The sequence below is a fragment of the Falco peregrinus genome, chromosome Z (genome assembly GCF_023634155.1).
Source record: "Falco peregrinus isolate bFalPer1 chromosome Z, bFalPer1.pri, whole genome shotgun sequence".
Lineage (NCBI taxonomy): Eukaryota > Metazoa > Chordata > Aves > Falconiformes > Falconidae > Falco > Falco peregrinus.
The window spans coordinates 36,134,158-36,195,105 of record NC_073739.1 but is presented as its reverse complement, the minus strand read 5'-3'; the positions used below and the strand labels follow the sequence as shown (position 1 = coordinate 36,195,105).

The 60,948-nt window shown below is 40.8% G+C and overlaps 2 protein-coding genes and 1 long non-coding RNA gene across 10 annotated transcripts; 1 reads left to right on the top strand and 2 right to left on the bottom strand.

Moving 5' to 3' along the window:
* Positions 1-5,427: 5,427 nt before the first annotated feature.
* Positions 5,428-26,322, bottom strand: LYRM7 (LYR motif containing 7). Of its 8 annotated transcripts, none has more exons than XR_008744768.1 (8): positions 26,271-26,312; positions 24,319-24,599; positions 23,183-23,255; positions 22,488-22,558; positions 19,301-19,382; positions 12,109-12,211; positions 8,517-8,604; positions 5,428-6,984 (listed from the first exon to the last, which is right to left on the bottom strand). XR_008744768.1 is itself a non-coding variant. In XM_055790745.1 (7 exons), the coding sequence occupies exons 2-6, from the start codon at positions 24,355-24,357 to the stop codon at positions 8,519-8,521; spliced, it is 372 nt and encodes a 123-aa protein (XP_055646720.1). In that variant the 5' UTR covers positions 24,358-24,599; positions 26,271-26,322; the 3' UTR covers positions 5,428-6,984; positions 8,517-8,518. The 8 variants fall into 8 exon arrangements, 6 of the variants coding, with proteins under 6 accessions (XP_055646720.1, XP_055646719.1, XP_055646721.1 ...); XR_008744767.1 differs by having other exon boundaries at positions 5,428-6,981; XM_055790745.1 differs by lacking the exon at positions 19,301-19,382 and having other exon boundaries at positions 26,271-26,322.
* Positions 26,323-31,770: 5,448 nt separating this feature from the next.
* On the top strand, positions 31,771-36,097 carry HINT1 (histidine triad nucleotide binding protein 1). Its single transcript, XM_005239840.3, has 3 exons — positions 31,771-31,942; positions 34,891-34,995; positions 35,759-36,097. Exons 1-3 carry the CDS (start codon positions 31,832-31,834, stop codon positions 35,921-35,923), a joined length of 381 nt encoding a protein of 126 aa, XP_005239897.1. The 5' UTR covers positions 31,771-31,831; the 3' UTR covers positions 35,924-36,097.
* On the bottom strand, positions 35,990-45,134 carry LOC129782768 (uncharacterized). Its single transcript, XR_008744868.1, has 2 exons — positions 44,216-45,134; positions 35,990-44,165 (listed from the first exon to the last, which is right to left on the bottom strand). It is a non-coding gene; the product is annotated as an uncharacterized LOC129782768 (long non-coding RNA).
* Positions 45,135-60,948: the final 15,814 nt, after the last annotated feature.

Below are 60,948 nucleotides of genomic sequence, written 5' to 3'. Positions count from 1 at the left end.
CCACTCCCATGCCATGTACTCCTCCCAGCAGTGTTCCAGGGACTGTCCCACTTGCAGGACCTATCCTCACCCAGTTTCATCCACCGGACAGGAGACTGGGCTGGAAATTAGCCAGAATACTGTCTGTCATTTGGAGCTCTGAAAAAGCAATTCTAAAATATCAGATCAGGTTTTTAATTAGAATGCCAAGAATCTATTCTCCATTTGCATCTCTGGTTTTCCAGTCTTTCCTGCAAGGACACACTACTACACACAATAAACGAGCCAGAGCACATAGGAAAGTCATAGAACACCTGCATGTTGGTGTTTGTGTTCACCTAAGGTTATCTGAAGATGTTCAGTTACACAGATGGACAGAAAACTAGAATACTTTATTATGTCAAACGTACTGTTCAAAAAATTAAACACATTGTTCAAATTATTCCTTAAGTCAGGCAGTATCTGTTAAAGCATCAATGTACCATAGGTAAAGGCATAGAGATGAGCATTATAAACCAAGCAAACTAAAATGCTAGATGCAGCATGTAACTTGACTTTTTGAAGTAGCATGTTCACAGCTGCCCAGCTGTGCAGGCATCCAGTAGTGTGAAGCTTTGTTTTCTTTAGCAATTTTGTTGCTCCATACCAAAATGCCATGTGAAAGTGCAGGTTACAAGGCCTGAAGAAGGCTTTGCTGGAGCTCTCTGCAGCTGATTCTTTGACTGTATCTTTTTTGACTATTACCCTCCTATAAATATATATGTATGAAATTAACTGTACTAGATATGCTTCTGAGATAACAGCCACATTGTCAGTGGAGATAGAACATGCAAGGTATGAGCCACAAAGCTACTTTCTTTGAAAAGAAATCCACCACCACGGTGAAGATCTATGCAGATATTCTCCAGGGTTAAAATTTAAAATGGCTCCAGAAATTAAATGAGTGGTTAAACAGTCTTTCTATTGATTTCTGTGTTGCGTTTAGGCTAATACTTACTGAAAGGCACCCAGTGCAAACAAAAGCTTGGCACACTTTGAAGATTATGCCACATCCTGCTTGCTTTACACGTCGAGGTGAATTCAATGAGATTGTTTCTGTGCACAAGGCAGGAAAGATTTACTCCCAAGTTCCTTATTACCTTGGCAAACTGTGGTTATAAAACACGCTGCCAGTTCTGCAAGCATTTAAACACTGCATTTAATTGGGCTGTTTATATAAGCAGGGGCATGTATTTACTCAAACACTGACCAGATCAAATTCTATGCCATAGCTGGAATTTTTATATAAAGTCATGCTTTAAGGAGGTAAGGCACTCCTTATAGAAAGTGCCTTCCCATTGCTGCAGCAGTAATGGTGTGGGTGAGAGCTACACACCCAGGGGCTTTAAACATGTATTTCCATACAGCGCCTTGTTGTGAGACTGATGGTTAAAGATAAGGCAACAAGAAGCGCTGGCCTTTCTGGTTTTAAGGGACTCGGGATATCTACAGTGATTTACATGTTGCATATACAGATATCTGGCACATAACAGGCTGCTGCTGTCAACTCTTCTTGCAGTTCAGCAGGAGCAGAAAAAACCATGAACCTCTCAAAAAGAATCATCTGAGATATCTGGCCTATGATTGGCATCAGTCCCTGTATATGGGCAAAAAAGGAACATTTTGTTTCTCAGCCAGCAAGATAATGACAAAAGTCTTGAGGGAAGACAATCAAGACAGAGATGGCCAACAGAAAGAAAAGACTGAGAAAAAGACATTTTCTGCACCTTGGCTGAGACTGCTCTGATTATTGTAGCCAAGTCAGAGTTTGCTTGAGCCAACACTGTGCAGGTAAACAGAACCAGAACTTCACACTTACTAGACACTGCCCACAATCCTGGAATAGCTGTTAAAAGAACCCAAAACATGCGGAGCATTTCCACTGACTCAAGTGGGATTGAGTTTCTGCACATTTAACTTGGTGGAAATGTCAGCAGAGTCCCTTCAAATGATTTATAGATGATTCTTTTCAGGAGTAGAATATTCAGAATCCATCTGCTGGGTAAGCATTAAATAATACCCGTGCTAATACAGTGTTAACAGTTAGTACTTGACAACATCTGTCAAATTGGCTCTGCAGAGACTTCCTGAAGGGCACATCGTATTTGGTTCGTGTGGCACAGTTTTAATAGCAAGGGGCTACAGGGGTGGCTTCTGTGAGGAGATGCCAGAAGCTTCCCCCATGTCTGACAGAGCCAGTGCCAGCTGGCTCCAAGATGGACCCACCGCTGGCCAAGGCCGAGCCCATCAGCGATGGTGGTAGCGCCTCTGGGACAACGTATTGAAGAAGGAGGAAAAACTGCTGCTGCACAACTGCAGCTGGAGGAGAGGAATCAGAATGTGTGAGTAAACTACTCCACACATCCAGGTCAGTGCAGAAGGAGGGGAAGGAGGTGCTCCATGTGCTGGAGCAGAGATTCCCCTGCAGCCTGTGACAAAGACCATGGTGAGGCAGGCTGTCCCCCTGCAGCCCATGGAGGTTAATGGTGGAACAGATACCCCCTGCAGCCCATGCAGGATCCCTGGATGGAGCAGGAATGGAGCAGGTGGATGTGCCTGAAGGAAGCTGTGACCTGGTGGAGATCCCACGCTGGAGCAGGCTCCTGTCAGGACCTGTGGATCCATGGAGAGGGGAGCCCAGGCAGGAGCAGGTTTGCTGGCAGGACGTGTGACCCTGTTGAGAACCCACATTGGAGCACTCTGTTCCTGAAGGGCTGCACCTCGTGGGAGGGACCCATGTGGGAGGAACCCAGCCTCTGAGGAGAAAGAAGCAGCAGAGACAGTGTGTGATGAACTGACCACAGCCCCCATTCCCTGTTGCTGCTGGAGGGGAGGAGGTAGAGAAATGGGGAGTGAAGTTGAGCCCAGGAAGAGAGAGACAGGGGGAAAGTGTTTTGAGGTTTGGGTTTATTTCTCATTATCTCACTCTGATTTGACCAGTAAAAACACTAATTTCCCCAGGTTGAGTCTGTTTTGCCCATGATGGTAACTGGTGAGTGATCTCCCTGTCCTTATCTTAATCCATAAGCCTTCTGTTATATTTTCTCTTCCCTGTCCAGCTGAAGAGGAGAGACAGAGCAGCTCTTGTGGGCACCCAGCTGTGGCCAGAGTCAATGTACCACACACAGGCAGGAGAAGTCAAATGCACAATGTTCATACATAAACTATTAAGACAAAAAAACCCCAACTAGCTGCTCACACAATTTTCATCTTAAGTCATCTAGCAGGAAGACTTTCTGCTGTACAGACCACCGAACCAAGCACAACACATCTTTTTTTGTACTCTCACCTTGTCTCCTAATTTTCTGTTAAGTGTAAGAATCTCGTTCCCTTTCAGCTTCCGCTGCCTTCGGTGTGGTTGAGCACATTGTTTCTAAATTACTTTAACATACATATAATACAGCTGGTACAACTCATTGTTTTCCCAGCACCCAGCTGAGTCCTCATTCCTACTCATTCTCATGTGTCTACTGCACATGCTTTAGTATTGTCAGAGGTGAGACTTCAAACATCTAATAAAAAGGGTGTCCTTTTCTGGAGGCAATACTTTGCTAAGAGAGGATACTGAGCAGGCCCTAAATGACATCAGTGAAAGTGGCACTTCATGCTCTTCTTGATACTCTGCCTGTATTTTCTCCACTTCCTCTTAGCCCGTTACAGGCTGTCAAACCATCCCAGCCTTACCTTAACTCCTGGGGGCATACATTTGAAAGATAGCCATATTGTTAAAGTACACTATTTTACACCAGCCAGAACTACAGCTCATTCCTCTTAATTTCCTTATGTATATAGGTACTTCCTTGGAGATTACCATTTAGCTAATCTTAGTTTCTCCTAACTTCACACTGGAATGAATACAAAACATTCTTTCTTTATCTGTTTCAATGGATATTACTCTAACTTTTTCCACCTCTTTTTAGTAATGCCTAGTGATTTCCAGATATGAAACTGTCCTCTAAATAATCGATAAAAGAACAGAATTCGTAACACTTCTTTTCCTATTGCTAAAATGTACTGTCTCGTTACTTCCACAGAGTTTGCTCTTCTAGGATTCAACAGGATTTCAGTTTCAAAGCTGTGCCAGATGTTGCAGGCAGTTTAGTTCAGACGCTTTTGTGCTTTTTTTTTTTTTTTACTATTTCAGTTTTCCGTATTTATTTTCTTTCTTTGACATGGAGCAGAGGGAATAGCACTTAGGAGAAGTCCCTGAGAGATCATCTGACAGCTTCTGTGGTTTGAATTACTGTCTATTTGAATACATTATTCTAGGTAACTACCTAATCTGTTAGAAAATTATGTTTTAAATAAATGGAACTGTATAAAAGCAAGGTGATGAAATATGTAGCAAGATTTACTGGATGTCTTGGTCACAGAAATAATGTTGCGTACTTCATTCCCTGATTTGGGGTTGGGGTTTTTTTGCACTCCTTTTCCCTTGCATATTTGGGGTCGTCTGCCCTGAAATGATGACAGAATGTGTGTGCCAGCATTTGCATGGTTTTCCTCCATTTTAAGTGTTTCTAGTTTCAAACATTCATTGATATGTGGTTAAAGGACAGTGAAAAAAATCCCAGCTTGCATCTTAAAGCAGAAATTCAAACTACAAATCTGTTGTAAAGGAAAGTACAGTAAACAGCATGCTGTGAAGTGGGATTCACCGTTGGATGTAACTGGTGCCTTGCAACATGTTTCCCATCTGACAAAGGCAGGTAATGCACCCTTTCCAACTCTGTCCCAGGTATTTTGTTTGTGGGAGTCATAAATTCCCAAAATTTTGTCTTTCACATAGTAGCTAAAGCAAATCAGTGCTGAGGAATGTACTTGCCACAGTTCCACCTGCCTGAGGCCTTCCTCCATGGTTTCTTCTCTAAACACACACCAGAGGCATTGCAAAATGAACCTCACTATTTCTAGAGACCTTTTTTCTGTTCTTTTAAAAAAAGTATTTGTATTGTTACCTTGAATCGCTATGTTTCATTTTCTCGTACCTAACATGCTTATAATCTGTTTAATTCCGTATTTTGATTAAATTGTGACAAACTGTGAGCTTAACACCTCACGTGGGCATATCTACAACATTATCAGAAAGTAGTATGGGTATATTTGAAGTTCTTATATAATCCTCACTATAACATTTCATAGTTTTACAGTTTCCTTATAGGGGCAATTATCTTCCTTCATTCTCTGTAAGGGATAAAAATACAGACAGAAATCTCTGCAAGTCATTGCAGCTGAGTACTTATTTAAGTCCCACTGAATACACTGAAATAAAGCAAAAACTTAGGCAGAATTATACAGAAAAATGGCTGCAAATCAGATAACTGATAAATCTTCCTGTTCAAAGAAGTTATTTTTGCACATGCTGCAGTCCTAATTATAACTACAATGAAGCATAATCAACTGCAAATTAAAAAAAAATATTTGCCTTTATTATATCTGTATTCAATTTTCTGTTCCTCTTCAGTCCACATATCATCAGTCTTCCTTTCGCCTTCAGTCTGCACTGCAGACTATAAATAATGAAAATCTGACATTTATTTATACTGGGAAAATGTTTCAATAACCATTAAGTACATTGACATTTTTGTTCCACTAGTGCAGAAGTTGTCCTTTATTCGATTCACTCTTCCTTCTATGAATTTAAATGCTTTCCTCCTCATTCATATGCTCATTCATTTAATTTCATTTATCAGTTTGACAGGAGCCAGCCTCACCTCAGCTACTACTGGACAACACTGCAGGGTCCAGTGAGACCACTTGTCTGCTTTTATTTCCACAAAGCATGTTCAGAGGAAATTTATTGAGAAAACCACAGGCACAATTAAATACTAGTGACCAAAAAAATCTGCCATGTTCTTAAAATTAAAGGGAAATTCCTTCAGGGACTATTTCCAGCTAGGTAACGACTCCTTTGCCCTTTCGCAGTGCTATGGTGTTATATAGGAGATTCTTCCCTGATGATCCAGTATAACATGTTGGCCAAACTGCTATGGAAATTTTACTATGTATGTAGCCTTTGAAATCATATCCGAAGGGATCACAGTCTGAAAGCCATATTCTTTGTGTTGTGACATAGCTAGACACAGCTAACTGTGAAAAGTGCAGTTTTGCTCCTTCTCAGTAAAAGCACTTGTGGCTTTTAAAAACATGGGCCAAGTTTGTGCTGAGTGTCCAAAAATCCTCCAAGAAAACTGACTTCAGGCTGTACCTCTGCAAATGTCAGGAGGAAATCTGAAGCAGCCCTTCCAAACAGAAAGTGTGTGAATGGACTGATAAAGATCTACACAGAAACATCAGTGCTGGCTCATCTGCAGGTGGACAGCAATGGACCAAAGATCTTAAATACACACTTGGAAAGGGAAGGAAGCTTTGCAATGACCTTTTAATTTTTTCCTTTACAAACTGACTGGGAAAAGTGCAGAACTGCACTTATGGGTCCCTGCCTGTTTCCACTACTATAGCTGTACCGCACAGAGAACACAGTAACAAAATTCCCATGCTCAGCTACGGAGATGTCTTTCAGCTGTAAAGGGCAGTTCAGGAGTAACTAGATCAACATTTGCACATAGCTTCTGACCTCGGAGAGCAGGGCTGCTGCTACTACAGCAGCAGGTGAAACAGTAGAACAGTAGAACTGTTCCAGATTTTACGGCATGATGCAGAGAATGCCATCCTCCCTCCCAGTTCTACAGACCATTTATTTAATCCTGACTAATTTTGACATCAAGCCATAGCCTTCTGGGTAGATGAGAAGGAAAGCTGAAGCACATACTGCAAGAAAAAGGAAAACATAATTTGAAAAGTAGATGCTTTTACTTCTGTGTTTGATGGAAACCGGATTAGTGAAGTGATAACTAAATGGAAATACTTACTTATAAAAAAAGGAAATTATTTAAACTTACTGCTATTTATCAAAGTATAAAGATGCATCCTTCCTCTCTTTTCCTCCCCTCTGGTTTATTCCTGCTAGCAGAAATAAAAAGTCACAGGAAAGCTAAATTTTTAAAAAACTGAATAAAGCTATCAGAAAAGCTTCAATAGTGAAGTCTTTCAACAGAATTAGAGAGATCTGTATGTCTACACCACAGATTGACCCCGTACAAACAACATACACTGTACCTGCAAAGATTAACTGGACTTCTAGTAGAGTTCCTTTGTAGCTGTAAAATACCAGCCTTAATACTGAAATCATGTTGCAATTTGTGCTTTGTGTTCAATAATTAATTTCCCATAAAGCTAAAGATCAAAGAATTGACAGCCCACCAAACTCCAGAGTTTAGGATTAAATTGTTGCAAGTTGTTTGGAAAGAGTTATCTAAGGTAAGGAAGTACTAGGATTCAGCTCTTCCTGTAAGCTGGTCAGCCTTTATTTTTAGTTTTCAATTGTCAATATTTTTTTTCCCCTTTTGTAAAGGAAGTGTAAAGAACTGCCAGTACTGGAAGCTCAATTACTTTATGTACAGATCCAGTATCATACAAACAGGCCTGCTGATGCTACGCAGCATTCAGACTAGTTCAGCTCCTTCAGCTGGCATGACCTCTAAGAGAAAGAATAAATGCTAATACTACATTTAGTCACTGAAGTTGCCACAGGTTTGTTGATCTCGTATTACCATAAAACCTGCCTGAGAACTCGGCACCTTGGGGAAGGTACCAACCACTTTTCCAAATTAAACTTTTAATGCCACTTCCAGACCAACTCTTGTGGAGTCACTTTGTGGTGTACAACAGCACTTCCTATAAATATAGCAACTAAATGCTTCCTTTAACAAAGTGCACAGGAACAGCAAAGAGGATTAATTTGGCCCTGCTAAATTAGAAAAGCCACTTTGTTTCACCTGAAGACCAAAGATTTCAACACAAATCCTACCCACGCAAAGAAAATCAACTAATAGATGAAATCTATCACTTCTGGTTTATGTATGCCTATTGCAAAGGTACCATGCTTCAATCTTCTCCTCACCTATTATTTACATAAAAACCCTGAAGAAACCTTGTATTTGAAACCATTAAATCAGGAAGAGGGAAAGGTGTTTAGAACAAACCCCAAACTTAGTATTTAAACAGGAAATATTCCTTGGCTGTATTTAATGCTTTCATTAAAGCCACAGTGTACACAAAGTTAACACTTCATCCCCGGTAGACGCTGTCAAAAGCTGAAGTGTTTAGAGTTTTCTTATGTGTAATCACAGACTTAACATCTGTTCTACCAAGTTCTGTGTAAGCATATAACTACCTCAAGTAGACCTGGAACTTGTCTTTTAAATACCAAACTACTAGCTGTTTCTGTATCTGTATCTGTACAGATCAAGAAGACACCTCCAGAGAGCAACACTCAGTGGTTACAGCATACTGATCTCAGCTATAGCAGCTGAATTGTAGTACATCTAAGCAATCAGTGAGCCCTTTTCAACAGAATTTCCTGCCTGCCCACAGAAGATTTCAACAGATTTTTTTGATGGAAGACATAGTCAAACTACAGTTCAGAGAACTATTACCTTTAAGGTTTATCTTTTGAGACTGATGATGTGTACTCTGGAAGAAAGGCATACTTGTCTGCTCTAAAATTCTGCAGTTTCAGTAAACCTGAAAAGTTTAAGGTGATTGAATCATGTTACTGTAAGCCTATTAAATTACCCTTTCTGTAATCAACATTTTCACCTCCCAAATAATTTTGTGAAAGCTCCTGTAATGTTTTCAACAGTTTCAGCTAACACTTCAAACTTTGCAGAAGGAATGCAACAACAGTTCCTGTCATTTTAACACTATTTATTATTAATTAATTAAAGATATATATATATAAGCACAAAGCCATCAGTATCCAGAACAGATTCATACTCAGAGTAAAATGGAAATGGAAGCTGAGGAGATGAGTCGGTACTGGAACACAAACCAACAGGTATACATGGAATAGGGGGAAGAAGAACAGCCACTACCATCAACTAGCACAGCGTTCTGAGAAATCTTTAATTACCAGCTGCTCACTAAGCAGTTTTATGAGAGTCTTTCAAGGCTGGCAAATTAAATTTACAGAAAGCAAACACCTGCTGGGCCCAGACAGTACCAACTCTGAGATACTTTTAGGCTCAATTCCCTATTTGGATTCCTGTTTATCCTGGATACCCTCCTGGATTTCTACTGAAGAACACATTGAAACAAGAGCAATGAACATGCCTGTCAGTCTCCTACATTAGTAGTCTTTTGCCTATCAACTTCATTTTCCTCATCTCAGCCCTGCAAAATTCAGTTTGTCTTTGCTGCCCTGGAATGCACACAGCTGGGACATAGAATGTTAGTGCACAGACCACAAACATACTGCACAGGAGTGTAACAGGAATTGTTTGGAAGGCTGTTAAATTCTACCAACATATTTTTATCAGGTCCTTTATTTTCAGCAGTTGTGTATGCTATTCAGGTGACTCATTCTATATTATCTGATTATTCTAAGTTATAGGTAAGATGAAGCTCACAAAATGCCTGACAAATCCCAAGCCTAATCCTGTAAATTGACATTTCCACACTATCTGTCTATTAACATGTTAATCCTTGTTAAAAATAAAAACCTAAAACACATGACAGCAGGATACCAAAGCAATAGTCACATGAAAATATTCCTCCACTTGTGGTTTCCTCAAACATCACACAAAAGACCGCCACCTACTGTTGACATTACTGTACCTTTCAGTATGTATTTTGCACAGTAACAGGCAATACTATTTTACATCACTACCAAGAGTGGAGACCCACTCGGCCTCAGTTCTACAAAAAACATCTGAAGGATAACATCACTAATACCCTAATCCCACTGCCTAAGGCAATGGGTCTACGGAGATGCATTGCCCCCAGTTCCAGCGTGCCATGGGAATACCTTACTAGCCGTACAATTTGTCATTGCCAGACCTCTGTTTAAAGCAAAAATAATGAATCATTTTGCTTGAGGTAATGTTTTCTCTTTACAGCTGCAACTACATTCTACTTTCTCGCCCTTGCACACCCCTGTCTTATGCTCCTTATGGGAAAGAAGTCAATGTAGGCAGACTGCAGAGGGATGGGAAACCAGGCACAGAATATGCCTTGTCCTTGGGGAAGTAACCAACACAAAAGGCCTAGAACAGCCCAACCCCTACACGTTTGTTCTGTAGTGGAGCTACTAAGAGCGCAACAAATAGCAAGAGCAGTACTTATTTCATTCCGTTTCTCACCACCGGCTGGCTGCCTTCTAGCTACAACACAGAGAATGACTGCGATTGAAAGAGGCTTACCGACCATGGACTTGCTGCTGGCTGCCCTGCCCATGGCGGCCAGGAGCAACAGTTTTAAAGCAGTACTGGCTGCACTGACTTGTTGTGTGACGAAAACTGGACGCAGGCACTAGTTTTCCATTTTAATCAGTGACGCCATGTCAAAACCTACACAGATATGCAATATTGGTATCTCAGAGGCTTGTTAAACAGGATCACTGGGACCTCGAGTAGAGCTGAAAGGTACGACTGGGCTACCTCACTCCTGTGTGAGCTATTTAGATCCTTGTATGGTGCCTGTAACTGATCTCACTGAGAAGATTCTATGTTATCACTGTCACTGTATCTGGTTCCCATTAAAATGGAAGTGAACAGATCATTGTGATGAATTCCTCAAGAGACAAGTAAGTGTCCTTTAAAACAATGCAAGTGATAAGGGCTTAGTAACTAAACTTACCACAAATTTACCCCAGGCAAGTCAGATCACTTGTAACTAAGCAACATGCCTCTTTTCTTTGGAGAATGCCTCAGTAAGTCACTCGTATAATCACAAGATAAAACTAAAACCTTAAATTCATAAACCATACGATCTAAACCAGTGTCTTTAGGTTAGGTTATGGCTGGGTTGTCTTATTCTGCTGTCATCTAAGAACTCAAACCCTGCCATTCCTGTTTGTTCAAAGGTGTGGAGAAGAAAAACACTACACTCACTCTACCATCATTAAAACCTGAATAATTTATTCATATAAACCTTAAGAACTCTCTCAATCACAGTATATTAGTGTACAATTATGAAAACTTCAGATATCATGCTTTTGATGCAAAGCTTAAATTTAATGGTAGGTGCCACAAGATGTTTTTTAATTACTTCAAAGCAGCATATGATTGACAACACAAAAAATTATAAATAAATATTAACAGGATTAAGAACTGCATTTTAATTTGCATAGTTCTGAAAAACTCCAGACTGCTAGGTTTCACCGTTTAACCCCAGCTGACGAATAAGCACCACACAGCCGCTCTCTCACTGCCCCCACAGTGGGGTGGAAGAGAGGATCAGAAGAGTAAAAGGAAGAAAATCCTTGGGTTGAGGTAAAGACAGTTTAATAGGTAAAGCAAAAGCCACGCACACAAGCAAAGCAAAACAAGGAATCCATTCACTTCTTTCTATTGGCAGGCAGGTGTTCAGCCATCTCCAGGAAAGCCGGGCTCCATCACATTTAACAGTTATTTGGGAAGACAAACGGCATCACTCTGAACATCCCCCCGTTCCTTCTTTTTCCTCCAGTTTATACACTCAGCATGACATCATATGGTATGGAATATTCCTTTGGCTACTTCAGGCCAGCTGTCCTGGCTGTGTCCCCTCCATATGTCCTGTGCTGCTCCAGCCCTCTGGCTGGCAGGGCCTGAGAAACTGAAAAGTCATTGACTTGGTATAAACATCACCCAGCAACAACCAAAACCATCCCTGTGCCATCAACATTGTTCTCACATCAGATCCAAAACACCAAACTGCACCAGCTACTAAGAAAATTAACTCTATCCAGGACACTAGGAAACAAGCTCTGTCTGATGTCTGCCAAAATTAAAAACATTTCTGGCTGAAGTAACACAATTCAGCAGTGTATTTTTAAAAGAACTTATTTTTAAGACTGTGTGTCTTGAGTTTCCATGGAAGTGTTAGTTTCTTTGACAGAAGTGCACGATGGTATCACAGCATACAGTAAAATAGGTGACTTGGTTTCAGTCTCCGTTTTTCTGGTAACAATATTAAACTGTTCTTAAATTTAGCTTTAAAACAGGTATTCACTATTGGTTTTCAGAGATCTCATTACAGGATATTAACCTTCTGGGGAGAATGGCATATTTTCCTCAGGATTCATGCTTTTTTGTTGGTTTATCAAAATAAGGAGTGTTGTCTTGTAGCAGGTCTTTCCTGGGTACGAGCACTGTAAAAGAAAAAAAAACCTGAAGGAATATAATGTTATGGAAAACAGTATTTAAAATTCTAAAGTTGTTCTTACATCTACAAACAAAAAAGTCAGGTTACTAAAATGAGAATCTGAATTTCTGGTAAGCATACAAGCAGCAGTATGATACCTACCCAAGACAACATTATCTTAAGATTTTAACTTTCTGTTTGTCAGAATATTGCCTTCTACTTTTTCCTTTTAAGAGCACTGAAAATACTTTAATAGCATTAAGAATCCATCAAAAATAGTAAAGTGTTGCAGTAACTTCTAGCAAGGGAGAGAATGCCAATTTTATCATGCCCGAGTCAGATTACGTTTACTTCAACTTACAACAATAAATATTAAATGTGACTTAGTCCTCTCCCCCAGCATCCTGGAATATGATCTGTTAGATTCATCTTGTCAATTCTATTTTAAAGGCCAGCAGGAAAAGAAACTATCGAATGAAATTGGTAGCTGCTATTATCATACAGAAGTGCAATGTGTTGGGGTTTGTCTAATTATACACCATTTTAACCTATTCTTAACTCTTAAGTTCTTGCCATCTAGCTCTTCAGAAATCAGCTTGTCTTTTCTTCATGAAAGGAAGAAGCTGCAATGTGGTGGATTTGGTCCAGCTGCAAAAACTAAAGCACAACACCTGAAATCATAATGCTGCACTCTGACTAGGTCAGATAGCTGCAAAAGTTGAGGTAAACCTGTAAAACTGTGTGTTTGTGTGCATATGTGTGCAATGAGTAACATTCTGTCCAAAGTGCACTGATACCCCATATCTTATAATAAAGAAAATGCATTTCTTTCTAGGTGTGTTCCTTCTGCATCTGGGTACTGATACTGATGAATTTAGTAAATTTCTAAGGGCTTTAAGTGAAATTTCAATTGCATTTCTCTTAGATAAAATACTTGGGAGTAAATTTATGGCAGAACATGTTAATCTACACACCTGTAATAGGTACACGAAATAGAAATACCAAAGAAAAACAAAACTGGATATAAACTATTAAAAATCAGAAGTCCAAACAAAGAAAGATTGAAAGAATTTTTAACCTTCCTTTTCAAAGCGAAGTTTTTAACATACACTGCCAACACACCAAATCAAAATAATCAGAACATAACTGCATGTGTGGTTTATTACTGAAATGTAGGCTCTACTTCTACCAGCTTAATCTGAAATTAAAGAGAAAAGAACCAAGATATTTGTATACTACTGAGTAACGTACCTCAGACTGAAACATTTATGGAAATAAAAAAAAATCAGAAAGACTGTCTAATGTGACTAACAAGCTCCTAATTGAAATCATCTTCTCTTTAGTAAGAAACCCTCTGCCTAATTTCTTTTTTTAAATATTTACCAGTGAATCCCAACATGACTATACACCACTGAATCTCAAATTCCTTTTAGAGAATAACATTGCCCTGTGCAGTGTTTCTATAACAGCACAGAATAATTTCATTTGATTAGGGAAAATGTCCCCCTCACCAATATCTGTTCTCACTAAGACAAGTCTTTGGCTTTTTCTTTTCAGTTACTAAATAGTTATTTTAGAGATTCAGGATTGAGAAAAAAGAAAAACACACCAGGTGTAGCTACATTGTATAGTCAGCTATAATACAAAAAGTTAAGAGTCAAAAGATTCTGATACTAACTCACTTAGGAAACTAGCTGCAGCAATATGTTTCTGAAACATTTCACATAGTTTCTCCTCACCCCACCCTTGCTCTTCTTTCATACAACCAAGCAACCCATCACATCAATTTTTTTTTTTTTTTTTTTTTTTGGGGGGGGGAATGGAGGGGCAGAGGAGTGGGGCAATGGCTTGGAATGAAAATTTAAATACAGGCCAATGTAAGTATTTTACAACTCTTTTCAAAATAGGTCAGTATACCTTCTATGAAAGCAAAGAAAACCTTTACCTAACAAAGTTTCCAAAACAAACACATAGCACCTAAGATGAAGCACTATGAAAAGTAAACTCTTCAACTTGAGGTGCTTATTTTTTATTTGCCAACAAACAGCAACTCAAGCAGCCACCTTAGGGCTGCACTTCCACTGCCACTTTTTTTTTTTTTTTTTTAAATAGATCTGTCCTAAGCCTCTCATTTAACGTAAGATGATACCATAAAAGTAACAAGGGAGCTAATGGTAATTCTATTAGCACTGTAAATTACCACAGAGCATAAAAATTAAGGATCAAAAAGGTTGATTTATTCTGCTAAACTTCCTTAATCAAAGCTGTACTGGAATTGAATACCCATTCAATGTGCTACCTAAGCAGATCATATACCTATACAGGTATTTCCTGCAACACGCTTCCCACCAGAAACTGGCTGCTAGGTGCTAATCATATACATGCATAAGACGTTTGGAGGGGACACAGATGGGACAGCTGACCCCAACTGACCAAAAGGATATTCCATACCATTTGACATGGTGCTCAGCAATAAAAGCTAGGAGAAAGAAGGGGGGACATTTGCAGGGGTGGTATTTATCTTCCCAAGTAACTGTTAGGTGTGATGGAGCCCTGCTTTCCTGAGGATGGCTCTAACACCTGCCTGCCAACAGGGAGTAATGAAGGAATTCCTTACTTTGCTTTGCCTGCACACACAGCTTTTGCTTTATTGTTAAACTGGTTTTATCTCAACCCATGAGTTTTCTCTCTTTTACCCTTCCCACTTTCTCCATCTCACTGTGGTGGGAGTGAGCAAGTGGGCTGTGTGAGGCTGTCGCCAGCTAGGGCTAAATCACAACACCACCTAGCCATAGATTCATTCAACTCAAGTTGAAGTCCCACTTCCAACATTTTTCCCCTTTACAATCTCAGACAACTTTTCTGTACAACAAGGTAAGATGGAAACAGTAGGGCAAGACTCAACAAAATGGAGCAGCAGTGGAAACCACACCCATATATAGGTACAATTTCACACGGTGCACTGACCATGCTATTCAGCACAAGCTACTATCAAAACACGGTGACAATTATTTCAATTCCCTAAAAACTTTATTTCTGGTTTCAGGAATTTTTGAATGGCATACCCTGTGCTACCAGTGACAATAATACAGTAAGAGCTATATCAGATTTGCCTATTCAGAGTGCCATCTGACTAAACAAAGCTGGATTCTCAGGAAGACACATACACTAGAAGCCTGCTCAAACAATAGCACTTAGGAATAATGTTCTGTTACTAATCAATTTACCATGGTATAAAGGTCTGTATATTCCTTCTGTACGGAGATTTGCTTTTACTCTTTCAGGCTAAGCATTAAGTTTGTTCTGCTTTTTTGTATTTTGAGTAAGACCATGCTCCCAGCCACAAAGATTATTCATTGCCATGACCTTTAAGGATTACTTATTGTGTAAAATAAAAGTGCATTTTTTTGGTGCTAGCTTTGAGTAAAAATTCCAACTTCACTAAATGTTCCTTATATTTTCATTATATCAGTACAAGTAAGAATATCTATCCATTCTATATGTTTTTTATACTGCTCTTTCTTATTCTGTGAACTTCTATCATGATGCTCTGGTTTTCTTTTCTAATAATTCCTTATCTTTTAACTGGTGATTCCCTACATTATCAAAACTAAGTGTTTCTCACTTCAATATATATTCCAAATACATACACAAAACAGACGGCTCTTAACTGTCATGGCTGTTTCAAGATTATTGTGTTATTCTTACTGCAGTAAAATCAGAGTGAGAAGCAAGGCTTAGACCTATCCACAGCAGATGCAGAAAAAAAAAAGAAAAACAAAGAATGGGCAAAAGACTGTGTAATGACATCCTTTGCATTCAAAAGCATTCAAACGCGCCCTGAATACACTCCAGATTTTTGCCGCAGGACAAAAGTTTTCCTGGCCAATACTAGACTCTAGATACACAAACCTCACAGACACCACTTCTCTTAGAAGTCTGTAAAATTAGGTGAGGGCAATTCTATCACTTTTTGTTTATGGATATTTTAAAGCACTAAAGCTCTGCTACAGTCAAAACAATCACTACTACTCTCCCCTTGTTCGCTGAGTCAAGTCACTTCACTAAGAGTAGCAGATTGGTCAGAGAAGATCTCCCCTTCACAAATCCTTGCTGACTGTTCTCAGTCCCCATTCTGTTCTTACAACATTTGGAAACAGCTTCCAGCATTGGGTCACCCATCTTCCCATGGATCACAGTGAGGCTCTCTTGCCCTTCTTGAAAAGAGGAGTGACATTTGCTTTCTTCCAGTCCTCACACAACTCCCCTAATCAACATGACATTTCAAAGATAATTGAGAGTGGCCTTGCAATGACATCAGCCAGCTTCCTCACCACCCACAAGTGCATCACATCAGGTCCCAATGATTTGTGTATTCCCCATCATCAACCCCCCATTTGAACATCTGTTCAAATGTTCCCTAGCCTTTTTTTCTCCTCTACCAAGTCTGTCATCCTCGCTCCAGACATTCCCAATGGTTTGAGACCCAGAACTCCTGAAGGCAAACCTTAGCAGTGAAGACTGAGGTACCAAGAAGAAAGTACCAAGTGCCTCAGACTCTTCGGAGTCCTTTGTTACCAGGTCCACTGCCCTACTCAGCTGTGGGCCCACATTTTCCCTCCTCTTCCTTCAGCTGCTGATATGCCTATAGAAATAGTTCTTGCTGTCCTTCACATTCCTTGCCAAGATCAACTCCAGGTGGGCTTTGGCTGTCCTAAACCCATCCCTACACACCCACAGAATAACAGAGTACAAATTAGTATTTGAACATGAATTCACATGGCCTTTGCAAGGGACGTTCTGACTCACAGTCCCTGCTGGAGCTCTCTGAATAGCTCCTGGAGGGGCTGCCACAACATGCTTACATTCCCAAAAGCCCCTCAGCAAAAGCTTTTAAGAAAATAACAACCTTATTATGACAGAAGTTCTTGCGTGGGTAAGTCACTGGTTAAAATGAAGGAAGTGAAAAATGAATGAACAGGTCTCCCAACGGAGGGATGTCAAAAGTAGAGCTCTACAGGTATTTTTGTTGGCATCTGTGTTGTTCAACATACTTATAAGTAACCCAGAAAAGAACATTTTTTTAATGATACCATCCTGAACAGGTTCTTTAAGAAAACAGCTTACTATCAAAATTGTAGGACAAGCTTAAGATTTGACTAAGTAACCAGTAAAATTACATGTAGAGATGTGCAATACACATAAGTCAAAAAAAATACTTCACAAGCTTCACAAAGAATGTGACAGGTTCTAAACTGACTAGGACCATTCAGATGAGTTTAATGAATACAACACAATTTTGTAAAAATAAATGTATGTACACACAGCAGTCAAAAATGAAATTTAGAATGAGGAATGACAAGGAAATCAATGGAGAATGAAAAAGAAAACTGTGGATAACTGGCTAGCTGAAAAGGGTCACACAGACATAGTCCAGCTGGCTGGACAAAAATGCACATCACTCTCAGCTTATATGAAGTAAAGCAAAAATACACTGTCCTTGGCTGTTCTTGTTACACAATATCAGGAAGATCGCGGTGGGAAAAGAATGTTGCAGGTGGGAACAGATAACTACAGAAGAGAAACTAGGGGCGGGCTTGGTATTTAGGCAACTAACCAATAATGAGCTTAACTTTTGTAATATGTATGAGCTAATTATAAGAAGGCATAAAAGGTGACTGTAAGGGACAATAAACGAAGTCTGCTGATCACTCATATTGAGTGACTGTGTCTTCCCTCCGTCGCGACAGAAACCATCGCTGTGCCATTATTTTGCGTATAAATGCCTGGCTGCCCATAGGTTGGTGACTTCTATCAGCTCTGATTGAGCAAGTTCTTAATCACCTTAAAAGAGATAATAGTAGAACTGAAAAAGATGTAAAGAATAGCAACAGAATGATCACAGGCACTCACGTGTTGTTTCACAGAAAAGCTGTTCCATAAGGGGGGGGATGGTGCAAATAAGGGACTTAAAAACTCATCAAGAGCTTGGTGAAAATGGATAGTAATTGAAGAGTAGAACTAGATTCAAAACTACAGTATGTGATTCTTCATAAAAAACAGAATAAATTATTTGTCAAAGGTTTTTAGATGCAAGGCATTTGTACTGCTTGACAGGAACAATTTCATGAAAGAGAAACACACTGAGGACAACAAAACCAGAAACTTTCCCTAGCACACGAAGCAGGTGTGAACAGCTGGAAGGTGTGAAAGTTCACTTGTTCTATTCCTACCCTTCTGCTGTCATCTGCCCAGGATCACTGTGGAAGACTTGACACTAGTCTAGACCTATCTTTGGCCTTGATTATAACAGCTGTTCTAAAGTTAAGTGCTTTACCTAATCTAAAACTGAAAACAGCTACAAAACTTTACAGACACCAATAAACAGAAGCGAAAGGAAATAATATACGTTGCTGAAGATTTCTCCTATCCTCTACCACACAGTTGTATGCTGAACTTACTATAGCTCTTGTGTTAGACTGTAAGACAAAAACACTTCTAAATCGAGAACCAAAATTCCAGAATTTGATAGGCTTTGCATCAAGGTCATCATTGTGTCACAAATCTTCCAAGGCATAATCTGAAACTTAAAATTGTCAGAACAAGGTTTTGGAAAAGAACATTCAATTCGCAAAGAAAAAGCTATTCTACGGACAGCACACATACTGCATTTGCTGGTTCTCCTCTACCTATTTGGTAGAGCAAGCATGTACAGATACTGTTGACTATTACATTTAGACATACACTGACTGACTAGCCAGTAGTGCATGCTGATTTGCTACCAAATTGCTGTTAGTTCTAATAGTTACGGTATCAAATTGTAACTTCTTTCTCTCAACGAGGGCACTAAATGCAGGTGCTGCCTCTTTCCTACCAGCCTCCATATTTCAAAATATTTACACAGAAACTTTGTACCTTTGAAACCTCCACCTCTCCTAGGCAGTGACATTAGTCAACAGGCTTAAATTAAGTGTCTGGGCAGAGAAATGACACATAGACTTTTGGCCTCTCTACTCCTTTACGTAGTTTCAAGTCCTACATTTATTTACTGAACTACAACATTTTTAAACGTCTTTTAGCATGCAGCTTTACTCACCTATTCTGTCAGAATCCGTGTGAACTGCCTGAATAACAGAAGTTCTGAGAATCACTTCAACATCTGAAGCTATTTTCAGAAGCTAGTAAAAGGGGTAAAAAAAAACACCAACAACACAGAGTAATTCAAATTATATGTAATTATTCCTGAAAGTATTCTCCATACTAGACAGGCATTCAAATAACAAGGTCAGTCAGTTCTATTATTCAGTTAGTAACGCGCTATCTATACATACCTTTTCTTTGGGGGATCCTGGTGTAAGTTACAGGTTGATATATAAGCTACCTTGACATACAGCATGAGGAAGGAAACTTCTGCTCATAACACACAGCAATGTGAAGTCTATAAACCCAATTATAAACCCAATTAAAACTGTAAACAAATGAGGTAAAATGCAACTAGCAAAACAAGTAACTAGTTCCCAATGATCAGACACTGGTGAATGCATCCGTAACATCTGACAAGCCTTAGGAAAAGGGCAATCTGGTTGTTTTCACATTCCTGCTCTTGAAATAAGAAGATAAAAATGAAGGCAAAACATGACAAGAATATAGAATACTGAGGTATTACAGAACAGCAGTACAGGAAGAAGGCACTACCTGAAGATTAGCAGAGGTATTAATATTTGGAAAAGGCCTAGAATTCCTTCCCTCATTAAGAGGATAAGCAGAAGCACCCATTGCTAGTTTTGCTGAGCAGTTAAGAGAAGCCTAATACTTCTTTGCGTGATACTGATCTAAGAATTAATTACTTTAAAGAAAGAAAAAAAATATGTAAATATCTATAATGAAAAACAAGAAAGAATTTGATAAACAGAGGATGTTAGTTAATCCTTGCAAACAGTTAACAAGACATGGCCTTGGGAAAAATAATCTATGTCAAACTAAGAATTAACAAAGTAAGCTCAAGAAGAACCAAATGGTTAATGAGACCAAACAGAAAATCACAAGAGCTATGTGTGAACTATCCTAATTAGCATACTAAAAGATCCATCCCAGAGCAAAGAAAGCCCCCTACTAACAAAGCCCCCTCCTCACAGCAAATGCCAGTAAAAAAAAAATAAAAATGCTGTACCTTTAAATGGAGAGGAGGCTCATAAGAACCAAAGAATATGAATTTGTGAATAAACCTAATTGTAAAAAATTGTTCAAAGCATATAAAATGTTCAACTATATATAAAGAGGTGTGGTAGCTCTGTGGATTTCCCACCAAGCACCTATTCCGCACAGACATGCCATAAACAAGTATCTCGAGTCTGTGCATCGATTGTCTCTCACATACTGGTGAAGAACCTAGATTAGGGATAACAATACCTGTGTCAGAAATAAATTAAATTGCACAAGTGAGACACTTCAGGAGACAGGCTTACACTAGGAAATAGTGTGTACAAGCAGAAGTGGATCTTTGCAAGAGTTAAAGCTCAAGACTTGACATCTACACTGGATTTCTCCTCCCTTTCCCTTTTAAGAATCTGGACTAGGTATTCTCCAGTTTCCCCTACTGAATTCCCACTAGCATCTAGGCTGCACGCTCCTGAAGCACACGTTCCACTTCATATTCATCTTATAGGAATCTGCCGTTTGCTCTGAGGTTGCTTCACAAAACAAGCCAGACTACAGAAGTGAAGATAACCAAGGTAACTTCACAAGCGCACTCCTGATCTGAACCAAAATGCCACAGTAGATTTACGTGCCACATCGTGTATTATAATACTGCAGATAGTCACTCCTACCTCCTTAGGTTACTACGTAACTAAGTTACTTGATGTCATATTAGAAGACACTGCAGCTTTCTATTCTGACAAAGTAATGCACATTTGGTTGGTGAATATCCATCTTTTAGCTGCTGTCCAAAGCAGAACACTAACAACCCCACGTTTATGCAAGCAAGTACCTGAATTCTCACAGGTCCTGCATATCACATGATTCAGTTCCCCTGCATACAAGACTTTTCAGTATATGTATATGTGTAATATAATAAATATGACAGCTTCTATGGTGTTCTAGGATTCTGTAGTTGTGATGGAAGTCTAGAATTTCTTCCACTGACACATTTCATCAAGATATCAACTAACCAGGATTAAAAAGCTGTATGTGTATTTTGTAGGTTGCCATTTCCAAACAAGTGTAGATTTAAAAATATATGACAAGTATTCTTCCTGTACATCTCTATAACAAAAAGAACATACAATTTAACAGATCAGACACTGGAAACACAAACACAGAAATATTACTATAGGGGCCTGATAACAAGCAGAAATGCTAGAAAGTCCTAACTAAAGGCTCAGAACTATTTATTTCACTGTCCAGTGAAAGGTATGATGCAAAGGTTTAGATGTATTTCTATAAAGGACAGATGGAGGCACTTTCTTCCAACTAGTGCCCAATGACAACATAAAGACAGTCTGTTAAAAGGCTGAATGACAAGGACTGAATTATTAACTCTGTATGGATGTTAAGAACTAAAACCACCAAAAATACAGAAGTTTCACTTCAGGCCTCAGTAAGTTTTAGAAAAATGTCTCAGTAAAAAGTCTTAAAATGACAACTGAGCAAAGGTAACTTAACACAATGAGTTAACAGAGTGTTTCTACTCCTTTTAATGCAGCACGAGGGAAGAAGCAGCAAAAAAACCCAGTAGTACAATTCATATCTCTATAATCCAATAGTCATGATCATTTGACTGTTTTTTGCCTCCCGCAAAAGATGCTGCTTCATTTGCCATCAGGAATCAAAATAACTTCTCAAGTCTGCGAGTTACTGAGCAGATTGTTTAATTTCTCTGTATCTTTCTGTGCTCATCTATACAACAAAGACCAGGTAAACTTAACCACAGCTAAGACAGGCATTATGTGCAAAGTACACAAAATATTTACATAAGAATAGCAACATAAAACTTATTTTCCCGTAATTTTGTTATGTTTCAACATAAGCACACTGAACTAACAGAAGACACTCCCTCCCTGTGTATTTTTGTACATGCAAAATTCTATAGCATACTATTAATACCAATGAAAGTATCAATATATTTATAAAGAAAGATCCATTTAAAAGCCTTTTCAAACTCACCTGGCCCTCACAATGTCTCAATAAGTACTTACATTGGTTTACGAATCCTTTAAGTAAAAAAGCTCCTATACAAGTTTTCTTATGCAAAGTGGGAAAAAAACAATGAAAACAAGAAGTACCTCTTTTATCTTCTCTTCAGACATCTCATCTTGGTTATTTTTGAATTCTTCGTTTATCTTTTGCCTTGCAGCTAAATAAAAAAAAAAAAGTGTGGACAAAAAACCTGCATGTCTTTGTCACTGCCTTAAAGCTCAGAATTCTAAGTCCTTTATAGCACCCTCCTAGTTCACGCTGTCTGAAGTATTTTAATATAAGATTTCTATGGAATTCAGGTGATGTCATATTTTAAGTTGACTGATACAGGAATAAAATGTAATTACCTACCTAGCAGTCTGAGCTTTAAAAATAACATACAGAGGCCACTATTAAAAGTTTGTTTACTAAAAAAGCAGTATTTACTCCCTGAGGAGCAGCTGTACATGAAGAGAATCAACTCACGTGCTCAGTACAGTTAAACATGCTTTGGCTGGACTGAAGTTAAAAAAAAAGCAGGAGGCGGGACAAAAAAATTCCCAGAAGAGATGTTTTCTTATGAAATATGTCTTGAATCTCCTTGAGTCCAACAACCATTTTTTTCTTTCAAATTAAAGGATGTCTGTTTATGGACACACAAGTTTTCCCAATGACTATTTTTAAAATGTGGAAAAGAATAATTTAAAGGAAGATTATGTTAAGAATTCTCCTTCTGTGTATTCAGAGAAGAAAGTCCCACAGAAAGATAGGTAAGCATGCATTACACAGAAAAGTATCTCACCTTCAAGAGCTCTGGTATCATGTTTAAAAACTTCTTGCCGGGTCCTGTGTAGTAATTTAAAAAGCTTCAAAACCTGTCAATACAACATCAATAGAATTACCTTGTTTGCTACCAGGATTCTTAGTTAAAATGAACGTGTTACAATTAAAAATGTTCTGGTTGATCTTTCATGTTCTTTCCATTCAGTACAGAACTTGGTACAGAATCAGTATCTAAGCTACGCTACCTCAATTCCCAGTCAAGTAACCTGCAACCAAATCAGGTGTAAGGAAATCAAAATCCTAGACAGTTCTAGATGTTTAAAATTAATCTAAGATGCTAGAGAGTACTAGCACTACACTCCTAAATCATCATTTGGCATGACAGGAATATAATCCTGAAAAACATATTGATGCAAACATACTTATTCTGCCAATACCAAATAAACCCAATAGAACAGGAATCACTCTACAAGTCAAGCCAACTGAAGGGACTATTCAAGGGTAGATCACTGGATGTTCTCCAATTATGAAAAAAACATGGAAATATAAATGGCTAAAATATTCTTATGTTTGTGTAAGAATGTGTGTAAGCCAGTGTGAGAAAAGTTAATTTCAGAAGGATCTCAGACTGTGTATTAGCTAATTCAACAATTATTTTTCATGTCTCTGTATAATACCTGGGCATAACCTTCTACAGGCAATGTGGCAAAACCAACACAAAGTAAAGTCCTTCCCTAAATATAACTGCCAGATCAGCAAATAAAAACTTCAGTAAAGCCCAACATTCAAAAAATTAAGATTTACAGTGTAGCGATGACACACCCAAGGATGTACGTGAAGCAAAACTCCTAAGAATCACAACTCACAGTCATATGGTTTTGGCTGTTTATTCATACAGACTATAATGAATTACAAAAATCCTCAAGTCCTTATCACATTTCTTTGGTGTTTGTCAGAAAGCGACAACAATATCTGAGAAGCACCAAAAAAAAATAATCTTGGAAACAAGAGACCTTTTCAAGTTATTTCTAGTACTTTCTAGTGTGTTTTGGCATCTCTGGAAGGCACAAGTCCAGGTACTCCATGATAACTGTAAATTGTTTTCTCATAGTTAATAATAAAATTCTTGGACACAGAGGAAACAGAAGGCTGTACCTGAGAGATAACCACCTTCTTTATCAGCATGCTCTGCATCTGTGAGCTAGAGATATAAACAAGGCTGTCCCCTAGAAGCAAAAGACCATTAAAAATGTCCTGGCAGGGCCCTGAAAAAAATGTTGCCTTTGCTTTAAATCTGACGGTGGTAGAGAGAGACAAACAGCAAGCTTCTCTGAAAGGTATTACTTCCAACAGTTGTCAACACAATTTTAGATTTTCAAGCTGAACTCTCAACCTCCATTCAGCTGGTCATCTGGCCACACCTTGAGATAATTCATCTAGAAGTGCACACACACAAAAAGACAGTTTTTAGGATGAGGAATAAGACATAGAACAGTAGGAACAGGCAACTTTCCAGTTCAGTACTGCTTCTTTAAAGGACAACTTACAAACATAAAAAAATTGAAATCTCACTTCATCACATGGATTAGACCACATCATAATTTCTAATGTAATCTATAATCCAGCATCCTGTTGAGTATATGTTACTGCATTACAGATCTTTCTCAACAGAGGACAAACTAATGCATTCCTGACTGTGTAAGAGGCTCATATTGTTCAACTAAAAAACTTCTGTCACTTTTACAAGAATTCGTATGCAACTTGACAGTTAGATCAATCTAAGCAGAGACATATAAAAGAGAACATGGACTACGGTAACTCCTTTGGAGTGTCTGTGTCCTTAATAATTAGCAACTGAACAGAACCCTGTTGCCTTCAACTGCTGTATTCTCCAGATGGCTGAATCTGTGGGAAGTTAACAGACAGAACTGAAGACTAGCAAAAAAATGTTTTCTGCAGATGTATTTTAAAGGATTTGACTAAATTATTTGGATGGGGCATCCTGAAATATGTCTATCCTGTAATATTTTTTGCCATCTTGGCAAATAGTAGAGTTAATATTATAAATGGTTTTGAATCAGACATGTATCGTGAAACTTGAAGAAGTGTTTTACAGTTCTTCTGAACTCTTTGATCAACAATTTTCAGGCATCTTCCCCTGCTATTTGCCTACTTCTAAAAGCCCTCCTGGAAAGTGCTTCACTACACTAACCACTGATTAGATGACTTTGAAGCAAGATACATTAATGCACAGATTTCTTTGAGCTCTACAGTCACCTAATAAAACACAGAACTCCCTTAATACCTCAGAGTACTAGTACCCCCAACACCAGGCTTCAGAACACTTCTGAAACAGGGCTGTAATGATGAAAGGTTTAAATAATTCTTTTGTCTTTGCTTGTCTTCATCTTTCCATCACAATCCACCATCTTGATTTAATCTCTGACTGTCAACTCTCAGTTTCTTTCCTTTTTCCACAATGGCCTTTGCATGCAAACCCCCACTTTCTGTTAGCTAGTTTTGTGTCCTTCCTGCCCTGAAAGCCTCTGCCTGCTGATGCTATACAGGCTACCTAGGAAAAAAGCTCCTACCCTCCAGCGACATATACGGGAAAACTCACTTTTAAGTCTGTAATTTGTGTCTGCCTGCTATTTACAGCCGAAGGCCGCAAACCGATGGGGGCACACGGCACGCTCCCTTGGTGCCACCGATGCTAGCGCGCCGGGCACCGAGCGGCACGAGGGACCGCGAACCCCGCGGCGGCGGGCACGGCGGTAACGGCCCAGAGCCGGCGGCCTTTCCCTCGCCGCCTGCGGGGCTCCAGTAGCGCACCAGCGACTCCCGGCCTTAAGCGGGGCGCAGGCCAACCGGGGGAAGGACAGGGAGGCCTCTCCCTCCGCCGCCGCCGCCTCACACCGGCCCGACCCCACGGGCCCTCCCCGACCCTTCCCACCAGCCCCGGCTCCAGTTCACTCGAGGCTACCCCCGGGTACGGGGGAGACCCCCACCCCGCCGCGCCAGCCTCAGGCCAGGATGGGGCCGCAGCAGCCAAGCGCCCCCTCGGAGGCAGCGGCGGCCGCTGGCGTCCTCTCCCTACCGGCGCTCACCCGCGCGCGGCTCGCCATGGCGACCGCCGTCCTTTTCCGGTCCGGCGGAGGGGGGTAGTGGCGGAGGCGGAAGTGACGACGGGAAGCGGTCCGCGCCCTCGCCGCCTGCACGGTGCTGCGGGGTGCGCTCGGCAATGTTGCCCCGCCGAGCGGGACTCGCCGTGGCCGGTTGTTCCGGGCAGCCTTTGCTCCCCCTCCGCCCCTGCCGGCCCGTGAGCGGCGTGCGGCCTCCCGCGGGGTGCCCCCCGGGGCCGCTCCGGGTCGGCCAGCCGAACCGCTGCTGCCTTCACTGGCGTGGCCGACGCCAGCCGTCCGGACAGCGCCGCCCCTCAGGATGCCGAGACCGAGCCGACTCCTGTTAACCTCCGGCGGAGCGGCAGGGGTCCGCAAACAGCGGGGCGGGCGGCCCTGCCGTGCCCTCCGGCGCCGGCCTGGGCTTGCCGAGGGGAGCCGTGATGTGGTGAGGGGCAGCTTCACCCCCAGCACCCTGCCAGGCGGGATCGCCGCGCCGCAGCGCTGCTGGCGAGCTGTGCCGGTGTTTTGCTGACGGACTGGATACCAAGCAAAAATGAATTCCAAATCAATTATAAGTGCAGTTTATTATATTACACTATAATAAATGGAAATAGCATGCAATATGATAAAAGGAAACAGTACCAGTTACACACAATAGGGTAAGAGAGCAATAGGAGTGAAGCATCAAATCGTAACGGTAAAGCATTACAGAGACTAAGAAACATCACCAATTACCACCTTAACATCACCCAGGCCCACACTTTGGCTAGGAACCCCTACTGCAGCCAGTGCCAGGAGTCTCTCAGTAACTGGGAGAATTCCTACATGGTGCATCCACCTAGGTGAGCTGGCCCAGTCCCTGAGTTTGCCTGCCTTTATACTCCATGAAAAACAAAAGTAATCTACATACGTTGGGTATGTAAGTTCACATACATCAGGGACATTGGCCGGACACCCAAGTGTGGTAGTTACTGTCACCACACAGCTGCACGCAGTATTATAGTCTGGAGGTTCCTGCTCGTATCTTGCTTGTTCAGGGAGCTCAGAACAAACACTACCTGCTCATTAAAGTTGTCCTCGAGCTCCCTGAGCTCCCTGTCCCAAGTTAAACAATTCCTAATTAAAGACAAAGACTTTTCCATAAGCAGTAATCAATTTAATAAATTGTCACCACAGCATGGCGTAAAAACTGATGCATCTTGCCCATTTTCTTCTGAAGGAAAATCTCACTGTTTCAAACAAGTAATGGGAAAGCCATCCATTTGTGCCCAATGCATTATTTTACACTGCTGCTGGCTGCTTTCCAGGAGTGCTTTATCGCATTTAAGCTCTTAATTCCATATTTTTTTCAAGTGCTGATACTGAGGTAATCAAGGATTACTTATCAGAACTGATCTTTCATATTTTGTTTGAACATCTTTTCTGTTACAGAGAATATTTTGATTAGAGCTAAAAAACAACTACAAAATTGAGACAGTCACTCTATTTTTACCCCTACTAAGGCTGGTAGACATGAATCCAGCCTAACTTTGGGAAAAAAAACCAGACATGGTCCTTTAGGTGACCTAGGGAGAAATTACAGGTTTTGACACCAGAATCGCCTTTGATGGCAGATGCCAGGGACCTAAGTGCACTAACATGCCTTAATGGCCTGACCAGCCCATGGCCCAGGACCCCATGTCAACCCCCCCAACCTGCAATGCTGCACCAGGGCCAGTCTCCAGCCCTGCCATGGCGTGAAGGGAGACCTGGCCTGCAGGTGACGGAGATTGCAACCAAAGGTTCACAGGATTCTGCAATACATAAGGACATGGGAGGCTTCATCCTCTAAATTTCTCTACTCTGTTATGGATTACCACAAAATAATCACCACTAGCAAGTGTACCTATGGTTAATAAAGCAAATATGTATCTATCTCAAGCTATTGCAAATTACTATCAGTGATCAATAATAGCAGCAAACAATTGTACAGCAACAATCAACATTACAGTATCAACCAGTAACAGCAACAATACTATTGCAGGTTACTACAAACTTACCATTAGTGAAGCAACTTATTAACAATACAAGAACAGATAAATTATGATGAACTACTTATTTGGATATATAATATCAGCATCAAGTGAATCAGATTTCAGAAGGGGCCAAACCATCCCAGAGCAGAGGACACACCAATCCCAGAGGACCATCCAGAGACAGGAGGACAGATTGAGCCAAACCCCACAGTGGCCTCAGCAGGAGAACATGAAATAACAGTCTCACTTCAAAGATGATCCGTGGCACGGCATCTGGAGTCAGCCAGACATCCCTTGTGGGAGTCCAAGATCTCACAGAAACTCTGTGCAGGGAATTCAGCCTGTTTAGGAAAGGAGATGGGATGTTGTCAGAAAGACAGGCTCAATTCTGGAAAAAAATTAAGTCACTGAGGCATAAAAGGGCATAGGACACCACCACCACTGTGAGCAGCCAATGGGTGCTGCTAATTTCTGTTTTCTGCCTAGAACAGCCAAGAAATAACAATGTCTGCTGTTCTTTCAGACCAATTTTTATTTTGCCAGACTGTTTTCCTGCTCTTGCAGTTAGAACAGCCAATGGTAGTCAGGAATTCTTACTTTCTCAGGGTATTTTCCTCTTTTCACCTTTTCAGATGAAAAGTTCTGTTGCAGTTCCTTGTTCCTGCACTTACTGATGGTATCTCAGGTTATCTCCAGTTTGTAGGTACCCAGCTGTACTTAAAAAAGGCCAGCTGTACTTTTTCTCAAGGATGCTTCTGGTTCCCAGGCTGGCAGGTATTTTCTCTGCTGGTGTTTTTCAACCGGTATTTTCTTCTATTCAGTCATTTTCCCTTTCTAATCAAGTCACCTTTTTGGCTGCTCACATCAAGCTCCCCACAGCCCTGCCTTGCCTTGCCCACAGCCTGACTCACCAGCCCAGACTCAGCGTGGCCATCCCACAGCTGTATCTGGTACTTTAAAACTCAATTGCCATTTTCTAGAAAAACCAAACAAACAAGCTTATACTTCAGTAACACACCATCCAGCACTAGCTAAAGGCAGCATAAGGATTTTAAATGTAATCATTTACTGCTTCTGCCTCTAGCTTCAATATATAGCCTATGTCATTGTTTCATTGCAATTACGTGCAAAGCTAACTGAAGTCTGGGAACACTAAACTATTATTAAATATTTTTAATATTTCATGTTTCCTTAATGCACTTATTTTAGGCTATGTACCTCATAAAGAAACTTGATCCTTTGGCAGAGGAAATGATCCTTATTCATAGATCTATTTTATTGTAGCTGTGAATGAATGAATTAAATCGGTTGAAAAGGCCTTGTTATATTCAAAATAATATAATACTTGCCATTTACATGGTGTGACAAAAATACATATTGAAGTCAAATATATGAAAAAAAAATGCTTTTACCTTTTCAGAGAAACTTCTTAAATTGTCTCTTTATGTTTTCTCTTAACATAGAGATATGTTATCTAGACTGACTCCACAGCAACCCATGGAACAACTTGAAGTACACAAACATGTACGAATGGATCCTGAATATGTACTTTTATGTTAAATTGTTTCTGAGTCTGTCTAGCTAGTAGTATCAACTCTTCAACTCTTTCACAAAATATGTTTAATTCCTGAGAAAAAAGGAGAATAAAGTAATCCGTATCTTTGCTTAATAATCCCAGTTAGACATAAATTCTTTGCTATATGTTATATATATATATATATACATTATTATTTGAAGCACCGATTCCATCCTTGCTTCAGCCAGATGTAGACATGTAGATGTCAAATACTTGCATACACTACCATCAAGTAAGGAACATGCTTCATCAGAGCTTTGTTTAGGGTATCTCAAGATACATAATTTCAGAGTTATTACCAGATGTGTACGACAAATTCTGCTCTTCTGTAACAAGTTCAGGTAACCAAATATGGAACCATTTTGGGTTTAAACCACTTAGCAGTATTCCCTGCCTCCCTCCAGAATTATCTTTCCCATGAGATTTTTGTCATAAGCCAAATATATATAAATGTCTACATTAAAATGTTCCTAGACAAAGCTTGAGGGAAATTGGGGTCAATGTATTTTAACTGTGACATTTAGAAAATGAAGCCTCATTGTTACTTCTTTGGGTTTTGTTTTGGTTTTCTGCTTTTTCATTTATCTTGAATAGTGAATGCTGTACCACTTATCTAAAGGACGACACACCTATGTTTAGTTAAAAGTCAGGAAATGTCCAAGGACCCTTATTGCCACATGACGGATGCACAGGTTGCTAAGTCCTTGGGTTGATAATCTTTAGAAGGGACATTTTGTCTTAGATTCCTGTTGTACATGCAACATGGTGAAGATGGAGGCTTTAAACATGGCCACTAAGGAATAGAGTCTGCGTAGAGACAACTCCTCAAGGACATTGCGCAGGCTCAAGGTATGTAAATGAATTCTCAGAATTGTAATGAATATGTAAACAATTTCCTGGAAAACTAATGAATAGGTATGAGTAGCTTGTATAAAGGGGGGACTGAAAAGTCCCCTTGGTGTGCATGACTTTGGTGGAGCGATCCCCCATGCACCCAGTGCTGCTGAATAAAGATAACCTCTGCTCGCTTGCATATTGCTGACTGATTCTTCAAATCACTCTCATTTCATGACTGGTGTCACACACAGAAAAAAACCCCAACACATTTATGACTAGATATGTATACTTGTAATACAGTGTTGCCCTCAGTGAATTATTGCCTGGTCACATTGATTGATCCATTTTATAGTTAGGAAATTACTTATGTGTAGAAGGGCTGATACATTAAACAGCTCATAATTTCCCTCTCTGGAAGAGCCTAACCTTGATCAAAGGGTTGTGTATTTGTGTATTTTATGACTTTACTCCCCCAGGTTTGGGGGCAGTGCTGATGTTTATAAAGACCCCTGCCTGGCGACAGCCCAAGCCCTATCTTGATGGTCCCCTGCGGTTCCAAAAGGCCTTGACACTGGTGCAGTCTGTCTGTCATGTGCTCTGTGCCAGAGGCCAAGTAGCTGCCAACCTGCAGCCCCCAGCCAAGGCAGTAGGGCCGCCAGGGCAGTATTCACAGCAGCTTGTGTTACACGGAACAGCTAAGGCAACCCTGCCAGAAGCAGTCATTTGGCTACCAAGAAGTCACGCTGATATTTGCATTGGATTTGATGCGGCAATATATAGCATTTCTGGCTGCAACAGTCCCTCCTGAGAACCCGCCATTAGTTACATCAGCACAGCATACCGCAGCGCCCCACCAGCACTGTTAATCCCTGCGGGGATCACGGCACCGCACCGCCCATCGCGGCCCTCCGCGCCGGCCTGAACCACAGCACACCGGGTCAGCGAGGTCGCGACAGCTGAGTGGGCGGGGACAAACGAAAAAGACAGGGAAAAAATACCAATCGCGAGGTGGGCACTGCCGGGCGTGTCCTGTGGACCCAATGAGCGCCGGGGGGGCGTGGCCGCGGGAGGAAGCGCGGGGGGTGACGGGAGGCGAGCGGCGCGCGCTGACGGCCGCCATGGCTGATGAGATCAGCAAGGCGCAGGCTGCCCGCCCCGGAGGCGACACCATCTTCGGGAAGATCATCCGCAAGGAGATCCCCGCCAACATCATCTATGAGGACGAGCAGGTGCGGGCGGCGTGCGGCCGCCCCCTGCCCGCAGCTGTCTCCAGCCCGCAGCTGCCCGGGGCGAGGGTGGTCGGGAGTGGGGCTGGCGGAACGGACGGGGCCTCCCCGCTACCGGCTGCGGCCTCCCTGGCGTCCGTCTCCTCCGGTGCGCGGCGCGGCGGGCGCCGGGGCGGGTACAGGGCGGCGGGTGCTGCCCGGCCGGCCTCGGCCTCAGCGTCGTTGTGTCACCGGCTAGCGGGTGGAGGAGGGCCTCTGGCGTTCGGCGTGTCGCAGTGGTGCGGCATGGTCGCCCGTCCAGACTTCATTGCCGAGGGATGGGGGCTCTCGCGTCTGGTGTGGGAGGGCAGTCGTGAAACATTAGATTAGCCACGCGCAGGGAAGTCTCCGTGTGGATTCCGGGCATGTATGGCTAAACAGTGCACCATAATTATGTGCTTTTGCACTTCAGAAATGCAGGTCTTAAATGTTCCTCTCGAACATTATGGAGGTGATACAGCTGTGCCTGCTAGGCTTTGGTTATGAACCTCTGAGGGGATTTTTAAAGCAAAAAATTAGAGTTCCAGCTTTTTCTGCTCTTCACAAAAGTAATCTTGCAGGCTGCCAAAACTGGTTTCTGTGGTGAGGTGAGACTAGTAGCGTTCAGTGATGTTGGTGCACCACAGCATGCTAGGAGCTAAGTGAAATGGTTTTGCTTATGAAAAAATGCAGCTCCTGTTTCCAAGATGTAAGCTAAAGTAGTATTCAGTATAAGCCTTTTTTTTGGTGTAATTGAAATACTGAACATTAACAGGGGCTTTTGCTTTTGAAATAGGATTATCTGCAGTGTACAATACAGACTAAAGATGGTGTTTGTCTGATTTGTCCACTTAAAAATTAGGCATAGCTTGGAGCAGTGTTTTTTTAATCAATATAGAAATGTTGCAGCTGCCGTCTGCTTTCAAGAATCTTAGGAATTTTCACCGCTTTCCAAATAATCATACTTACGTTACTGCTCTGTATTTATGTGAGCGTGTGCATCCTTTCTTTACTAGGGTCAAGGCTACAAGAGCTTTTTCCTCAGCTCTAAGGGCTACAGCAATGTAACCGGAGCACTGCACTTGGTTGAGAATCAGACCATTGACTTTGAGTGACTTAAGAACATGCAACCTACTCTGACTGCGTTAGTTCACAGTATTTTCTAGGAGACTAGTTAACTGCAGTATCTCAGTTGATTTTTACCGTAAACTTTGAAGAAATGTAGAACTGCTTTTAGAGTTTAGTTGACTACAGTGGATGATCGTTTAATTAATTTTGTTGACTCTATGAAGGTCTTCTTTGAGGTGACTGGAAATGTTACAAGGAGAAATGTGAGGAGGGCTTTTAATCATTAATGGACTTGCAGAGAAAAGGAGATACTGAAAAGTACAAGGTCTTTGGAATTAAGTCTTATCGACCTTGTTCTAGTTGAATCTAAACTTCCTGAAATTAAGATTGTTTTACTATATAGTCATGGGCTTTCTGTGGCTGTGCTTTTGTTCAATACTACTTCTCCTCTCTGTCCCATAGAAAAATGTTTGCTACCAGTTTCTGCTCCCGTTTGCATTCTGCATTTATTTGGACCACATAGAATAGAGAAACTGTTTACAAAATGATCAACTGAAAGCAAGACTTACTTGGCTGCAAATTAGTTTTTATTCATCCATTCTTTGCTTACCGCCCTTATCTGGGAGAAACAAGCAGTTCATCAGAGATCGCAAACTGGACGTTACCTTCTTTGAAATAGGACAGATTGGAGGAGTACAAGATAAGACATTGCTAGTATGTGTAAAGTTCGGGCTTTTCACTACCTTTACTTTTGACAAAGGCCTCGGTTGTTCTTAGTAGAATTAAAAAGCAGTATATTCGCATAGAAAAATGACTTTATTGACTCACAAGTTACTGAAAGCGTCTAGGAAATACATTCTTCAAAATATGTAAGGTATATGTTTGTAAGTACATACTCTTTGTGACATAACTCAGCCAGTAACTACCAGACGTTTTGTTGTTAAATGTGATGGGTAAGTCAGAGATGCCCTTCGGTTAGCAATGTCAGAGTGCATGCTCAGCATGGGCATCTGCAGATTGTGGTGGTTGCAGTAGCAAGTCCTGGTTTGTCGTTGGCCATTTGCAGGAAGAGGCATAGCTTCCTTTTCTCTTCCTTTGCATTGTCATCTATTTCCCTCATTTATTCAAAGTGCCTGATTTGAGATTTATTTAATGTAGTTAGGTGCTGCATACAGTTTCTCATTGATAATAATTTCGGTACTTGCATAAAATTAGTTGGGAGTCAACTACTTAGTGCAGGTAGGTGTTCATATTTCAGAAGTGATGCTTGTTTGAGAATGGCTGAAGTAGAGCCAGCCGTAATACATTATTTTGAAATAATCTTGTTCTGAAATACTTGGTGCTAGTGAGAATGGAAATGTAATTCGGCCTCAATTGCGTAACTTCATGTTCTTTGAAGTTGCCTTGTTATCTTTGACCAAAGCAACTCCCAGACGTAACTGGAAGATGATTAGCAACTGTTTGCTATTTGATTTGTTAAGAAAGTGTTAATAAAAAAGTGAAATAAGCATAAATGTACATTTTATAGACACGTGTTGCATCAGCTCTCTTAGTTGTTATGCATATGTGGAAAAAGTAATCGTGAACCAAATTGCATATTAACTTGCTGAGAAGGCTGTAGCTTTTAAATAATATGTAACACAGAATATTTTTTTTTATACCAGCAGGTCTTGGTAAGTAGGTGTTTTCTGTTTAGAAATTAAAGAAATTGGAAAAACATGTCACTCAAGAAAAATAAGCATCTCGGTTTATGTTTGGGGTATCTAATAATCTGCTTAAGTATGTGTTGAGGGGCATATTGATTTGCTTAAACTCTTGCCTTTCTCTGAAGTAAATTATGTTTTAATTGTTTGCTCTTCCTCCAGTGCCTTGCGTTCCATGATATTTCACCCCAAGCTCCAACACATTTCCTAGTGATTCCTAAGAAGCCAATTGTGAGGTTATCTGAAGCAGAAGATTCTGATGAATCTGTAAGTACTCTAAAAGCTTTCTGTACACCAAACTGTACCTCTAATCATAATTTACTAGATTCTCCCCCTCTTCCTCTTGACATTTCAAAGTGGCAAAGTAGTTTTCCGATACTATAATCCTTTTCCTGTAGCTCAGAATGGGAGTGGAGTTAAGGTTTTCCAGCAAAGGTAGTGATATAAAGCAAAATGTAACTGCAGTGCAGAATGCACTGTTACTTTGCAGTACAATCTTCATGCTTGTTTTCATGGTTTACAGCAGTAATACTTACTCTGATCCGGGCTTGGGGGTTTTTGGCGGGTCAGAGATGAAGAAAGTGAAGGTTAGCTGAGAGGTACTAGGTTATTTCATTTGTAACTTTAAGCATCAGGTTCAAAGATACTTTTTCTTAAACCTTTACATGATAAAGTTTCTTTCCTACCAGAATGATGTCTGAAGAAGTAACAGGGCATTAACAAAGAGAAATTTAGCTTCTCTGACACTTTTGTAGTTTCTTACTGTCTAGCTTGAAAAAAATCTATAGCTTCCCCTCCCGCCCCTCCCCCCCCCCCCCCCCCCCCCAATATTATGTATAGTCAATATAATTTTCTTGGAAAGTGTCAGTTGCAGGCAGACAAAAATTTGAAGAGCAGTGACTGAATTTCTAAGAATTAGCTTACTGCTGGCTTATCTGAATGGTTTTCTGCTCTCATTCCTTCCCTTCCTGCCCTTTCCCCTTTTTTGTGTTTTCTGTTTTGTTTTTTGTTTTTTTCTTTTCACCTCCAGCTTCTTGGGCATTTAATGATTGTTGGCAAGAAGTGTGCTGCTAACCTGGGCCTGACCAATGGATTCCGGATGGTTGTGAATGAAGGGCCTGAGGGTGGGCAGTCTGTCTATCACGTACATCTCCATGTTCTGGGTGGTCGTCAGTTGGGCTGGCCTCCTGGCTAAGATTTTTACACCACAGGAGTTAACTGCATGCATTCAAATTACCACCAAATAGATGTAAGATGTTGTCCATCAATCTAGCCACTGTTAATGTTGGTTTTTTTTGAATGTGTGTCTATGAAGGGTAATAAACACTCTGAACAACATTTCGCACAATAAAGATTTAGCATGCAGGAATTGTCTCTGTCTGGTGTGCTTTACTAATGAAAACAATTCTGCACATTAAAATGGTGTTCTCCAGAGTTTAAGTATGTAGTGTGTTTCAGTCTGCTGTTAATTATCTTCTGTAGATAGTGATTTGCTGAGGCATTTTAAACCTGAAGAGGCAGCTGCTTAGCAGTCTTTCATGTCTTTTGGGAAGAAAACTTACAAGCTTTTTGAATGTGATATGTAAATATTCATAAAGCCGGTAGGCTGCTGCTAAAACTTTTTCCAGAAGTGTTGTAAGTGAAGTTCTGAATGTGTTATGCAAACGTTGTGTCAATATAGTGTGGTGTGTTGGAAGCATACAGCTCCTGATGGAGTCCTCTGTCAGTGGCTGCATTACAAGGCCCCATCTTTCTGAGAGAAGAGATAGAACAATAGGCTTAATGGCATCTGTGGTAGTTTCATAGAACACTGGTCTATTTACTTCTACATTGCCATTTTGATGGAATTGAAGACTTGAAATTACTGAACTGTGGCTGTAGGGCCTTGTAAGGTGCTCAGGGCATTTCATCTTGGCCTATAAGCAGCATGATGTAATACGTATACATTTTAGATTCCAGATTTTATTGGGCAGACTTCGTCCTTCAGTGACTAGTAGTTTCTTTACGTTGCTGTATACAGTTGTTTATGCAACACTTGTCATCAAATCTCCAAGACAATGAATTTTCCTCAAGTTAGGGTTACAGATGTGTCTGCCAGTGTAAATGTAAAGCAACTGTTTTTTCTCTTAAAATTGAGAAGTCTCAGCTAATCAGTTTTTATGATGGAAGATACTTGGAAGTCTTTAGGCCAATGCCTGAAGAAAAACAGGTTATTTGTGTGCACCAGAGGAGCTTAGAGAAGAAATGTGGGGGTTGCAATTTCTATTCAGATAAAAACTTGGGCATTTGGTGAAGACACTTGAATTCATTTAACTTGAAAGTATTTTATAAGTCTGTCAGAAGGTTCCGAACCTTTTACCCTAAGACATGACTTCAACTGGAAAAGCTAGTGCTTCTGAAGGCGGCTGGCCACTGAGTTTAGAATAAAAAGGTGGCCTTGTAGTGATAACATGACAGCTGTCCCGGGTGGCCTGCACAGAATTGAAGAAGAAAACCACCCAAGCCTCAGAGGTACAGCATCCCTGAGTAGACAGCTGAACGTGTATCACAAGAATGAGGTAGCACTAGCAGGTACAGCGGGGCTACAATAAAGGTTTATGGCTGGGAAATGTGCTATTAGAACAAGTTCATGAAAGGCACTTCAGGATATTGAGATTACCCGTTGGCACCCAATGTGGCAGAGGGCATGTGATGTGTGTACTACCACTCTTCTGATTTCTTTTCTTCCTGTGTGTATGCTTTGTACCAACACTGCCATTTGTGAATTAAAGCTTGACTGGTGAAGTTAATTGCATCACTGCTGAACCCTGTATGAAAGTAACGTGGTAAAGCTTTTGTTGTTTTACTTGGAATCTGACTTGCAGATGTACATGTTCCAGGAAGGTAAGAAGACTTCCCAGTGAGGGGGGAACTATGGAATTTTTGTAAGGGTATCCACGAGGTGAGCTTGCTAACCAGTTAATTGTGGTTCAGTTTCAGATGACTTCTGCAGTACCTTGAAAACCATGAGAGGAGAAGTAGTACTGAGCTTAAGACACCTGTCAGACAATGGTGAACCCAATGTGGGGAAAAATATAATTGAAGGAAAACTTTTCCCAAATTTGTGGCTCTTGGGAGATCACTGAACCTTCAGGAAATGGGAGAACTGGATATTAGTTGCCCTCTTCTACTCTTCTAGCTCTTAAGAAGAGCACTGTCAGTTGCTAAAAGGTGGACTTCAGGCTCCCTGCCATCAATTTCCTTCTGCTTGAGTTACAGTCCGTTACTGTACAGCTGCTCTGTCCTATAATTTCTAAGACCAGTTACAAAGTGAGGTATGTTAGCTGCATCACGGGGAGATGGCAAACTTCATCTTAGATATAAAAAAACCTCAGGGAGATGGATATGGGAAAGTAGGGCTATCCTATGTAGCCCTTCAACTCTACGTTACTGATAGATCTGAGACACCAACGGGAAGATGTCTTAGTCAATTCTATTTGACCAAGTAATCAAAGGTAGGTAGATGACAAAAGCCTGTAAGCAACCCAAGGACTTCACCTTTATTTAATCTTCATGGGCAGAAGGTGGAAATGATTTGCCTGAAGTAGATACAAACTGGAATGCTCTAGTGTTTGTGTCTGCCTAACTGAATGATTGAGCTAGACAACATCTGTTGTGTCTCTAAACTCCCTGATGTATCTGGAAGATGTTTCTGCTTTGCACAGGTAGGGATGGTGTGGGAAGTATGTTGGGAAGCAATAAGGGGAATTTTGAAGAAACTAGATAAGGCTTATAAATTCAGGAAGACTGGATTGTTACTCTTAAGTTTTAGTGGCCTCGGGATTATGTCTTGCGAATAATACCACTGATACTCAACTTGGACAACAAATGGGTATTAAACAATAATCCACTGAGAAAGCATGGAAAATTACTGCTAGAGAAATGTTATGGATCCTGTATTTATTTATTTAATTTTTAAGGATTTAAAAAGCAGTAATGAAGAGGTATGTACAATTCAGTATTTTAATTTGGATCAGAACTGTTCTTTCAAAGTGAATTTGGCTGTGTTTTTGATGTTGTCTTGGGCTGTGTGGATTGGATTCTTCTTGAATGAGCTGGAAGATGCATGCCAGGACAGACCAAATTACTCCAGCCACAAATAGGCATTTGGTCTGTGTGTCCAAACTAGAGCTTGACCAAAATGCTGAAACGTGTGTAGTATGGCTGCATTAGGATTCTCACATTAACTTTACAGATGGACTCCTACTGATCTGTACTGCTTACTAATGTTTTTCTAGTAAAGGTACATCCACAGTGATGGCAATTGAGGGTATGAAAAAAAGGCAAAGCTTACACAGAAGGTACGGTATGAAACTAGGAAGACACTGGACTCAGGTTTTATGAGGGAATTGCACATAGAGGATGAGCTTGGTCTAAGAATACTTCACTGTCCTCAGCACGGTTGAAAAATGCGAAGAGTAAACTGACTACTTAAAAGGATGTCTCCAGCAACATGGAATACTTGAGCATTCAAGACAGTGAAATGTTATGCAATGTTTGTTTTTGTTTGGCTTGAAGTAATGGTTACTCGAACAAGAGCATGGCTGTGTTCAAACCCTCTGTGTATTTAGGTTCTGTTTGTATCTGCTGCATGTTCCTTAAGAATTAAACGAGGTAAAAAGCTTGATATCTTCAGGAATGATTAACAAGGATGTGTTTGAAAGAGACATGGAAGACTTTGAAGGGTCCACTTTTTAAAAAAGTGTATGTGAAATTCTGACCATCCTGTGCAAGGGCTGTGTCAATACAGTGCAAGGTCAAGTGCCAATTAGTCTTCTATAACTGAGATTTCAGTAACAGAGGAGACTCACAGCTGGAGCTGTACTCCAGAACAGTTAGGTATTTTTATTTTGTTGTAATGGTAGTTGTGTGTTGTCATTTAACACCAGCAACGAAGTATGATGCGGCTCCTTGTGTGTGTACACACAGATACCACCCACCCTCACCCTCTTGTGGGATGGGGGAGGAGAATCATAAAAAGGTAAAACCCACAGTTTGAGTTAAGAACAGTTTAATAAAGTAAATAATAATAATGATAACAGTAATAATAATTGTAATGAAGAGGGAAGGGAGAGAAATGGATAAAATCCAAGGAGGGCAAAAAAATGCGAAAGACCCAAGTGATACACAATACAATTGCTTGCCAACTGCTGACTGATGCCCAGCCAGTTCCTGAGCAGCACTTGGCAGCTTCTGGCCACCTCCCCCCAGTTTATACACTGAGCATGACATTCTGTGGCATGGAATATCTGCTTGGCTAGTTCAGGTTAGCTGTCCTGGCTGTGCTCCCTCCTGGCTTCTTTGCACCTCCTCAGTGGTAGAGCATGGGAGACTTGAAAAGTCTTTGAGTTTTCAAGTGCTAGGTGCCCATCTCTGTGAAATATCCCAGTGCAAGCCAAGGGAGGCTTAGTGCCTTGATTTGCATCAGAGCTCATCCACCTCTCTGTAGCGTTTCCATAACGCAGGGGTGTGTGTGTGTGTGTATGTCTGTCCAATAAGCTGTGGTGACAAATAGCATCACAGCACTTGTGTAGGTCTTCCTTTCTGTAGTCTGTTGATTAGAATGCATTCAATGATTAGGTTGAAAATTACACTGCTTTTTATTGATAGTGTGCCTCCTTTTTTCTTTACAATAATTTCTGCAAAAGGATTTAACTTGATTTAATTTTTAGTCCAAAGCCTTTACCCCATAAATTACATATCCCATAAATTGGATCTTAGCTTAGTGAGGACACTTGGTTTTATGCTGGATACAATAAATTGGCTCATTGCTGCCTTTTTTGTAGTTACAAACCCCTCATTTGATTCTTACTGTTGTGGGTTTTTTACTGTTTAACAGCTCAGCAGTATCCACAAAATAGCTTCTGATTTTATTCACAGTAGAGCAGACAACATGCATTTGCTTTTCCAGCTGTCACATAGTTTTGGATCAAAAGATGCGTATTAAGTGGGAGGCATGGTACAATTCTTCACCCTGAGGCACCTCTGTGGATTACATCTCTGCCTCCGTGGAGACTCTGGTTATCATTAAGTCATAGGCTAGCCTAGGGCCTTCCTCTGTTATTTCTGTGCAAACAGAACAATTTCAGCTTTGTGGCCAGACAAGATGTGTCATGACTATAGTCCAGTGATGAGGACACCTGTTTATATCCAGTGAAACTTATCATGGAGAATTGTGGAAAACACTGTCATCCTGGTCCTGGAAGAGATGCTGCACACCAGTGTGAGGGTCAGGCTGATGTGGTGATTTTGCAGAGGAACCTGGGAACAACAAAAGCGTAGAATTATATTTGTGTACACACTTAGCCTCTTTCAAAAATTGTGGATAAAAGCAGAGCTTTCTGGAGATAACCTGGTAAAACAAATGGGTTCCTTGCACGTTTAAGCACTTTCAGTGTAAGGATGGTTTATTTTGGACATTGGTAAGCTATGTATCTGTATCATCTTTAGTGTCGTTATCTTCAGAGTTGAATGAAAGGCCATGTGTGTTACAGAAACCATCTGCAGAATTTGAAGAATGTCATATCTGTTGCAGGGACATTATGAAACTAAGACCTTCACATGGGTATGTTTACCTTTGTAAGAGGTTTTGGTTTGGGCTGTATTGATGACTAGTAGTAGCACTTCATCAGTATATTAGGAAAGTGATTTCCTGAGTTCATCCCATGTATCACTGCGGGGAAGGAGAAAGTGTGTAGCAGAGCAATAACCCTCATCTTCGGAAGAATGGACTTCAGCTTCTTGGGTGAGCTTTCAGGTGAGAACCCATGGGAGGCAGCTGTGGGGAGTAAGGAGGCCCTAGACAGGTTTTTGATTGTCAAGAGCAGCCTCCTTTAGGCATAGGGGCTGCACATCCTGAAGTTCACGGAATGTGGGTTGTGGCTGGAAATCCATGTGGCTGGACAGGGAGCTCTGGCTGGACTGAAGTGCAGAAAGCACTTGTGCATAGGTGGAAGTGGGGATGGTTTCATGGAAGAAATAAATGTTGCTCAGGTGGAGTAGAAGAGCCAAGCTTAGCTGGAACAGAAATTTGTGGTGGGTGAGGAGGGAAAAAAGAAGGGCTGTTATAGCTGCCTGAGCAACAAGAGTGGACTAAAATGTGTAGACTTGCTGAAGAACAGGGTGGTAGGCCTAATGACAAAGGAAGTAGAAGAGGCTGAGTTACTCAACAGCTTTTTTTGCTCTTTACTGGCAAGGTCTGCTGTCAGGTTTAGTTCTGTGTGCCTGGAGGCCAGGGTAAGGGAAGATTGAGTTAGGGACTTCTGAAGCAATCTAGACATACACAGATGTTGATGGGCCTGAGTGGGATGTGCGGCTGAGGGAACTAGTCAGTGTCATTGGGAAGCCTTTCTGTGGTATTTGAAAGGGCATGAGGACTGGGTGATCACAGCTATCCTGAAGGAAGATATGGTGGATTTGAGGAACTTCAAGCCAGACAGCCTAATCAATGTCTCTGGGAAGATCATGGAGCCAGTTTTCCTGGAAGCCATTCCCAGGTGCCCATCAGGATAAGGTGATGGGTAACAGCAAGCACAGAATTACCTAGGCAAGTCGTGCCTGACCAATCTGATTGCCCTGTATAATGGTGTGATTACAGTGAGGGTGTGGGGCCAGCAAAACTTTTGACATAGCCTCTTTTTATCTGAAATGGAGAAACACGCACGGGATTGGCAGACTACCAGATAAGTGGAAAACTGGCTGGACCGGTGGGCTCAAAATGTAGGGGTTTAAATAGTGGCATGGCATTCCTCAGGGGTTCATGTTAAGGGTGCTAAACATTTAATGTCTTTATCAGTCACGTAGAAAATGGGATGGAGTATACCCTTGGGAAGTGCACAGGTGACACCATATTGGGGAGGGGAATGACTGATAAACTGGAGGTCGGGGCTGGTATTCAGAGGCACATCAACAGGTTGGAGAAGTGGACTGATGGGGACCTTTTGAAGCTCAGCGGAGTCGGGTGCAGAGTTCTGTGCTTGGAAGAGACCAGCCTCAGGCAACAGGTACACTGGGGACTGACTGGCTAGAAAGCTGCCTTGCGAAGCAGGGTCTGGGAATTTTGGTGGACAAGTTGAACAAAAATCAATGGCATGCCTTTGCAGCAATGAAGGCCAAGCCCACCCTGGGTAGCATTGGCAGCAGCTTAATTGAGGGAATTTATTAATATCATCAATTCAACATCTGTGAGATGGTGTCCAGAGTGTTGTGTGCAGTTTTGGGATCACCAGTACAAGGAAGATGCAGACATGCTACTAGTAGTAGGCCACTGAGAAGGGCTGGAGCCCACAATATACAAAAAGAATCTGAGAACTGGGTTCTGTTTTGAAGAAGGAGTGGCTTGGAGGGGGCTTTCTGTTTTCAGCTATCTAATGGGTGATTGTAGAGAAGACAGACCTCTGGAGGTACAGAAGGAAAAGGTGAGAAGCAAGGGGCTGATGTTGCAGCAAGAGAAATTCTGAACAGATATTAGTGAAAAAAATGTCACAGTGAGGAAAAGCAAATGCTGGAGCAGGTTGTTGAGAGGCTGTGGCATCTTCATCCTTGGAGATGCTCAAAGCTTGACTAATCAAGGTCCTGAGCAATGTGGATTTGACTTCAAAGCTGGCTGTCATCTGAGCTGAAAAGTGGACTAGACAGTCTCCAAAGGTCCCTTCCAGCATTGCTCTGTGGTTCCATTAACAGCAGCATAAACATCTTCAAAGAAAATGCAAAATGAAGTGATGGAAACAACAAGAAAGTCACAAGGCAAAAAAGCAAAAAGCCCAAATTGCTGAACTCAAAAAACATGTGAGAGAAGAGTTGGGTGCATTTGAAATCCTGTAATACTGAAAGTATGAATTTGCATTTATAAGACTTTGTATATTTGTGTAGAAATTATGACATATCTTACTCTTTGTTTTGAGAGTGGCAGAAAAGCCATATTAAGCTGCTCATTGTTAACCACCATTAATTAGAAATCAGTGGCTGGAAACTGTTAATCAGAATGTGGAACACATTTCTTTCAAACACCAAAGTAAAAGAAATGCAACAAAAGAGAATCAGAGCTGTTATGAACAGACTGAATTTTCAGCCCTGAAAAATGCATGATTGGTTCTTGCTTTACAGAATATAAATGGTAAGAGAAGTGTGGATGATGTCCTCTGCCCCCTTTTTATCCCCTGATGGACTACAACTGTCTTAGGGTGTTGGTCAGCCACTTTTAATCCTTGCGTAAACTCAAGACAGTTGCACAATTTTCAACCTTGTTACATGGAAGTGAGCTTGCTTCCATTTTCTCAGCTGATAGACCTTGATATGTGAAAATTTTGACACTAATAATGTTCATGGGCTCAGATAAATTAGTGATGGTGACTGAAAAAACAAAACCCAAACCTAAAATGGTGCAACATGTAGTATACCTAATGAAAAAACAAAACCCAAACCTAAAATGGTGCAACATGTAGTATACCTAAAGTTTTAATTTTATAGGAGAGTGTTTATAGAGGAAGTTTAATTCTGAGACTTGTGTGAGCTGGTGCCTGTCTCAGATGGTTGCCTGGTTTAAAATTATGTGTAAAATGTACATGTGTTACTTGACTTAAGAAGTAAAGCAGAATGTAATGTATATGAGTTCTTGTTTGCCTTTATACAGTAGTGTCTGGACTTTCAACTGCTGCACAGCAGTCCCACCTGTTTAGATAGCAAGAGGCCAGTACTGTGCTGCTGCCAGATTGCCTGCATTGAAGAGAACCTAAATGTTCCTGCTGCCAAGTCAGGTCAAATTTTCTGGCTGACATGAGAAGCAGATCTTGAAGGAAAAGCTTTTAGTCAGATTTATGTGTTTGATTTTTGGGATGTTCTACGTGGTGTTCTCATTTGTTGTGTTTTTTTCAGCCTCTCATTTTATATAGCTGCACATATTTCAACATTATGACTTATCAAAATGGTATTTTTTTTTAATTGGAAAAAATGAGCGAATGGCTACATGGAGTTAAGAGGGTAGAGTCTTACATAGTTTTGTTTCTTCTATAATAAACTTCCACAAAATATGCATGATGAGATGTCAGTATGTATACTTAATTTGACTGTTAAAAGATACAAAGCAGATTAATTTGATGTTGTATTAATGATAAGCTGTCTGGGATTGGTTACAGCTGATCAAAAAGCTGTTCTATTGGTATTGGAGTCTGAAAGTCCAACCCCCAAACTTCAGGTTGAACCTTAGTCCTCTTGTGTTGTCTTAAATCTAGATTATTTAGAAAAGCTAGCTCCTATTTTACTTATATTTAGGAAAAAGTGGAAACAAAGGTGTACATGTGATGTAAATATACTTGCCAATATTGTAAATCATGCTACAAAGATATACAAAAAATATACAATTTGATTAGTTGGTATTGTGATGCAATCAAACATTAAAAAGTACTGTTTCCTCTGTCACCTGTATTTTTCTGTCTTTTGAAGTTCTGATTCAGGAGACCACATAGTTTACCTGCATTAAGGAGTTAAAAACTGATAATATTTGGTGGGTGCAGGTGTTTAAAACTTTTTTCGCTGCCCTGAAGGAACTGACCTGTGGCAGTTCCTTGGCTACTCCAGACACTTGTGGCCAGCTGTTAAAATTCATCCTCTTTTGTTCCCCCCAAAAAATAAGTTATTGTTGGCTACCACTACATTTTTCTAACTCATTGTGATCAATCTGAACTTTCTTGCAGTTCCCATTTTGAAAAAAAAATTGGGATAGATTAAAAGTAATTTTAAATCAACCTTTCCTGAGGGAATACTTTATTAGTTCATAGAATCACAGAATCATTTAAGTTGGAAAAGACCTTTGAGATCAAGAGCAACTGTTAACCCAGGACTGCCAAATCCATCACTAAACCCTGTCCCTTAGCACCGCACCTATGAGCTTGTTAAACACCTCCAGGGATGGTGATTCCTCCAACCTCCCTGGGCAACCTGTTCCAATGCTTGATAACCTTTCAGTGAAGAAATTTTTCCTAATACCTAATCTAAACTTCTTCTGGCATTAATTTGAGGTAATTTTCTTTTGTCCTGTTGCCTGTTATCTGGGAGAAGAGACCGACCCCCACCTGCCCACAGCCTCCTGTCAGGCAGCTGTAGAGAGCAGTAAGGTCCCCCCTGAGCCTCCTCCTCTCCAGACTGAACAACCCCAGCTCCCGCAGCCAATTCTCAGAAGACTTGTTCTCTAGACCCTTCACCAGCTTCTTTGCCCTTCCCTGGACATGCTCCAGCACCTCAGTGTCTTTCTTGCAGTGAGGGGCCCAAACTGAACCCAGGATTTGAGGTGCGGCCTCACCAGTGCCAAGCACAGGGGGACCATCCCTTCATTAATCCTGCTGGCCACACTGTTTTGGATACAAGCCAGGATGCTGTTGGGCTTCTTGGCCACCTGGGCACACTGCTGGCTCGTGTTCAGCTGGGTGTTGACCAGCACCCCCAGGTCCTTTTTCCACCAGGCACTTTCCAACTTTCCAGCCACTCTCCCCCAAGCCTGTAGCTCTGTGTGGGGTTGCTGTGGCCCAAGGGCAGGACCCAGCACTGACACTGCTCCTCGTTGAACCTCATACTGTTGGCCTTGGCCCATCGGTCCACCCTGTCCAGACCCCTCTGCAGAGCCTTCCTGCTCTCAGGCAGATCAACACTCCCACCCAGCTTGGTGTCATCTGCAAACTTACTGAGGGCACACTCGATCTTCCTGTCCAGATCGTTGATAAAGATATTAAACAGGACAGGCCCTGATACTGAGCCCAGGGAACACCACTTGTAAATGGCTGCCAACTATATGTGACTCCATTCACCACAACTCTTTAGGCCTGGCTGTCCAGCCAGCTTATAACTCCATGAAGAGTACACCTGTCCAAGCCATGGGCAGCCAGTTTCTCCAGGAGGATGCTGTGGGAGATGGTGTCAAAGGCTTTACTAAAGTCTAGATAGACAGAATCCATGGCCTTTCCCTCATCCGCTAGGTGGGTCACCTTGTCACAGAAGGAGATCAGGTTAGTGAAGCAGGACCTGTCTTTTGTGAAACCATGCTGGCTGGGCCTGAGCACATGCTTGTCCTGTATGTGCTGTGTGATGATGTTCAGGATGATCTGCTCCATGACCTTCCCCAGTACCAAGGTCAGGGTGACATGTCTGTAGGTTCCCGGATCCTCCTTGCTGCCCTTCTTGTAGATGGGAGTCACACTGGCTAACCTCCAGTCTTCTGGGACCTTCCCAGTTAGCCAGGATTGTTGATAAATGATGGAGAGCAGCTTGTTTATCTTGAGCTGCTAGCACTTCTGACATGAACTGCATCAGATTTTTTCAAAAGTAATGTTATGATAAAATAAGGTAAAAAAAATAAATTAGAAAAAAATGATTCATTGTAAATGGAACAAAGTATAACTGAACAAAATAGAAAAAGACAGACTAGGATAATCACAAGTTAATAATCATGTATGTAACAAAAAGGAAGAAGGTGAATTTCAAGACAGATAATGGGATGGTGGTAATTTGAGACCGAGAGATAGGAGATTAAACAAATATGGCTTACTAAACTTCACTTCCAGTCCAGATGTTAAAGTATTGCATTAAATACAATTTTTACATATATCTTACCATATATTTTTCAAATGTTTTTCAAATTTTTGCCTTTGAACCTCACACTGGTTTCAGCGGGAACCCCATTCAGCCCTCCCTGAGCACTTCTGGCAATTGCCTGGCCACACCAGGGCATATTAAAATACAAAATTCTTGTGGCAGTGAAAAACATACTGGTACCCCATGAAGGACATCCCGATTCTAGCATGTGTGCTCTAACTGAAATCACATGTACTTTATAAGTGGGTAAAGTGAAAAATGCCACACCCAGGTATCCACGGTGAGATGTTCTGGTCTCCTTGTTACAAATCAGTATTCTGTCTTTTCAGCTAAAGAATCATCCCTTAGAACGGCAGATAAAATTTCTGAACGAGTTTTCCTAAATGTACTTCTGAGGCCCGGCCACGAGAGGGCAGCTGAAGACTGTTGTTAAATCAGCCTCTGGGTTTCAGCCGGGGTGTCTTGGCTTTGCACTTCGTTGTAACAAAATGTGAATGCTAATACCAATAGTTGTAAAGGTAAGTGGTTCAACTTTCAAAATGGCTGCTTCACTGATGCACAGCATTTCATTTTTTTTTCAGGATGGTTAATATGGGTAGATAGGCTTTTTCAGAGTTTCAGCTTTTAGTGATATAATCTTAAGAGCTGTTGTATGATTGTTCAGAAGAAAATCTTGCTCGTGTGGTTGTGCATCATGCATTGGTTGTCCTTGAGAACTTATTACATACACTTATGTTTTTATGAACTTGGTCTTCTGGAGGTTGTTTCCAAGAATTATCAGTGCAAGTGGTACCAACATTATATACTTAGGTTCATGTTTTGGAGGTGGAATGTGTAGAACCTTATCTTCACATCTAATAAATTGCCACTGCGGACACATGAAACATAGGTGATTACGTAGCACTTTCCCATAGAAACCCTGCCATTGCTGCCTTACTGTTCAGAGAAGTACTGGATTATTGCAGTCTATCATTATATTCCTAAAACAGTATTCAGAACATTCAGAAGGAAAGGGTCATAAAAAATCTTTGAGTAATAAATAGAAGTAGACTAACAACCACTTAACTGTAGTTTTCTTCTTAACTGTAATGGTGTATCAATGTAATCTTTCTTTCAGAAATGCTTTGGAATTATGCATAATATTGTAAAATGTCCTACTGAATAATGCTGTCGGTTGCTTAACATTGATCAAGTTTATTCAAAGTGCTTTTTAGGTGGAGGGTTGCATTTCAATTAGGAGCAGCATTAAAATATAAGACGAGGGACTGAACGCCACATAATGCCAAGGGAATTCTGAATTTCACTGGCTCTTTTAATTTCACACACCGCCCCCCCCCCCCCCGGTAAGTGGGCTTCTTGTATCTGATTCACTAGCTGCTTCCATATGTTTTGATTTAAACTGCTTGTGGTTCCATGCATGCCTCAGTACCTTACTGAAGCAGGAACCAACCCTGTGTATTTCATGGGCAAACCCTGCAATTAACTCAGGAAAGAAATAATTTAACTTACAGTATCTGCTAAGCAGTGATGACTGTATGGAAAGGCCTTGGATTACAAGGTTTGAACATGAAAAAACTTTAGAAAGCTGCTGCTTGAAAGTAGTTTTGATTTTGAGAGAGAATGAGAAAGTGAAAACAAATAAATCTTGTAGTCTAAAGCAGGATTAGGAATATGACTCTAGAACAAGATGAGGGTTGGGTTTGACTGAAATTCCTGTTATTTTGCCATGTTACTAGGGTTTAGTGACTTTCAAATAAGCAGCGACTATTTTATCTCTTAAGAAGTTTGATTGTCTTGGGGTACTATGGCTTAGAGTAAAACAGACCATATTCTGGCTCCTCGCTTCTAAAATTACACTATAACTAACTAACTTTCTAAGATATAAATGTTAAATAAAATTGTTCCCTGAACTCTGTGGTGCATGGGCTGGGCCTTAACTTCGGTGAATGGGATAAACGTCTGCCTGAATACTGTCAGATCCTATCTGACCCAGCTGGGTAGGAGCTTTATTGTGACTATTGGTGATGATCATTTGCTACCTACCTACCTACCCACCTCTTGCTGGCCAGTGAAGTTTTGGAGCTAACAGTCTGCTCTTCTCAGTAAGTTTCATGTTTGTGTTGAGATCTGCAAGTATGGGGCAGCTCGCAAGATGAGGTCCTCGAGTTGTATATTCTTCTAAGCAGAGAAACCTGCTTGTTTGCCAAAGCATCATGAGTATATGTGGTGCTAAATTATTCCCGATTAAGGGAAAGAAAATAATGCAGGAGTGCTATCTTTAGGTTAGCTGCAGACCTGTGTTCGAGTAGAAAGCATGGTAAATGTGTAATTCTAAAGTTGAAAGCTATAAAAATAAGTAATGGAAACTAGTGAAAGATTGGTATTTCGGCCTACACTGCTTCATCACCTGTAAATGTCCTTCTCAGTCTATAAGAAAAATATATTCTGTTTTCTTTGTGCTTTTTCCTAGTTGCCGCATACGTGTGCATGTCTGTACATTGCTGCTGTTAAAACAGCAAAACCAACAACAAAATACTTATTAATGGGATCATAAACTGGATGAGACTTTTAACACAACACGTATCTCACTTCTGGCTTTAGGATGCCAATGATTTGAAAAGGTAAGAATGAAGCAGAGAAGGATATATTTTCTGAATCTTAATATTCAATTCAAAATACCTTAGGAATTCTCCTTTCAACATGTAAATTGGTTTAAGGGTTTTGTTATTAAAAAAAAAAAAAAGAAAAAAATGTAGTGAAGCCTGATAGGTACAGTTTGGCTCTATAAAATCAGGACTGACTTCTCCTGTGGCCTCCCCTCCCTCACTGTGGGAATCTGTTGACTCCTTGAGACTCTTTCAGAAACTGAATTGCAGAGGTCTTCAGGGATTTCTGTTTGCTTTATGTATGTGTCCTGCACTTGACAAAACTCCTAACAGTTTGAAAGAAAATATATTGCTTTAAATACCCTAATTCACTCCATTCTCTGTAGTCCAGGTGCTTTCAGAATGTCAGAAAGTGGTAGGTGACAAGCAAGGAAGACTTGGGAAACAGGTGAATTGGAAGACGTTTAATTTTTAGGTGTAACAGCAGCTGAGGAAAAATATTTCCAGTTAGGTTTTATAATTCTTGTAAACCATTACAAGCTGTTGGTGATGAAGCTCACATCTGATTGCAGTTGCATTTCCTACTTGTGCATGACTGGTGCAGTAGGAACTAAAGGTGAAATCTTAATTGTATTTGGGCCTCAAAGATCTTACAATATTAATTTTACCAACTTATTAAAAAATAGCCTGTGCCTCTTTACAAAGTAGTGTAGTTAATAGAATACGAAGAGTTGTATGGAAATTTTAGTATTTATTTAAAGCAGCTGATATGGGGAAGACACAGACCAGCTTTTGTTCCCAGAAGGTCTCTTCATGTTTGGTGTAAAAGCTGTAGAAACGTGCATGTTCTGCTATGTAATTACTTGCATTAACAACCTAATCCAGATGATAGAAAACCCAACCAGAGGAGATGCATTATTGGATCTGTTGCTCACCAATGCAGAGGAACTTGTTGGAGGGGTCTAGACTGGTGGTAGCCTGAGCTGCAGTGATTGTGCCTTGGTGGAATTCATGATCTCAAGGTATATGGGCCAGGTGAAAAGTATAGTCAAGACCCTACACCTTAGGAAAGTGGATTTTAAGTTGTTTAAGGAACTAGTGTCTGGGGCCCCTGAGAAACTGCATATCCTCAGGAATAAAGGAACAGAAGATTGCTGTCACCTATTTAAAGACTTTTGTTCTTAGAGCACAAGAAGTGTCAATTCCTATGTGCAACAAATCAGGCAAGGAAGGCAGGAGACCGTCATGGCTGAACAAGGACCTCCTGGTCAAACTGAACCACAAGAGAAATACATAGGCAGTGGAAGCAGGGATGTACATCCTAGGAAGAATTACAGGGATACTGCTGGGAGTGTAGGGATGGGATCAGGAAACCAAAGGCACAGCTGAAACTAAGTTTGGCAAGGGATGTGAAGAATAATAAGGGCTTATGCAGGTATGTTAGCCAGAAAAAGAAGACAAAGAAATTGTAAACTCCCCCTCCCACTTTCCTGCCCTCCCCCTGATAAATGAGACGAGATCTCATGACAACTGACATGTAGAAGGCTGAGGTATTCAGCAACTTCTTTGCCTGAGTTTTTACTGTCAGTTGCTCTTCCTACAGCTCTTGCATCCCTGCATGTCAAGGCATGGAACAGGGGAATGAAGTCCCACCTACTGCGGGAGAAGATCAGCGTCAAGACTGTCTGAGGAAACTGAATGTATACACATGCCCATAGAACCCAGTGAGATGCATCCCAGGGTCCTGAGGGAATTGGCAGATGATGGTAGTTGCTAGTTCGATGGCTCAATGTCCAAATGGAAATGAGTAATGAGTGGTGTTCTTCAGGGGTCCATACTGGGACCAGTACTGTTCATTATCTTTGTTAATAACACAGTAGGAGGGAGCGCAGCCTCAGCAGGTTTGCAGATGACACCAAGCTAAGTGGTGCAGATTATATGCTAGACAGAAGAGATGCCATCCAGAAGGACCTTGACAGGCTGGAGAAGTGGGCCAATGTGAACACTGTGAAGTTCAACAAGGCTAGGTGCAAGGTCCTGCACCTGGGTTGGCACAGTCACCAGTATCAGTACAGGTTGAGTGGTGAATGGATTGAGAGCAGCCCTGTAGAGAGACACTTGGCGATATTAGTTCATTAAAAATTAGATATGAGCTAGCAATTTGTGCTTGCAACCCAGAAAGTTAATCATATCCAGGGCTACCTTAAAAGAAGCATGGCCAGCAGGTCAAGGGAGGTGACTTACCGTCCTCTACTCTGCTCTTGTGTGACCCTACCTGCAGTACTGCATCCAGATCTGGGGTTCCCAGTGCAAGAGAGACATGGACCTGTTGGATTGTGTCCAGAGGAGGGCCAGGACAATGATCAGAGGGATGGAACACCTCTCCTATGGGGAAAAGCTGAGGGTTGGAGCTGATCAGCCTGGAGAAGAGAAGGCTCCAAGGAGACCTTTTTACAGCCTTTTAGTATACAAGGGGAGCAATTTACCAGCAAGATGGAAGGAGACTTTCTGAAACTGAAAGAGGTTAGGTTTAGATTGGCTATAAGGAAGACATTTTTTTATGATGAGGGTAGTGAGACACAGGAACAGGTTGCCCAGAGAAGCTGTGGATGCCCCATCCCTGGAAGTGTTCAAGGGCAGGTTGGATGAGGCTTTGAGCAACCTGGTCTAGTGGAAGGTGTCCCTGCCCATGGCAGGGAGGCTGGACTAGATGATCTTTTCAGATCCCTTCTAATGCAACCCGTTCTATGATTCTGTGTTATTTTCTGGGAGCAACTCCGGTTTCCTACTTGTACTTCGTGACTAGCCAGCTGAAAATGTACAGTATTGTGCTTGCTTTTTCTGGTTGGAATAAGCAAGCTGGTGACTGGGCTTCAGCAGATAAGTGCAGTTTTTTCATGGGTTGCTTGCTAGCATGATTTTATCTCACCCATACACCAAGGATCTGCATTCTATGTACATTTATGGGAGCAGAGTTTAATCCCTGAATTAATATATGTGAAAAGTAAACATGACAGAATAGAACATGAGTCAGAATTAGCAAAAATGTTAACTGAGTCATATTCCCACCATTTTGCTCGGTACATCTGGGCTGTGATTGCCTTAGCTGGAAGAGTGTAGACTCTGAGGTTTTCTCAGCTTTGTAATAGCACTAGCAGGAAGTGAATGTATTTTAAGTACTCTCTGTGGCTGTGACTAAAGAACATATTTTGAAATAAGCTGTTTAATGAACTGCAAATACAAAATGGTTGTATTTTCTTCTCTAGATTGACTAAATGCAAGCTGCAGAACAAAAAAACTCCCCACTGGTTTAGCTTTGACACTTTTGACCACTACAATAGGGAAAATTAGTGTTCAGCTGCAGCTAAGTTTATTTTTATGTTTTCACAGAGAATAGATATGGATGAGGGATGGAAAGTGGAAAATTAATTTTGGAACAGTCACTTTTCATTTGCCTAGAACTCTAAATGCATTATGAAGGCACTGGACCCCTAGGGTGAATACAACGCAGCCTTGAAATGCCTGGCAATCCAGGAAGGAGGATAGCTGTGAGAAGCTGTGCCTCTGTATGCTGACCTGAAGAAGGATTGCTCAAACTTCTGGCTTCTCTCCCATGAAAAATTTAGTCAGAAAGCCACAGCTCTATTTCACATCTTTCTGGAAGGTGTGAGTTTCCACATTGTTGCTCCTTTCTGCCTCATTTTTGAAAAGCACTGACTTTGTGCTACAGTGGTTCTAAGTGCTCATATTTAAATACTTAAAGATAATGCACTCCCTTTTCTTCCCCCAGTGATGTGGGTCTGAGCCAGACTGCTACCACCACTTGCCGTTCTTTTAGGTATGCTCTGAATCAAACAGGAGCTTGGACTGTACCAAGCATTACTCTCTTATAGGAAATGGGTTTTGGAGTAGCCCAGCTGGCTAAAACTATTTTATAGTGGAGGTACTTTTGGTGGGCTCTTACCACTGACTGAGAACTTCAGGAATCAATTGTCCACTAGGCAGCCTTTGTATAGTCTTTGCATTCAGTTTATCTTGTGAAATACAAAATATTTTTCTTATCCTCACTTGAGGTTATTTTGATACTAAGCTATTAGCTGTCTCCTAAGTTTTGTATTTGGATACAGCAGATTGCCTGTGTGGGAAAACAGGATTTATTCTTCTTTGTATCCTGTTGCCAGCTTTCATGGGGCTACATTTTTAGGAGTGTAAAAAAAAAAATGCACTTATAGGTAAGAAGCGAGTTGAGCTTACAAGAATTCTTTTTAAGATATTCAGGATGCAGCTCTGCTAATAAATGAAAATAACCAGCATGCTATTAATACCAGATCCTGGCAGGGAAATGAGCAGAGCACTACTTGAGATCAGAAAGGAGACAATTACCTTGTCTTGCTTCTAAGTGGAAGCTAGAGCACTTGCAATAAAGAGGCTGTAAGCAGGGTTAACAGCATTTTACATCTTACAGCTATTGCTGCTTTTTCCAGAAAACAGCAGGTAGCTATTGTAAACAGGACTTCTACACACACATGAAAGCTACAGGTTATTTTCTGTTTATTTTATGCCACTTTTAATGTGGGCATTGATATATCTGTATCCATGAAAGTATCAGGTGTTACTACGAAAGTGAGGTTACTATGAAAGTGTGTGATTTAGTAGTAGGTGTTTCTCTGCTAATTTCTTTTTATGTAATTGGAATTAGTTTGGAGTATTTCAAAGACGCTGGCCAGAATGCTGAGCCTACTGAAAGATTTTGGTTAGCTATATGTAAAGAAGTATGTTAGTGTAGGCTTCCCTACCCTGCTTCCCAATATACCTGATCATTAAGAGTGAATCGTTAATGAATGCTTCAGTTATTGACCTCTCTGCCACCACTGGCAATGTAGTGTCAATGATAGAGTTTACCAGTCTGTTTGATATAGGTGAATTATTTTTGGCTATCTGTTCAGGGATATGGTCACTAAAAAAGTATGGAAAGAAAGATTCTTCTGGGCTTGAATGTGCTTATCAGAAGGCTCAGGGCAGCATGGAGGAGCCTGTGTCAGACTGTCAGATGTCCTTGAAAGGCAGTTTATGGGGGGACCCCATCCAGCAGTATTTGGGGTGAGCCAGAGGTGGTGTTGGAAGCTGGGAAGGTATGTCAAAAGCAGGCTGTGCTCTGATCTGACAGCCTTCAGTTAGAGCAGCTTGGGGGTGTTGCTGTGATTAGATAAGCAGGACTGCCTAATGTACAACAAGTCATTGTTAGTCCCTGGAGAACAGCAGAGAATCAGAAGGTTGCAAAATTCTCTCAAGTCATTTTAACATCTTTTCCCAGGGTATTTGTTGCTTTTGGGCAGCTCATTCTGCATCATGCCTGATAAAGGAGCTGCGCTGCATCTTTCTCAGTTTCTAAGGCCTGTATCTCTATATCTGCCTGTGTTATCACCACTTGTTTTGACAGTAACTTTCTGATAGCAAGTTTCTGTAAATGAAGACCAGTGGTAGTGAGGAAAGAAACTGTGGCTGAGATTCTCCCAGTAAGACTAATGGGAACTACATTTTCTAATCTGGGGAAGAACTTACCCCCTTGTTATGCTAGCAGAAATGAAGGAATTTCATAATGTAAGGAAATATTCTTTTTTACAGTCTGTATGATAGACTGTGGCCGGTGCTTTTCTACAGACACATTGAAAGCTCTAAGTGAGGATGATAAATAAAACACTAAAGCTAAGATTTATTGTATGGTTGTGATATGAAAATTTGTTCATAGTATTTCCTGAAAATTAATTAACGCACAGGAAGCACAGCTGATTCCTGATCACTCATACATAGTGCAATCGTCAAGGTGGAAATAAACAAAATAATTAAACAAGCTTCAGTGTTACAGGAATGGGACTAACATTTGTTTACTGTATTTCAGCTATACTACTGTGCTGCGACTGAAATTCACTGTTCAACAAGAGCTGATCTCATCCCTCTAACATGGTATTTGATTGGGGTGTGCTGTAAGCCTTGAATAGTTCCTAGCATAAGAGCTGCTTGGACCACAGTGTTTGTTTGTTTGTATTGAACCCACTGTAATGAACTGCCTTGTTTTTGTGATCCAGTGCTGCAAACAATATATATTGGACTTCGCCAAACATTTTTTTGGTATTGTTTCCTTCTGTTGGTTAAGCCACTGAAGCTATCCATCTGGCTTGTGATGTAAGAAAGAATTGTGTTTATTGTGCAAAATATATTTGATGCTCTGACTGTTGTTTTGTTAGCTGGGATCTACTGTTTCTTTGTAAGGCTGAGTATCATTATCTCAGCACCAGAAATAGAGACAGCCTCCACTGACAGAAGGTAATTTCAGCTCCCATCCTAGGTTTCTTCTAAGGAAAATTTTGCATCCTTTCCAGACAAGTGATAACCTTAAGCTGAGTTCTATAGTTTGCATCTTTAAAGTACTTTTAAAATGAAAACAAGTGATTAGGATAGGTAGAATTTAATTGGGTTATGTAAGCATCTTGCCAAGGGGCTAAATGTTACCATAACTCACCTATCCAAACTGTCAGATCTTCCTTTCAGTGGATTATTCTTTTTATAAACACAAGAGTTTAAATTAATTCCATTTTTGGTATCTCTATTTTACTTCTGTGGAGACAGTCTTTCTGCTTTCCATTAGGAGACCAAATCCAAAAGTAATTTTTTTTTTCGGTTACTGTTGTTTTTTTTTACATCGTCAACAGTGGTCCAACACACAGTGACACATTTTATATTGTTTTAAATCCTCTTAACATGGAACACCCTAAAATGGGCATAAATAATAGAATATCTTACTAAGATTTGAATGTGTCTCCTGTACCTATGTATAAACTGAGTTCTAAATGTGTGTTTAGATTTTTTTTAAAAATTATATTCTTTTTGTTAACTGTTGCACTTTTTTTCCAATTTAGGAAAATTGGTGTGTCATGAAAAGTTGTATGATTATCCGGTCAACACAAAATGTAAATGAGAGTCTTTTAGGCAATAGAATTATGCAGAAGAAAGCAAGGGGTGCTGGAGAATTGTGTTGAGGAGTGACTCTTTTTACAATTAGTCTGGTTCTACTCAAATTAATGAGATTTTGAGGTGCATCTTTAATATCCAGCAGCTTTTTCACACAAGCAGAAATGAATTCTCACTCAGAACACCATCACTTTAGGAATAAGCTTTTGTGTTACTCTTCCGTATCTGTTCAATGAGCATACTTCTGCTCTGTGATCCTCCAGTCAAATGTAGGGGTGTGGCTTATTTTTGAAAAATATCAGTCAGAAATGTGAGGAGTTTGGGCAAGGTAATGTTCATGCTTACTCCAACATAGTGTTGCAACACAGGAAACAACATGGTAAGGCTGGCTTTCTGCAGAAGGAGTGGTAGAATATTAGGACTTTGTTTTTACTACTGGAGGCCAAAAAAGCTTTCAGTCTAGCCTTTTTCAAGATAATATTCATCCCATCAAAGTCAATGAAACTGCAGCTTGTGTTTTAAATGTTCCTGTAGACAAATACGATTTAACAGGGAGCTAAAACTCTGTCCAGTCAAATCTTCTAAGAAAGTTCAAGAAAGGCATCATCTTCATGTGATGAGATTTGGGGAACTCAATGAGACACACTTCAGAATTCAATTTGTAATGTTGCAATTGTTGGAAGCATTCTATTTGTTCCTGATATTCAGTCCTACAGTCATATATGTTTCTTCCAGGTATTTTCCAAGACAGCAGTGTTTGCATTCCATTAACACCCATTTCTTCGTGGGTTTGCCATGTCCATAGTCCACTGATCTTTTCAGCGTATAACTTAGTGTCTGGAGTAGCATTGCTGTATTAATCTTTTAAACAAGAGAATCATGCAGAAGAAAGCAAGGGATGTTTGGGTTTGGGACTTTTGTTTGTTGGGTTTTTTTGTTTGTGGTTTGGTTTTTTTTTTTTTGTTTTGTTTTGTTTGCTTGTTTTGTAAAAAAAGGTGTAATGAGCTAGTGTCTATGCACTGTGATGTCCATTCTGACTTTGACTCAGATTTCATGTTACTTTGGAAAAATCACAGGACTTCTAGAGGTGAAGCTATGGGATTTTTTGGCCAAAATCAACAATTCATGTGTCCCATGCCAGTCACCTTCTCAGTTGTGCTGATAAAGCTGAGTACAAGTCCAGAGCAGTTTCAGTCTGTCCACATGTGGGCTGTGACATTTCTCACCAGCTCCTCTTTGTGCTTTCTGGTCCCTCTTCTTTTGTCAGTGCCCACACTGGTGCCATTGCATGATGAACTGGGAGGTGAGTAGGCTAAAAAGTGGTACTACTGTCACCACTAAAATATATATGTTTTTCCCAAGTTTGCTTCCTGCAGTGGCTTACCACACAGAGCCAGTGCAGAAGAGGAGGTCATAAGACAGTCCAGGAGAGGAGTGCAGGACCATCACTTGCAGGATTTAAAATGCCTGAGGCTGCTAAGACACCATACTGCCACCTTTGCCTGAGGCGTAGACTATAAATGACATGTCATGTAAGCCTGTCTAATTTCCTATTTCTGTAAAAACTGGAAATACTGGAGTATGATATGGGCATTAAGACCCACTACAAACCATGTTACTGGTAAAGTGCAGATGACAAATTGTAGCTTCTCATTTTTCTTCTGTTCTCTAGTTGTTCATGAACAGATTTTACGGTTTTGAATCTATTGTGTTTTCACAATGCCAGGTGCACTGTGGATAGCTGGGCTATTCATAAACTGCAGATTCCTCACAGGGTCTTTTTTTCAATTTGTATGCTCATTGTCCCATTGTCATTGAATGAGTTATCTTTTGGGTGATGACAGAGGGGGAGGGGGAAAAATGACATCAAGTTCCTGCTTCCTTGTTTTTACTCTAAAGAAAGTGACAACTTTGATCTGAAAAGAGTCAGAACAGAAGCGCTGCTGTCTGATGGGACAGGGCACGTGGTCTGGTAAACCAGAAATAACCTAATAGTCTCCTTTTGTTTTCAATGTGATTTTGAGTGATTTGCACCATCCTTTATGTAGACCATACTGAGGTTCTTTGCTCTGTGTTAGCCAGGCTGCCTCTCTTCATACATTTGTACAGTGTGAAGCGCAAGAGGGTGATGGTATTTATCTGTCTCTACATGTTGCCATAATTAATACCTGATTGTTTCCTGGAAACTCAGTCACTACCTGACTAGATGCTACTGGTAAAGTAGTGCTAGTGTTCAGGTTAGAATGAACCTTTAATCCCTTGCAAACTATTTTGATGCAAGAACAGTCATAGGGAGTACATTTGGGTAGTTCTCTAACATACCTAATTGATTTTTTCAGTTAAATACCTTTGGTTGTCAAACTTCGATATTTTTCTCAAGCTCCATCTGCTCTTACTTCCCTTATTTAAGATGTAAGTTCTTTAATTGATCTTGTCCTTTCTGAGATCTGGAAAAACTGGTCAACTCTGCTTTCTGTTGAGAACAACTGCAGTGAGGTTTCAGCTGGCTGTGCCTTGTGAAATCGGTGTGCTAGTTCTGATCCAGTTAAATGTGTTCTTCCTAAATTGAGGGTAACCTTTAGGTGAAATGCACCTAAAGTGATCACATGCCTTACTGTACTGAAGTTTTAAATGTCAGAGTGATTTTACCTCAGAGACCCTTATGCTTCATGTCATGGTTTAACCTGGCCAGCAACCAAGCCCCACGCAGCTGCTTGCTCACTCCCTCTCACCCAGAGGGATGGGGAGGAGAATCAAAAAAGAATGTAAAACTTGAGGGTTCAGATAAAAACAATTTAATAGGTAAAGCTAAAGCTGCCCATGGAAGCAAAGCAACACAAGGAATTAATTCACTCTTTCCCATCGGCAGGCAGGTGCTCAGCCATCCCCAGGAAAGCCGGGCTCCATCACACGTAGCGGTTACTCAGGAAGACAAATGCCGTAATGCCAGATGTCCCCACCTTCCTTCTTTTTATCCCAGTTTATACACTCTGGAATACTCCTTTGGCTAGTTCAGGCCAGCTGTCCTGGCTGTGTCCCCTCCATATGTCCTGTGCCCCCCCAGCCCTCTCGCTGGCAGGGCCTGAGAAACTGAAGAGTCCTTGATTTAGTGTAAACATCACCCAGCAACAACCAAAACCATCAGAATCCTATCAACATTGTTCTCACACCAAATCCAAAACACAGCACAGCACCAGCTACTAAGAAGAAAATGAACTCTGTCCCAGCTGAAACTGGGACAGCTTAAAAAAGAAAAAGGTAATTTTATTTTCCAAGGAAGATCTCTAGGAACTTCTCAGTAGATCTATAGTGCTTAGACTATGCAGATTTCTTTGGTTAACTCAGTCCTTGTGAACATTTTGTGCTAGCATTTTGTCAGTAGGTAAGAACATGTCATTTATCCTTTTTTCCTTCTTTGCCTTGGGGAGCAATAATGTAATATACTGTACATCTTGAGGTTATGTCTTTCCTGTCAGAATTCGTTCTAGATCACTAGTCTGCCTGATTTTGATGGGGTCAAACCACAAATAAGTGAAAAGTGTCTCAGCTGCCAGGTGCAGTAATAAAGTTAAAGTTCAATAGGAAAGAAAGGTGTTAAATCAAGGTTGATTCTTAATATTTTTATAGCTCATCATACATAATCTCTGAATGAAGACAAACCTTTTTTAAAGTACATTACATAAAAGAATAATTCTAGTTTTCATTTGACGCATGGAGCAACTTTAGAATTAGCTCTTGTGCCCTCAGCTGTTTGAAATGATCTGGCTGTCTTTCATAGTTGTCCCTATTGGTCAACTACAGAGGGAAACACAGAAACTAAAGTTTTTAGGTGCTGGGAAGGAAGGAAACGAAATTAAAATATTTGTTAAAGAACATAATACTGGAGACATGCTTGCTGTAGTTCCTCACTGAAGGTGAGAGCTGCTGGATATGTGTAAGGAAGCCCTAATTCTTCTTTCTGGCTTCTGGGCATCCTTATTTCATGGGACAGAGCACAGAGGTAATCTGACGTGCACTGATGTCT

What these genes read in the sequence shown, in the direction of transcription:
- LYRM7 (XM_055790743.1), bottom strand. Translation starts at nt 24,357, where the DNA reads ATGCAGAGCATGCTGATAAAGAAGGTGGTTATCTCTCAG. An exon ending in TGATACCAGAGCTCTTGAAG is followed by an intron (nt 22,559 to 23,182) that starts GTGAGATACTTT and finishes TTTTTTATTTAG; the next exon opens with CTGCAAGGCAAAAGATAAAC. An exon ending in CTGAAGAGAAGATAAAAGAG is followed by an intron (nt 12,212 to 22,487) that starts GTACTTCTTGTT and finishes TTTCTTTTACAG; the next exon opens with TGCTCGTACCCAGGAAAGAC.
- HINT1 (XM_005239840.3), top strand. Translation starts at nt 31,832, where the DNA reads ATGGCTGATGAGATCAGCAAGGCGCAGGCTGCCCGCCCCGGAGGCGAC. An exon ending in TCATCTATGAGGACGAGCAG is followed by an intron (nt 31,943 to 34,890) that starts GTGCGGGCGGCG and finishes CTCTTCCTCCAG; the next exon opens with TGCCTTGCGTTCCATGATAT. An exon ending in CAGAAGATTCTGATGAATCT is followed by an intron (nt 34,996 to 35,758) that starts GTAAGTACTCTA and finishes TTTCACCTCCAG; the next exon opens with CTTCTTGGGCATTTAATGAT.